The sequence below is a fragment of the Capsella rubella genome, unplaced genomic scaffold (assembly GCF_000375325.1).
Source record: "Capsella rubella cultivar Monte Gargano unplaced genomic scaffold, Caprub1_0 scaffold_7, whole genome shotgun sequence".
Taxonomy (NCBI): domain Eukaryota; kingdom Viridiplantae; phylum Streptophyta; class Magnoliopsida; order Brassicales; family Brassicaceae; genus Capsella; species Capsella rubella.
This window is the reverse complement of record NW_006238917.1, coordinates 14,265,670-14,337,758: the sequence shown is the minus strand read 5'-3', so window position 1 is coordinate 14,337,758 and position 72,089 is coordinate 14,265,670. Positions and strand designations below refer to the sequence as shown.

At 33.9% G+C, this 72,089-nt stretch overlaps 6 protein-coding genes and 1 pseudogene across 9 annotated transcripts in view; 6 read left to right on the top strand and 1 right to left on the bottom strand.

Annotated features, from left to right (window-relative positions):
- Positions 1–1,645: 1,645 nt before the first annotated feature.
- Positions 1,646–3,879, top strand: LOC17878509 (peptide chain release factor PrfB1, chloroplastic). Of its 4 annotated transcripts, none has more exons than XM_023778606.1 (7): positions 1,646–1,823; positions 1,905–1,973; positions 2,072–2,292; positions 2,377–2,580; positions 2,728–2,943; positions 3,031–3,217; positions 3,344–3,879. In XM_023778606.1, exons 1-7 carry the CDS (start codon positions 1,649–1,651, stop codon positions 3,646–3,648), a joined length of 1,377 nt encoding a protein of 458 aa, XP_023634374.1. In that variant the 5' UTR covers positions 1,646–1,648; the 3' UTR covers positions 3,649–3,879. The 4 variants fall into 4 exon arrangements, with proteins under 4 accessions (XP_023634374.1, XP_023634373.1, XP_023634377.1 ...); XM_023778605.1 differs by having other exon boundaries at positions 1,902–1,973; XM_023778609.1 differs by having other exon boundaries at positions 3,319–3,530.
- Positions 3,880–8,224: 4,345 nt separating this feature from the next.
- On the top strand, positions 8,225–8,644 carry LOC111829459. The gene has a single exon (XM_023778544.1). It carries the CDS (start codon positions 8,225–8,227, stop codon positions 8,642–8,644), a length of 420 nt encoding a protein of 139 aa, XP_023634312.1.
- Positions 8,645–16,789: 8,145 nt separating this feature from the next.
- Positions 16,790–18,879, top strand: LOC17879828 (tyrosine aminotransferase). Its single transcript, XM_006283746.2, has 7 exons — positions 16,790–17,094; positions 17,206–17,545; positions 17,680–17,898; positions 17,982–18,041; positions 18,142–18,297; positions 18,374–18,467; positions 18,547–18,879. The coding sequence occupies exons 1-7, from the start codon at positions 16,820–16,822 to the stop codon at positions 18,660–18,662; spliced, it is 1,260 nt and encodes a 419-aa protein (XP_006283808.1). The 5' UTR covers positions 16,790–16,819; the 3' UTR covers positions 18,663–18,879.
- Positions 18,880–24,869: 5,990 nt separating this feature from the next.
- Positions 24,870–26,253, top strand: LOC17880080. Its single transcript, XM_006286050.2, has one exon. The coding sequence runs from the start codon at positions 24,893–24,895 to the stop codon at positions 26,069–26,071; it is 1,179 nt and encodes a 392-aa protein (XP_006286112.1). The 5' UTR covers positions 24,870–24,892; the 3' UTR covers positions 26,072–26,253.
- A 29,374-nt stretch (positions 26,254–55,627) lies between these two features.
- LOC17878530 lies at positions 55,628–58,173 on the top strand (annotated as a pseudogene).
- Positions 58,174–68,677: 10,504 nt separating this feature from the next.
- Positions 68,678–70,481, bottom strand: LOC17878980 (probable pectate lyase 4). Its single transcript, XM_006285059.1, has 4 exons — positions 69,822–70,481; positions 69,621–69,724; positions 69,400–69,538; positions 68,678–68,899 (listed from the first exon to the last, which is right to left on the bottom strand). The coding sequence occupies exons 1-4, from the start codon at positions 70,479–70,481 to the stop codon at positions 68,678–68,680; spliced, it is 1,125 nt and encodes a 374-aa protein (XP_006285121.1).
- A 1,109-nt stretch (positions 70,482–71,590) lies between these two features.
- The window catches only part of LOC17879070 (protein COFACTOR ASSEMBLY OF COMPLEX C SUBUNIT B CCB3, chloroplastic), an 885-nt gene continuing 386 nt past the window's right edge, over positions 71,591–72,089 (top strand). Inside the window, exons 1-2 of the mRNA XM_006282661.2 lie at positions 71,591–71,731; positions 71,817–72,089. The exon at positions 71,817–72,089 is cut by the window's right edge and continues 386 nt beyond it. Of these exons, the coding sequence (XP_006282723.2) occupies positions 71,681–71,731; positions 71,817–72,089 (324 nt within the window). The 5' untranslated portion in view covers positions 71,591–71,680. The remainder of the gene's footprint in view (positions 71,732–71,816) is intronic.

The window sequence follows — 72,089 nt, the reverse complement described above, 5'->3', positions numbered from 1 at the left end:
AAGAGTTTGCAAACATGTATAGTATTATGTAACCAATTGGTATATTAATCTTATGAGTTCTAAAACAATATATAAACTCTCCATACTAAAAGGCTAATATTTTTGACACAATGTATATGTTTTATATTAGTTTTTACTACCACCAAAACCTGCTCCATAAATACTATTTATAATCTCCCTTTTATTATTGTTTTCTCTTCTCACGTACGAAGTCCAACATTCTAAAAAATGTGATTTACCAAAAACGAGGAAATAAAAAGTTGAAATACATTAAAATCTCAAATTTTTCATATTAAAAGATGTAACTCAAACTCAAATTTTAAAATCTATCTTGGAGGACCGCCATATCGAAATATGGTGAAGACGAAAGAAAGCATAATGCCTACGACAAAGGATACAAGCAAATCGACAATGGTGTAGGTATCCTGCTTTGCTTGATTGAGCTCTCTTCAGTCTTCCTGCTTGAATGAGCTCTCTTCATGCTTGAATATCCCGTCCAAGTTAATTCGTTGATTACAGTGACATCGTCCGATTAAATACGGTTTATGCAAAGTAAACGAAAAAATAGAAATATTGGATCCCATCGAGTAAAATGAAATTAAAAAAAAAAGCAAACTATCTAAAATTTAGATCCACTCTTAAATCAAACAAAAAGAAATTTGCATGCATTATATGAGCTTGGAAAGACATGTCATAAGTGCATCTCAATTGCAAAACATTTTAGCAAAAAAATACTATGCTATGGGTTAATATTTAAAAATTCTAGATTCTCTATTGATAAGATTCAAATTCAAGTAGATAAAAACGACCTAACAAACAGAGCACGCTCTAGCTTTAATAAATTAATTTTTAGTCAAATTTAAAAATATGACAACAAAAAAATAGGAAAAAACAAAATAAAAGAGTAACAAATGGTTTATTGTCATACTTTCCTTTTCAGTTAAAGTTTTTAATCTAACAATATTAATACATGCGTCCATACAAAACCAAAAATATTAATTGAAATACGAGTAATGCATATAGCAACAACGCCACACAAATGATTAACTAAAAATATAAGATTATAACATATGAATATGAAAAAAAACCTAGATAATCTGGGTATTACCCGAAAACCTAGATATTTGTCCAAATTAAATATTTCTAGATATTCAGATATTTGTAACCCGAAAATATTCAGATATTTTACGGGTCTGAAAATTTATATTCAACCCAATCCAAATCCAAAAGAATCCAGACCAAACCAAACCAAATTTTTACATTTATCTTAATTTAATCCTACATTCTTATACCCAGTAAACTTGAACTCGATCAATTCCTATCCGAATCCGAGACTAACTATTGTCTGACAGGTTTAAACGTAGCTGTCGTGGTTGCGGTTGCGGGAGTTTAAGCCAAATCGCTGATTAAACGATTCACTTAATCAAAATTGTTCAAATTTTTTTTTTTTTTTGTGCACCAATCAAAATTGTTCAACTAATATTTTAAATTTCTCTAATAAAATTGCTTTAAAAAAAATTACTCATATACAACTGTTGACCAAAACAAAATAAAAAAAATCATATAATTTAAATCGGTGACGTGGCTGGTAGCTTCGTATGGATAAACTTGACAAAGGTCAGAAGAAATAAGGAGCAGACAGAACAATATGTCCATGGAGCTCTGCGTTCTCGGACCTCTCACCGGTCGGAGTTTCGCCATCGCCGGAAAACCTAATCTACTACTTCTCCGTCCAACGACTCTCCCTCTTCTCCGTCTCTCCCTCCCGCTCTCTCTCCCACAATTCTCTTCTTCGTCTTCATCTTCTCGTCTCACTTCCCCCAGTAAGTTCACCTCTCTCTCTCTCTCTCGCTGCAATCTCAAGCTTAGAATTCAAATTCATATTATAATTTTGTTTTCAGTAGTATTTGCTGCACAGGAGAGTAACTTAAGTGTATCAAATGAAAGTGAAACTAGTGAGTGGGTGATGCAAGGTACGTGAATCTGCGATTTGTATTTGAAATTGTTCTTACTTGTGTTGTGTTGGTTTTGATTTTGATTTCTGTGTGTGTTTTATGTTTATTATTGATAGATTTTTATACATTGAGGAAAGATGTTGAAATAGCATCAGCTCGTGTTGAAGAGATTAGAGACTCTGCTGGTTTAACACAACTAGAACAAGAGATTGCTAATTTGGAATCAAAAGCTACTGATACTTCTTTTTGGGATGATCGTGTTAAAGCTCAAGAAACGCTTTCGTCTTTGAACGATCTTAAAGATCGTATGCGGTTGCTTTCTGAGTTCAAATCCATGGTAATGTTTGCTCTCTTTTATGGATTGGTTTTTACATTATTCAAGTTTATGTTTATGATGTTGGATTGCGTGGATTTTGGACAGGTTGAAGATGCGGAAACGATTGTTAAATTAACAGAAGAGATGGACTCTACTGATGTTAGTTTACTTGAAGAAGCAATGGGAATTATTAAAGAGTTGAATAAATCTCTAGATCGGTTCGAGTTAACTCAGCTTCTATCAGGACCTTATGATAAAGAAGGTGCTGTAGTCTACATTACAGCTGGTGCTGGAGGAACTGATGCTCAGGTTATTACTTTTTACGCAATTCCGCTTTTTTATACTTAATCTAGAGGTCTTAGCAAATTGGAATCAGATGAAATAATCATATAGTGTTTGTATGTTATGTGATGTTAATGGAGTTCATGTAAAAAAATTTGATAACTTCCAGTGCAGGATTGGGCGGATATGTTGCTTAGGATGTATATGAGATGGGGAGAGAAGCAGAGGTACAAGATCAAAGTTGTTGAAATGTCTAATGGAGAGGAAGCAGGGATTAAGTCAGCGACTCTTGAAATCGAAGGGCGTTATGCATATGGTTACATTTCAGGGGAGAAAGGAACTCATAGGATTGTTCGACAATCGCCATTTAATTCGAAAGGCCTACGACAGGTAAGAATAAGATAAGCCAACTCAATAGTGCTGAGTGTTAAGGTCTATGAGCTTTTAAAAGAAAATTATATGGTGTTTTGAACGTAGACGAGCTTTTCTGGTGTGGAAGTGATGCCGCTTTTACCTGAGGAAGCAGTGGGAATCGAAATACCAGAGGAGGATCTTGACATTAGTTTCACCAGGGCTGGTGGAAAAGGAGGACAGAATGTTAACAAAGTTGAAACTGCTGTTCGGATTACTCACATCCCTACTGGTGTTGCTGTCCGTTGCACAGGTTTGTCTTTCATTCCCGCGAATGTCCAGTAAGATCAATTGCTGTCTGCATGTTGTTTTGTGTTAACAAAGTATCAAAACTGACTATGGTAGTTGACTAAGATCCTTTCCATGTTGTATGTTGCAGAGGAGAGAAGTCAACTGGCAAACAAGACGAGAGCTCTGATCAGACTAAAGGCGAAACTGTTGGTGATTGCGGAGGAGCAACGCGCGACTGAGATCAAGGAAATAAGAGGAGATGCAGTGAAAGCTGAATGGGGACAGCAGATCAGGAACTACGTGTTTCATCCGTATAAACTGGTTAAGGATGTCCGAACAGGTCATGAAACTTCTGATATCACATCTGTAATGGATGGTGACTTGGACCCTTTTATCAAAGCTTACCTGAAACACAAGTACACCTTAGCCATGGCTTCTGCTGCAACCAATTAGAATGTTGAGGATATGCTTCTTCCTTCTTTTTTTTTGGTTTCTCTCCTTAGATAGAATCATCCCCTCTTAGACTGTTCAGTTATATAACAAAATCTTGGTATCCAACGACGGATAAACTTAATATGAGCTTAAGTGTGCTTGTATCTATTATTAAAACCGCATTTGATTCTAAACAAAAAGAAACTTTAGACAAATCTAACCAAGGAGATGTGGGAATGTATTTGGTGTGAACGTTAATTGTTTTCTTTTGGAAAGACAACTCAGTGATAGTTTGTAAATTTGTATTCTTTGTAGAGTCCGATAATAGTTTTGATTGAATATATATGCTCCTAATTAGGCCTGGGTAAAAAACGGAAACCGAAAACCCGAACTAGAACCGATTCAAAAAAATATATTTAAATACGAACCCGAACTCTTATACCCGAAACCGAATCCAAACCAAAAAAGCTTGAAATATATAAACATATAAATAATTTAGGACCTGAATACAAGAACACATCCCATTTTTTTTTAAACATGCAAACCAGATTAATCCGTTAAACTCACACCAACTAATCTGATTAACTTCAAACGATCAACAATAACAGCGGTAGACTTAACCAAAAGATCCAATAAAACAATTCCATTAAATCACCAAGTTCAACCAAACTTATTATAAAACATGACCATCCTAACATGCTTCTAGATTTCATTCTAACACCCTAATAAATCCAACGATAATCTAAAACACCAATAAGCGCCTAGATCATCCTTCTCTCCTCGCCATGATTCCACGGATCACACTTTAGCTTTACATGCATCAAAGAAAAAGATGCATAAGTATTTCATAAATACTTAGTGAGGTAATCATCCCACTACTGGCTATACACACAAGCACATTCAACCATCATTCAAGGAAAAGAACCAAACAGCCACTAAAAGACAACAAAGAAACGCTTCTGACTAACGGTGTCGATCGACACCCACCACTGGTGTCGATCGACACTCGCTGTCGACCCTCGCGGTCGACACCGGACTTGACACGCGGTTCGCGAGTCGTAGCTATCCTCGCGGAACAAAAAAACATTGGTGTCGAGGGACACCCACCACTGGTGTCGATCGACACCAACGTTTTACAGTCGCTCCAGCTAACGGTTCTCGCCGGATCTCCCCTCCAATTCATCACCATGATATGAGTGGTTCTCCAAGGGGTTACACAGGCATCATTCATCATATAAACAGCCAAACAAGTAAAGAAATCAATCAAACAATCATCAAAACACCCAAAACAATGATTAAACATGTTTAGATAAGCCTTGGTCATGCACTCACATTTTACAAGAAAGAACAGCAACGAAAAAGGGAAGAACAAGGAAGGATCTGCCTCCTCTAACACCACACAGCATGGATCTAGCCTCTACTAGCCTTAAACCACCAATATCAGCCACCAAACACCACCAAAAGACTCACAAAAACCCTCAGAAAACTCTGGAACTTTTCACTCTCTCTGGAAGTGTTAAAAAGCGGCTGCCAAGAAACAAAACACGACCTTTCCCTCTTTTAAACACGATCTAGGGTTAACCAACCCAATAACCATACAATTTCGCAATTAAAATCGACCCGACCAAACCGAAACATGCTGGTGTCGAGCGACACCCTTCAGTGGTGTTGATCGACACCACCCAAACCGGAACACGGGCGTTACACTGAATATCCAAATTATTTACTTGGCTGCCCGAATTTTTACATGAAAACCCGGGGTATTTAGTAGAAAATTTGGGTAATTATCCAAAAAATCATATATTTACCTAAGGATGTCTGGATGTTTGGGTAAAATCTCGGGTTTCTATGTACCCAGAAATAATTGGGATTTTGGCGGTTATAAAAATCTATATCCGATCCAACTCAAACCCGAAAGGATCCAAACCGAACCTGAAACAAATTTTTACATTTACCCTATTACGTTTAAACTCCTCTACCTGGAAAACTCGAACCCAAACGGTTCTTACCTAAACCCGACTGACTACCCGGATCTCCAGGCCTATCCTAATGGTGTACTTGAATAGGTTTTTGTGGGCAAAATTTTGTAATGACGGCTTATAAAATTTGGCAGATATGGGCCGAGCTATGGACGTTTAAGCCCACCAAAACATCTTTATATATATAACCATGATTCGTGAAGAAAAAGACTTCTTCTGTTAGGTTTTCAGGATTCCATGAAACATCAACCACTAGGTCCGATCTCAATTCTTGAAGAGGTTTTGATCTGAATTCGTTTAGGTATGGTTCATCCTCTGTTGAAAAATCACCATTATGTTGCTGCGGTTCTGTGTAGAGCAGTGGATGATCCTTCAACGGACTCAATCATCTCATGGTCAAATTTCATCGTTTAGGATGTGGAAAAGTTTTACAGACTTGTTATTCATGAGTTTGGACTGACCAAGTTTCAGTTCTCGTCTCCAGGCTCAATATGCCACTATTTTTGAAGGATTCACCAATCATTTCCCGGAAGGTTATCCACTTCCCAAAATGTCACATAGTCTGAAAGTATTCTAGCATAACTACACTTAATTGTGGAGTTTTCTCGTGATGATTGACTAGAAAGTGACTAAAAAGTTAAGCACATTTTAGTAACACAGATGGCTAAATCGTTTCTTTTAACCGCAAAATTATATTTTTTAACTAAAAAGTTTATATTTAAGTTATATTTATAAATTTTGTTTGTTTTGTTTACTTTTTTTGATTGGGTAACTGTATGTTAATTGTTAATTTTAGGACTTACACTGCGAGACAATTAACTAATGTGTGGTTAGCAAAAAAAATGTATATTAGAATGGTGAATGTGGATTAAGTAATGCACATCAAATATTTACGCAACAAAATTACAAAAAATTCTAAAATGTCAATTTTAAGTAAAATATTTTAATAATGATTCTACACATTAGAATAAATTATTCTACACTAAAAACCTATATTATTATTTGAATCTTGTCTTTATTGTAAAAATATTACTTTAGCTACATTTTTAATGTTTCTATAACATAAATGGTGTAACTTATTTGATATTATTGTATAAATTCTGTCTAAATTTGTTTAATTACATGTAAAGATCTATATATGGGATTGTAGTAAATATGATCTCCATTCTCACACTATTTATGTGACTGAAATTGTTTGATAGTTTCAGGTGTCCATACTAATAGGTTTTAAAAAATATATCTATATATTGGACAAAATATAATTTTGAGAGAGTACAATTTTAAATTATAAGTTAATTCATATAATTTTGTGAGAGTACAAATTAAATTATAAGTTAATTACTTATTTGGAGGATTAGACATAGTAGAATGTAAAGATTCATAAAGAAAGCTGCAACAACAAAGATCAATACCATACAATTGTCTACAATATCCTTCTTTCCTACCCAAAGAGTTACATGATGCATTACATTTCGATGCACCTAGCCACCTCACCTCTGGAATACAAGTTCTATCATATAAATGACATGTTTGGCCTATTTGATTTATAAACATATACATTAGTATAATTGTAATAAATTAATAATCCATTATGTAAACTGAAAATTAAAACACCTTTTTCATATAGTTATTTCGACTTGCCAATAATAAAAATCTCGGATATTATTTTTTGAAATTAATTAAAAATTATATTTTTCTTAATTAAGAAAATTTAACGATTGGAAAATGAATATGTTACCTGAAATGATGGGCATAAGGATGAGAGTAAAAACCGTCATTGAATTTAATAGAAGAGATGAAAACTTCGTGATTGCCATTATTTTTGTTTCTAGAGGATGCAACAAGTCTCACAAAAAAAAAAACTGCTGTAACATAAAGATTAAAATCAATATAAGAAGAATTTTTGGTATAAACTTCTAACAAAAACACAAGCAATAAATTTCGGTATATTAAAACATTCGTAGTAAAATATATTTGAGAGATTGTTCAAACTTCTTCACTGTTTGTCTTCTTCATAAAAATGATTTAAATCAACAGCTATGAAATTTAATATATTTATAATTTTAATTACCTTGAGGTTTTTGATATTTTGGTAGAGTTACTGAGGATTGATTATATATATATATATATATATATATATATATATCAATAAAAGATCTTCCATAGAAATATATTTGTTTTAATATTATTTGGTAATTTTGACTATATATTTGGTTAAAGGATGTCATCAATTATTTATTTTTCTGCTTAAAATATTCTAATATTTTATGGTATCCCACTTAAAATCTAGAAAATTTAGTGTTTCTTAAAAATAGAAGAGCCTAAAAATACCCCATCTAATTTTTATTTGGAAGATTAGTACCTGGTCTTTTTGCTTGGAATTTTAATACTTTGTCTAATTTTGAGTGTCATTTAAATACCTGAAATATATCTGTGTTGGCTCTTTAGCACTACGTGGTTAACTTCTGTTTACTCTCTTAACGGAATGACTAACTCGGGTTAGAATTTAACCCCACGTGTTTAATTAACCTAAACTAATGACACTAATGCCCATCGATTTATTAGAATAGAAGAAGAAACTTAAAGCTCATTCTTAACGTTCTGGGTAGATTGATAGAATGATGAGCCATAGTTCTTGTTCTGATGCGAATTTGAGTCGGAGCTGGGGTCCTCATTACAATTGCGGTAGAGTAACGACGGTTGCAAAGTCATGGACAAATGAGAATCCAGGTAGAAGATTTTTCAGGTGCGTTGTTCATGGGTTTATTAATTGGGCACATGAAGAAAAGCCAAACGGTTGGCAGAAGGTTAGCTTACTAGAGGCAAGGGAGGAGATCAAGGTACTAAAAGAATCTCTAAGGGCAAAGAATGAACAAATTGGGAGTGGTTCCAACAATGTCTCATGTGAGTTAGTGAAGAAACATGAGGATGAGAAGAACAAGCTTCAAAGTGAAGTTATGGTAGCTAATGAAAGGGAAAAATGCTTAGGCAATTCATCTTGTTATCTTGGGAAGGTTTCATTGTTGTCATTGCAATGATTCTTGTAATTGGGAAGTAGTAGATTATATTACGGATGGTTTGAATGTTGTGAGATGAACTTGTTTGTTTGTTGTTCTGTAACAATGAGCTTGAAATGAAAAAAAATTTCCATTAATCCGAAAGAGTAGTTATAAGGTTCGGATCTGACATCCCAAAAAATTACAAAGATCGAACCAAAACAAAGAGACCATCCTACATTGAAATAAAGGTTCAGATCTGACATCCCAAAAAATTAAAAAGATCCAACCAAAAACAAAGAGAACATACATCCTACATAGTTAATAACCAAACAGAAAACATACATTCTTCTTCCATGTACTTCTTCTCAGGCTGCCAAACATCAAAGACCTTCTCACTAAAAGGTGACATAAAAAATACAGGAGGTTTAGGAGCTTCATCACCCTTGTCCTTTTTCTTGCTCGGCCCATATTTCTTGCCAAGAGGACGTCCACGTTTGCGTTTGTTAGCTGGAGCACTTGTGTTTGCTGGAGCACTTGAATGTTGAGGAAGCTGTGTTGTTTGGGTTTGAGAAACAGATGGTGTGGCTTGGCTTTGAGCATTATTCCACCTCCTCGTGCATTGTGTATGCTCCATGGATTATCATTCTCCTAGAAATCGCATGTTATAGCCATGCATTTTGAACTCATATCAAACGCAAAATAGAGGGTCATATAACTTAGTGGATTCTTCCTTGGTCTCCTTCTCTTGCGTGGAGCAGGTAATTGTACAGCTTGATTTTTTTAGGTTCCTTTGTTGTGTCCCATCTGCTTACAATTACTACAAGTGACAGATTTTACCTTCACGAGCAAGCTTTGGTGGATTTTTTGATGATCCACCTGGCTCCTTGATCCTATCAAACTTCTTTGGACGCCCTCTTTTCTTCCTCTTGTCTGGCACTTCAATTGTCCCTTTACCTCTTCTCCTTCACAATCTTTCCCCATTCACAGGATCTATGATATGCTGGTAAGTGTCTTGCCACACATTCGTCTCTAAATGTCTATCAACATAGCTACAAAGCAAAACAAGTAATTCGTCATTAACATTTCAATTGTATAAGAGAGTGAGTTAATGATAAAAAAGACTTACTCTTCTGCATCTCGGTTATGTTCTGTAATGACATAAATAACATGTGGAAAAGGTATGCCTGTCAGCTTCCACTGATTGCAAGCACACTCTCTTAAAAGGAGATTGACATTAAAACTTCCACTACCCTCTAAGACTTTATATTTGTGCTCACCACTTTTCAGGACTGAACAAAACTTGGACGATCGTCTGTTGGCTTCTAGTATATCCATTACCTTTGGTGGGAATCTACCAGTACACTTCTTGGTCTTCGCATCCAGCTTACATATACGCTTCACTGAAATTAAGCATGTTGATGAGTGGTAACTTCCTTGCTTCCTTAATTGTTCTGTTAAAACTCTCAGATAGGTTGTTGCAAACATCCTCACAACTTGAATGGTAAGAGAAGAAGGCTCTACACCATGTCTTAGGATCTGTTCTAACCAGATCTTCAGCAGCAAGTGGATCATATCCAGTCAAAGCTTTCATGTTATACAAATACAAGTAATCCCCTTCAGTTGCACTGTATGCAATGGCCTAAAAGAAACTTTCATGAGCATAATCACCATGTACCATCTTCCAATTCACATATATGTGCCGAGCACAATGTATATGTTCAGCCTTTGGAAGTAGATCACCAACAGCGTTTATTAAGCCTTTCTACTTATCAGACATAATAGTCAGATCATCTCCTATACCCAAATCTAAATCAGACTTCAACTTCTCAACGAACCAAGCCCATGATTCATTGTCCTCTACTCTAACTATTGCCCAAGCAATAGGATATATTATGTTGTCTGCATCCCTGCCAATAGCAGCTAGAATTTCACCCTTCAATTCCCATTTAAGAAATGCCCCATCTAATCCAATAATATGGCGACAACATCTCTTCCAAGTACTTCTTAGTTGCTCAAAACAGATATAGAACTTATCAAATTGCTGCTTACCAGTAGCTTGAGGAATGGTCAGAATCTCAGTGTGTACCTCCTTGTTAGACCTCTGTAGTTCACCCTCATAGTCCCAAAGCTTTGCAAACTGTTGTCTTTGCGTTTCTATGACCAAATCAAAGGCTATTCTTCTTGCTTTTTGGCATATCCACTTAGACACATTAATGGTATACCTCATCATTATTTCATTCTTGATGTCTGTTCATCTCAAAGATGGTCTTCTTCTAGCTTCATCTCTGAACAACCTTCCAATCACATTCTGTTTCAGCATCCTAGCTTTACCACTAACCGAATGATTATGAACATCAACCAATGTCTTCACTAACCATTTTCCTATGCGCTTCTCAACAGAACAGTGTATCTTCCATGGACATTTCTCATGACTGCAAATGGCTGCAAGTTGTGGTGTAGTTCCCCATTTACACAACTTGATATCATAGTTCATCTTCAAGACATACCTCAGAAATTTATCTTTGAAATCCTCTCCATTGTGAAAAACATGTTTTTAGCCACAGGTAAGGTGGCTTATCCTTTGTGTAGTTAGCTCTTGAGATCTCCCTTTCATGGCGTTCAAAAGTGTCCCATTCTTCGTCTGTGTCCATAGCAGGATAAGGACGTTCAGCATCCTCACAATGCTTCTCAAATTTTGCATCCTCTTCAGCTTCACTAGCAATGTTCTCTGCTTCAGCCTCTGTTTCCGCTTAACATCTTGCTTCTTCCCCAGATTGGTTATTGTCTTGAACATAATCTTCATCTTGTATGTTACTTCTTCTACCAGATCAACTCCATGATCTTGTGCTCTCTGTTCTTATTCAGGAGGCTCATCAGTTTTATCTTCCTCATCCCCATCCTTATCGCACTCTACAGCTTCTTCAACAGATTAAGACAAAGGAAATGGTTCAGGTTCATTCGTTCCTTGCTGGATGTATACATCGACTTCCCCACTTCCCCACTTCACTGCAGAATTGTCTGATCCCTTCATCTTTGTCTTCATCGATAAGCGTTGCTGAAGCTATGTCTTCATGTGCAAGCTTATACCACACTTGCTCAACTACACCTGATACATCATTCTTTGTGCAGGATTCTTGGAAGATTGACCATGTCATTAGGTCTGGATCAATCAACATATCTTTCTCCTCCACTCCTCCAATGTAGACCAACAAACTGTCCTTCACCACGACATCTCCTCTGAAGTGAATATTGAGTTTGAGATCTTCGAAAGCACTGCACAACAACAAAATTAACAGATTAGAGATGTAAATTTCCCTAGAGTTGTTCGATTTCAACAGAAATCGAAATATCCACAACCCAGAAAACTCAAAAACCCTAAAATTTGAAAAATTGAATCGACGAATGCGTACCTCATCTCTTCACTTGCAATCTAACAACGAAACAACCAATCCGCAAGTAATCAAACACCCATAATCATCGATTCGTTACAGTGCCCAGATATCGATTGAGAAGATGAAGAGAAGAAGAAGAAGAAGAAGATCGAAATAGGGTCGATTTGGGGGGATGTGATTTAGGGTTCTTTCGATTTGAGGGAAATGCCTAAGGACAATAGTGTCTTCAGTTAGGCTTAATTAAAAATGTGGGGTTAGTTTTTAACCCGAGTTAGTCATTCCGTTAAGAGAGTAAACGGAGGTTAATCACGGAGTGCTAAAGAGCCAACACAGATATATTTCAGGTATTTAAGAGGGCGATTGGTGATGACTTTTAAGGCTTTAAAATAGTTTTAAATCCTTAACAATAATTAATTTGCCAATCAACATTTTTTGCTTTTTTTTTAAAGTATTAAAAGTCACTTCTTTTTTTTCCTTCTTTTTGTTTTCTCATTTTTTTCAAATCGTCAAAAACCTGGCTTTAAATTTAATCAATTAAAAAGATTTATTTTTCATATCCCCATTACATTTAAAATCTTTTCACAAATTTATAAATATATTTTATTTTATAAATTAATTACTCTCATTTTTTTCTTGTTCTTTTAAGATCCATTTCAATAATACTTTTATTTTATAAAGTCATTTATAATATAAATTATATTTATTATGAATATAAAATAATAAAAATAAAAATAACATGCATAACTTTAAAAGTTGTTCATTACAATCAGATTTTAAAATTAAAAGTTTTTACAGCATAAGCATCTACAGCTAAATTCTCTGCATCCAAAATTTTAAAGTTAAAGTCTATACAGCCACAAGTAACAGTCGTTACGAATCGACCTCTAAATGACACTCAAAATTAGACAAACTATTAAAATTCCAAGCAAAAAAACCAGGTGTTAATCTTCCAAATAAAAATTAGATAGGGTATTTTTTAGGCTTTTTCCCGTTTCTTAAACTCTATAAAATTCAGTTTTTTTGTTTCTTTGATATAGGAGAAAATTTTAATTTTAGTTTTATCGTAAACACAAATAAATGAAATTAAAAAAATACTAATATCACATGCATTCGTCAATGATACTTTGTTAACATTTTCCATTTGGAGTTCAGTTATGACTTTCGTCTACACGAGTACACGTACAGATCATTTCCATGATTATTATTAGGCATGACCACAAATCCACAATTAAAGTTATTGGTAACCAAGAAAAATCTAGGCGAAAAGCTCTTTCTCTCTCTTCTAGTTCAATCTTTGATTCAGATCTGTTCTTAGTGGCTTTGATCGTGATTCCTTTGGTTCTACCTTGAGAAGCAGAGGCGGACCAGACTTCTTCTCGGTCGACAGCGGTGGGTTCCTCTCCTCTCGATGTGGTTTTAGATCCGGCGATTTGGTAGAAGACTTTTGCTGAAACTCCACCGGTTTGAAGACGCTGGTTAGGGGTAGCAAAGGTGGTTCGTGGCTCACCCAATTGGTCGGTTGTGCAGCCATGGCGGAAGTCGGCGGGAGAGAAGGTGGGTTAGGTCAAATCGTCATGGTGGTTAACGGTAGATCCGTCGGGATCTTGATGGCCGTCATGGATTGATTTTGTTTGAGCTTCCGATCATCACCGCGACTTGCTTCCCCATGGCCGGTTAAAAGGAGTTTGGTCCGGTGATTGGATGGTTGCCAGAGCAGGGAAGGAGGGGTTAGTTTGGAAGTAGTCGGTTCGCTTGGTCAGGAGCTGACTACAACGTGCTGAGTCGTCGGAGGGTGGGCTTTTCCGGGAGATTTGTAGTGGGTTGGTTGGCCGGGGGAAAAGAAACGGAATCAGGAGACGGTCGCTTCCTCTCCGTTGCCTAGATAACTCGGTCCGTCACAAAGCCGTAGATCTCGCTTCCGCCGGATTTAATGGCTGGATCTTCTGCGACACAGTGTCAATATGTCCAGAGCCTCTTTTCCGGCAACGATTAACCCTCTAATTTGTTTTCCTTTGTTTTTTATTATAAGGCCAAAGCCCAGCCCATTAAGGGGCCTTTTTCAATAAAAAGCCTTTAAAAAAAAAGTTACGATGGTTACAACAGTCGAAAATACGTGCGACGATTAGATTTGATCATACACAATTATTACATGTAGCGGACAAATTCACTAATAATTTTATCTTTTTAATTTGTAAATTTTTACATAAGTATAACGTGAAAAATGTTATTTAAATCCCGAACTTTCAAATTTTGGCCATTTTAATCCTTTATTGTTACTGTGGCCACTAAAATCATAGACTTCTCGTTGACGTTATTACTAGAATCGGACCCGCGCTACAGCACAGGGGAAAATATTTATCTAATATATAATTAAAAGTTATTATAAAAGAAAAAATGAGTATATGAAAACATGTTTATATTGTATGTTTTAACAGAACAACTCGTAAAAAATGTTTTAAAAAAAATATTAATCATAACCCGTTTGACTATATGATTGTGAGTTTACAAACCAGCCGTGTATTACTAAAAATATCATCGACATAAATGCATAATATTTGAAAAAACATTATCAAATGAAAGTAGTTAGAAACACCAATATATACCAAAAAATAAGAATAATAAATCATTCACGTGCAAATTCTAAAATAACAAAAATGCAAATGATAAACTTTATGATATAGATGAACCATGTTAATAAAAAATTAGGAAGAGAGAATTTGGATATGCAATGATCCATTATTTTAAAATAATGATAAGATGAATTGGGTAGATGAATAACAGTATTTATAGAGATTATTGTCTTCGAATTTAAGTTGATTTCCTTTTTTTAAAAATCGGAAAATATCGTTAGGATTAAGTTATTTGTTGAATTGAATTTCATAAGCATTTATTATAAAAAAATTAATTTGGGAGTCTTATAGAAATTTTATGTGATGGAATATATCATGTAAACATATTTTACTATGATTACCTTATGAATATATATTACTTATTATTAAATTTTAAATTTATTGATATTCAAATGAGTAATATTGACATATACTTTGCCATTATAAAACATAAATTACGGAATTACTTATTAATTTATTTTCACATGTTTAGTAAAATTCAAAAAATCAAAATATTTATAATATTTCCAAAAGTAGAAATAATATTTCATTTACTATAAATAATTTTTATTTTTTTGTTATTCATTTAAATGGTGTATATAAGGAGTATAAAATAATAAATGAATATATTATTTTCATATATTTTATTCTTGTTATATATATATATATTTGTATATTTATTTGGTAATTAATCTTCACACTTAGATATTGTTTGTTAGAATCATAAAATTTAATTAGATCTCCGAAAATAAATAATCAGAAAACTAAACCAATATTGTATTGTTTTGATTATTAGAATATTTTCTAACACTGAGATCTCTTTATATAAATGCTATTTCTAAATAAAATTTGTCATTATTATTTCCAAAAATATAGTTTTCAAATAAAAGTTTTCGGAAGCTATTTTAAATACTAATTTTTATTAAAACTTTACAATTAATAATTGTGTTCTTTGGAAATTTATATATTTGAAATATTTATATTTTCATTTTAAAATATATAATTAAATCGTAGCCTTTAATATTTGGAAACTTTAATATTTTGGGTGGGTATTTAATCATCTTTCCAAATGATTAACCATTATATCAAAGATTACAAAATTATTTGGTAATTAGAATATTATTTAAAGACTAAGATCTTTTTTAGGTGACAGAAACGTAATAATCTCCTTAAATGTGCAATTGATATTCACCATTTATATTTAAATATTCACAGTTAATTTAGATTTCTAAAATATGCATGTATCATTATTATAGTTTCCTAAATAAAGGGAATTTTTAGTAACTGATTTTTAAAAAAAAATAATGATGTTAATGTTTTCGGAATTTAATAATTTATGTCCATATCTGAATTTTAGTCTAAAAATTAAGTATTTATCATCATAATTTCGGGTTATTTTTCTGTTTTTTGACCCGACCCGGAAATGCATTTGTATTTTTGTTTTACTATAATAGGGATTAAATCACTATCTTTTGTAGACTGAGTCAGACTGAGCATGTTGTCAAATCAAATCCTCTAACAGAAGAGTTAACAACCGTTTACGATCGTTAATTAATCTCTGTTAAGTAAAAAAAATGAGAATTACAAGGACAAGCGACCTCGATTTGGGGATTTAGGTATTTTCGTTTAAGGCAAAATGATGTCGTTTGTGATTTAAAAATAGAAGTGAATATGGGTAAAATTGAAATATATTTTTGTTGAGAAATCGTAGGTAGGGAAATGACAATATTTAATATTTTAAATATTAAATTGCACGTTTTTATTATTTTGAGTATTATTCTTCCAACCCAGAAAGATCAGGTATTAAACGCACAAATAAAAAATAGATAAGGTATTTTTAAGCTTTTTCCCCTTATTTATTACATTGAATACATAAAAAATCAAAAACATATTTATAATTATAAACTAATATTTTTATGTGTTTTCAATTCAACTTTAGCCCACACAAAACCTGCTTTATTGTGCGCTTTTAAATCTATCCACATAAATATCATCTTTGTACCGTTGCCTACACTCCAAATTTTGTCTTGCAAGTAAAGACATAACTGCGGACAAAAATAAAATAAAAACGTAAAGACATAACCTTAAATCCTTAAATGACGAATATTTGGCGTTTTCACTCATGCCAAAATAAATGGTTTAAGACCACTCACAAAATCGTCAGTTTCAGTTCTAAGCTCGTTTCTGCTCAACAAAAAAAAAAGGAAAAAAAAATGGGCGATAACAACGGAGCCAAGCAATGGAACTTTGGAGCTAACGAGGTAGTCGAACGATCTAGCTCGCTTGGCATTCGTGATTATCTTAACAACTTAATGAGTAACCTCGACGGTCAAGACAAGAGACCTGTCATCCCCCTCGGACACGGCGACCCTTCTCCGTTCCCTAGCTTTCGTACCGACCAAGCAGCTGTTGAAGCTATCTGCGATGCTGTCCGCTCGACCAAGTTTAACAACTACTCTTCTTCTTCTGGTATTCCTGTCGCTAGGAAGTAAGATTACTCTGTTCTTGCTTATTGCTTACTAGTCTCTGTGTAATATGTATAAACTTAACTAAACCAATTTGATGATTTGGTTGTTTCTATTTCCACCTTGTTCAATAGGGCTGTTGCGGAGTACCTCTCTCGCGATCTTTCTTACGAGATATCACCAAATGATGTTCATATCACAGTTGGTTGTTTGCAAGCCGTTGAGATTTTGGTATCCGCGCTCGCAACTCCAGGAGCCAACATCCTGCTGCCTAGGCCTAGTTACCCGATGTATGATTCCCGAGCAGCGCTCTGCCAACTAGAGGTTCGTTATTTTGACCTCCTACCAGAAAATGGTTGGGATGTTGATCTTGATGGAGTTCAAGCTCTTGCTGATGACAAAACCGTGGCTATTGTTGTTATCAACCCATGCAATCCTTGTGGAAACGTTTTCTCTTACCAACATCTTCAAAAGGTTTACACTTTGCTTCATATTAGTCATTGTGATGGAGTTGCATACTTTTGTTCTAGGTTGTAGCATCAACGTTGGCTGCACTTTTCTGACTTTGTTATGGAAATGTCTTTTTGTTGTTTATATGGTGAATGAAGATTGCAGAGACGGCTTCCAAGCTTGGAATTCTTGTGATAGCAGACGAAGTCTATGACCATTTTGCCTTTGGGGACAAACCATTTGTGTCCATGGCGGAGTTTGCAGAGATAGTGCCGGTAATAATGTTAGGTGCCATATCAAAAAGATGGTTTGTTCCTGGCTGGAGACTTGGCTGGATGGTGACTCTTGACCCTCATGGCATCATGAAAGATTCTGGGGTTTGTTTCTTAACAATTGAGTTACATTTTAATGACTTAATTTATAACCATCTTGAATCAATCTTTGTTTCTTTATCTATTAGTTTTCTCAGACTCTTACCAGTGTCCTCAACATGTCGACGGATGCTGCAACGTTCGTTCAGGTATGTTGATGGATCTATGCATTGGTGTTGAATCATGGATGATATAACACATAATGTTTCTGTCAAGATTAATGATATTTTACTCTTTCGTCCGAGCCAGGGTGCAATGCCTGATATCATTGGGAATACAAAGGAAGAATTTTTCTCATCAAAACTCGAAATGGTGAAAAAATGCGCAGAGTTTTGTTATGAGGAGTTGATGAAGATCCCTTGCATTACATGCCCTTGCAAACCCGAGGGGTCAATGTTCACGATGGTAATGAATTAATAAGAATCAATATGTCAAGATCAAGTAGAAGAAGCTCATAGGCTAATCCATTTGGTTGGTGCAGGTGAAGTTAAACCTTTCGCTTCTCGAAGATATCAGTGATGATTTGGACTTCTGCTCCAAGCTGGCTAAAGAGGAATCCATGATCATCCTACCAGGTAATAATATAGTTTTCTTAATGAGCTTTCTTGAAAGTTTTAATTACTAATTAATAGATTATCGATGCGGTTCTTGTAGGTAGAGCTGTTGGGCTTAGTAACTGGCTACGTATCAACTTTGCAGTTGAGCTCAAGCTCCTCATAGAAGGATTTGCCAGGCTAAAAAACTTTGCCGAGAGACACTCCAAGAAGTAGCCATGAGAATTTGAGACTCTCTCGTTTTCAACAGCCAAAGAAAATTAGATTTTGCTTAAAGGCTTAATTGCATAATATTGTTGGGTTTGTGAAAGAATAGAATTAAGACAAGATGTGAAGAAAACATATCTTGTATCTTTCTTAAAACATATCTTAAATCTTTCTTAAAACATATTTTTAGCGGTTGGGATGAATAATTAAGGTTAACATGGTGATACATTCGGTGCAAAATAAAATGGATATATAGACTAATTAAGGTTAACATCCACCGTTTTTCTTAATATGATCCAGGTGCAATTCATGAAGGTGAAATGCATATATATATATATGAAAACAACGTAAAAGAATGCATGTGTTTCTTTCTAATCTTTAAAAATTGAAAAGCAAATTTAAAAGAAAAAACAATGTAAATGAATGAACAAAAGTTGAAATTCAGATAAGGTGTATATATAATAGTTATCAAATTTTATCTATTTTTTTCAAATTTTTATTTCCCACATACTAAACTAATTTTTCTTTGTTCCTACCAAAAAAAAAAAACTAATTTTTCTTTGTCTTGTACCAAAATATAATTTATGCTCAGTTAAACTTGAGTCAATTCATACAAGCAATTTGACAACGTTCAAAGTTTTCAACATATACATATGCACCTAAAAAAATTAATAATAGATGCACCAAAGAAAATTTAATAATATATGCACCTAATCAAGTAGAGAAAATTGCTACTAGTAAGAGAAAATCAATTTAATCTTGTTGCCAAACAGAATAATTTAAATATTTTATAATGAAAACTATAGTATAATAATCGTAAACCTGTTGCCAACTATAACAAACCATCCCGGTGGGAACCCCTGCCACATGGCACACTCCATCACATGCCAGCTACAAGCGCATCGATCCTAACTTCTCTCATGTGGGCCCAAACTGCGCATGTATGCACTCTCTTGGCACACATGCACTCCTGGCCCACCAGGTAGGTTATTGGTGCGTCTGGCGTTCCTCGAACCCATTTCCTCACCTTTTAACAACCTTGCCACAGGACAACCTGTTACCAATTGATCTGTGTAGGCACTCTCCTGGCCCAATGCATTCATAACCCACCAATTCGGTGAGGACCTGGGTTCGAGAAACGCCAGCCGCAACAATAACCTAACTGGTGGGCCAGAAGTAGCCCTGGGCACGAAGCGAATATACGAAAAATTTGTAATATTTGTGATTTGCTTCGCCTCGACCGAATAGTTGATTTTGGTATTTTCTTTGATTCGTATATTTTCGAATATTCGAATATTTTTTGTAATTTTTGCGAATTACTTGTTTCGCTTCGCTTCGATCCATCTGATTTGTTTTTTTAAACTAAAAACATATAGTACATAAATATAAAGTGCAAAATATGAGATATTAGATATTCTTGTTTTACATGTTTTCAAAATAAGAAGGAAATGTAACCACCGTCCAAGAATTCTCACATTTCATTTTTAATATTGATTTTTCTAATAAAGTTTTATTCGCTTTATATCAACATTTAGCAAAAAGCCCAACGGGCCAAAATATAATAATTTGAATAATAGACCTATCAGATATATACCCAAATCTATAAATACACATATTATATATATTATATAATGATTTATATTCATACATATATAAATATACGAAGCGAAGCGGATATTCGACAAAAAAATCAATATTTGTTATTTGCTTTGGTTTTTACGAATAATACATTTTCATATTTGCTTCGGTTCAATATCTTATAGATATTTGAATTTTTCGAATCGAATCGAAACGAATATCGAAGCGAAGCGAATTTAACGAATATTTTGCCCAGGGCTAGCCAGGAGGCTGGGAGCAGTGGGCTGCGCAGTTTGGGCCCACAGGAGAGAGGTTATGGTCGATGCGCTGCAGCGCTGTAAAGTTGCCATGTGGCGGGGTGTGCCATGTGGCGGAATCCCACTGGGCGGGTTGTTACACCAACAACTCATTTACCGGATAAACGCGCTGATCTTTTGACCCGCTAATGAAACCCAAAAATTATATGTTATAATCTTAGCCATTCTTTTATAAGTAGAAGCTTCTAATCATCACCGTTTGATTTTTTCGGTAACCCATACGATAGATTGGGCCTAATTATCAATTTTACAAATATAGGCCTCTATCACATCATTACTTTGGAAGCTTTTAATCGGAAAAATCGTATTTTTTCTCAATATTTAGGCAACCATTATTTCCACCATAATCTTCGGTTGTGAATATTTCCTTTTAGATTCCAAGTTTTGTTCGTTTTAATTAATAAAAATTGATAACGAATACTAAGATCTTAAATCAAGGAAGAGGATACCATAACTATCCTATCATTGATGAGCACAATATATGATTCTATATTTTTTCCCTAAAAAATAACAAACTTTGTAAGCAAGTATATTGTATTTCTTTATTTAAATATATTAGTAATAATCCAAAATGAAATTCCGTATTCTTAAGGGATTGCAAATATTCCCTAACCTAAATTTCAATCACGCTACCTTTAGACTATAAATAAACCATTTTTTATTTTTCCCTATCTTAACTAAACGACTAAATAAAAAAAGAGAGAATCAAAAAATGTTAGCCTCTATACTCCCCACCACTTCTCATAATGCGCTAAAACCTTACAAAGTTAATTGGCGTATTCAAGTGAAGGTTTTGCATATTTGGAAGCTGTATTCCATCAAAATCGGTGAAACAATCGAAATGTTTTTGGTCGACATTTATGTAAGTTAGTTTTTAACAAAATGGTATAAATAATATATTTAATTTGCTAAGTTTGATACTAAAATTTCTTCTCTTTTAATTTTTGTTAGGGTCATAAAATTGTTGCTAACGTCAAAAAGGAGAATATAAAAAAATTTGAAAAATTTTTAGTCACAAATTCTTGGATCATTAATTCTATTTTTGGTTTAATTCCTTTCTATATTGAATTGAAAATATCGGATAGAAAGTTTAAGATTTGGTTTCATGTCGAAAACAATTGTGACCGCTTCTGAAAACATTTATGACGATATTTTTCTTCAATTGGCCAGTTACGATGACGTTCTTGCTGGGAAACAAAACAATAGTTATTTATTTGGTTAGTTATGTTTTTATTAGTTTTAAACTAAATTTCATGTTTACCTTCATCTATAACTAATTTAATGCAATTTTAAAATTGCAGATTTTATGGGCCAAGTCGATGATTGTGGTGAAATTTAAGATATCCCTACATCTACTAAGCCTACCAAGAAGATCAGCTTTCACTTGAAAAACAACGAGTAAGCTTACTAATTTTTCAAGTTTAAATTTCCAATTCAAGAAAATACTTGGTAGGACTATTTCTATTATTTTCAATTATTAATCATTCGTTATACTAGGGATATTCGGGTGTTTTGACACTTTGAGAAAAATTTGCTGAATCACTAAGTCAAACATGTCAAGAAACGACAAATGGTATTGTATTTTGTTTGATACAATTTGCCAAAGTCAATGCTTTCAACGGTATCATAACTATTTACGTGACATAATTTTTTACATTAAAATAGAAATCTGTATATAGACTATAAGACTTTCGCAATTACAATCATATATATTTATTCACTAATTCAGATGTTTGGAGTATTTCTAATTCTTATGACTCATCACAATTGCTTACTAATATGGTCATACTGATGTTTGAAGACATTAAGAAAATGTATTTTTTTTGTAAAATTGAGATTAATAAATCTCTACTCAATAAATGTTATAACTAATATCACTTAATTTTGTATATTATGTAAACAGCCTTACCAGTGATGATTCGCAATTGACAGGCGTGAGTAATTTACAGACAAGTGTTTTCTTTGGGCGTACTATAAAAGAAGACATGGATGAGTATCCTATCATGACTTTTGAGGAACTACTTCAAGCAACTGAGGTTTATTCATATTTACGTGTTACAATTCATCAGATGTTGTATCTTATAATGCATTCTAATCATATTTCTATTTACAAGATTTAGGTAGGATCGTGTCGTACTCTTTGTACGGTTACATAAAATGATACCGACTATTATTGGTTCTATTATGTATGTAAACAATTGTAACATCCCGCCCCATGGGACCCTCTGCCATGTGACACACTCCGCCACATGTCAACTGCTGGCGCTGCAGCGCATCGACCATAACCTCTCTCATGTGGGCCTAATTTGCGCAGCCTTCTGGCCCGCTGCTCTCTAGCCCACCAGGTAGGCTATTGGTGCGCTTGCCGTTCCTCGAACTCAAGACCTCACCCTTTAACAACCTTGCCACCGGACAAGCTGTTATTAATTGATTGACAAGCTGTTACCAATTGACCTGCAGATCAATTGGTAACAGCTTGTCTTGTGGGAAGGTTGTTAAACGGTGATGTCTTGAGTTCGAGGAACGCCAACCACACCAATAATCTACCTGGTGGGCCAGAGGGCTGGTTGGCCAGATTGAGCCCACATGGAGAGGTTAGGGTCGATGCGTTGCAGCGTTTGTGGCGTGGGTCCCATGGGGCAGGTTGTTACAAATACTTAGTCGATTAGGTTAAATTAAGAAAAGAAACCATTTTTGTAGGGTGGTAGAATTGAGTTAACATTTCCTCTCGGTTTGAAGAACCCTCAAATACCACAACAAGCACACCAATAACCTATCTGGTGGACCAAGGAGGGCCTGTGGGCCATGAGAGAGATTAGGGTCGATGCGTTGCAGCGCCAGCTGTTGTCGGGTTGTGGCGTGGGTCCACGGGGCAGGTTGTTATAAAAATGCAACAAAAAAGCCCATCAAGGAGGACGTGATTAAGCTGGAAGATGTTATAAAAAACCTACACCAAAATTCTGGTGTGGGATCTGTAAAGATTACGTTAAAGCGTCTCTCCAAATTGAGTTTATTTTTACAAAATGTTATTATATTCAGATGAAAGTTTACTTATTTTATAAAACATTTATATGTTTTATCATTATCATATTTTTAGGTTTTGGATTCACCTTAATGTCATGAACCATACTGGTGAGGCAAGAACTATGATGTTTTACAGTTTTGCTGAAGAAATCGTTGGGACGGCTGCAACTAAAACCATACATAAAGGATCATTTGATCTGGTATATTATTTAATAACATCAATTTGCGTTAACTTTTTCTTATTGATTCTTTAAACCGCGATGGATGATGACATATGTCATGTGTCTCTTAGGGTTTTGTCACAGTATAAATATCTATTGTACTCAGATTGTAAAACCTTAAGGTGAAAGAAGAATAGAAAAGCTTCAGTCTTTGATTTTGCTTCGAGTAATGATAAAGCTAAAATACATAGTTTTTCAAGTCTAGCTTGTTACGTTATTGTGTCAATGAGACAACAACAATGTTTTATGAAAATAGTGTCGTTGTTAGTAGGAGTTTTGTGCTCCATATATATATATATATAGTAGTTAATTTCTTCTGTTGGATACAGAGTTCAAAACCAATTATCGACCAAGTGTATTTGACACAGTTGTGTTATTTGAAGGATATGTGAAATCTTATAACAAAGCTGAAACAAGATGGCCCTATATTTTGTTCTTTTTCCGCCGTATGCATTACGAAAAGGACGAGGTCCACCCAAACTAAAAAGATCACGCGATAATTTTTTGCTTTTATAAGTCGGAGAAGCTGTGAAATGTTTTTGTTATCCCTCGGTCCTTCCAATGGTATATATTGCGAATGAACCGAATTGGTTAACTACTGCATGCATGCTAAATTGCTAATACCACTTTCTCACATGCAATTAATTACTATATTTCCCTTCCCTTGGTATAGAATGACAATGATCTGGTAGGTGTAATTCAAAACTGGTTGGTTAAAACATATGCATGCAGATACCAATTTTTCATCATCACATATACCAACTGAAATATATACAAACTATACCATTTGACACTGAGATGCCGTTCTCCCATTTGTCTAATTATTGATATACATTTATTAAAAACTATGGTTGGTTCAAAATAAATTAGAAAGGTATCCTCCATCCATTATTCCGCGTGTCACATCATCATTAGATATATATATATATATATAAGTATATAAAAAAGGACGATCGGTTTAAATATATAAGTATATTAAACCGTGAATGTGATTGGAATATGAATAGGGTTCGACCGGTTTAATAAAAACCTTTGGGGAAGATAAATAATCCCTAGCCATGGAATGAGAGAGACGAAGGAGAGAGGTTGTAAAAAAAAAATGTCTCGGTTGTTGCAAATTGGGTTGGCGAGATCAGTCAGAAACGCTCAATGTAGTGGTGGTGGGATTCGAGGCTTCTCGTCGGAGGGGATGGTTTCATCACCATATCTGTTGCTTCCGTACGAGGTCATGGGAGATTCTCCCGGCGGTGGCAAATTGGTGAATCTAAACTTTTATGATCCGACTAAAAAGAAGACAGTGAGGGTTCCTAACCAAACGATTCCAGAGAAGCTCAGCAAGTCCAGCTTCATCGGGTCGTCAAGGGGATGGGTTGGTCAACTAAACACCAAGGATCTAACCGTACACCTGACCAACATGTTCAATCCAATGGCCGCTATTTCATCCCACAAGGTCATCTCGCTTCCTCCGCTTGAACCCATGCGCTCCTCCACCAGACCTCTGTACAAGATGATTAAGGGCATGTCTCTCTCCTCTCCCCCTGACCAAGAAGTTCCTTCATCGTGTACGGTGGCCCTCAAGTGGGAAGGTTCCATCTCTTTCTGTCAGTTAGGAAGATCAGGAGTCTCATCGTGGACTCACCACTTGGATCTCCCCTGCAGACTCAAAGATTCGGGTGTTCTCTACTCGGACAAAGATTCCGTCATCTACATTACGCCCAACACTGAGCTATTCTCCAACACTGACCCCATCCCATCATTCAACACGAATTGCAAAACACCCTTGACTCATTACCACCAACTTGGACCTCTCACCATGCCCAAGAACATCTCGGACACCGAGTACCAGTTGTTACAGTGGTGCATCCGCATCAACCACTTGGTTCAGTCACCCTTGGGAGATTCCTTCGTCGTTCGCTGCTTTATCCAGGTCTCGTGTGACGGGAAACCCATCCCATTCTGGGAGCTGGCCAAGGACCAAGGGTACAAGAAGAGGGAAGGTAGCGTCGTGGCCAAAATTAAGACATTTACAGTGCATAAAAGAGACGAAGCCAAAGGCTGTGAGCCCTGTACTGAAGACATTGGAGATCTTTGTATCTTCTTTGGTATGAACGAGCTCTTCTGCCTCAAAGCAAGCACCTACCCGGAACTTGTCCCTAATTCAATCTACTTTATCGACGCCGGTAGCGTCTACATCTTCCATCTCGCCACCCAAACCTACACTCAACTCACCAACCCCAACCACCTCACTGTTCCTTACTGGCTTCCTCCAACAGTTTGATGATTTTCTCCCTACTTGTTTCTTTCTTAATTATCTAGTTTTTACTTTTCTTTTTTTGTTGGCTTTCGTGCTCGATTAGTCAGTCTCTTAATTAATTAATGAATAAAAGTGTCTTTTCTTGGAACTTCATGAGAGAAGCCAAAGATATAATTGAACTAGCAAGTCAAAAATTTGCAGACCCATGAGCGGATGTATAATTAAGATCTAAATCTAACCAATTCTCCAAGTCCCTGTCGGATATCTCTTGAGACAACAAAAATGTATTTCAAGATTTACCGACTGATCAACAATATTTTTACAGTGTTTAAATTTGGAACACCCAATTTTGGATTGCCCTTAGACCATGATTATTGGTAGGATAATCTTAGGGGAATTATGTATTAAATTAAATATAAATTATGGTTTAAAAGCTAAGAACTGTCTTTTAATTAAGAGACGAGACGGACACGTGTCGCCACGGGATTGGTGGAAGAAGAAAAATAAATGGAGTTTTTTTTGTTTATTTATTGTGTTTTATGTTATTTATGTTATAAGTAGTATCTCATATATGTTTTTATAATTGGCAATAATTTATTAAGTTTTCTAAAATTAAAATTGTTAATTTAATTTCATTTTCAAATTAATATTTTTTTCTAAGAACCACAACTTAAGAACCTACCTTTAAAGACACATAAAAATTAAAAACAAAAATACAATCTCTTAAATCTAAACTTTCCAATTTTAATACTAAACTATTGTTAAGAGCTAATCTAAGAGCCTAACAATAAGAGCACCTCCAATGAGTGTATGTTAATAAAAAATTTTGGTAATTTTTTAATAATATATTGTGTACTATTTTCAAAATAAGAAACTTTTGAAGATAATCAAAATTATTCACTCCAATGGTAAAATTCTTAATTGGAGTTCTTAAAAAACATTGAAAACTAAAATTTTATAAAACATGAAAATTATTAAATTGTAACACACATAATATAAAAACATAATAAAAATACATAGTACAAATCATATTTTAATTGTTGCCAAATTTTTGCCAACTATTCTCAACCAAATCAGATTTCCATTGTTGATGCATTGTTCGATCACGAACTTTACTTCGATTGCTCATCATATTGATGATGAATAAACTAAAAAAAAGAACTTTCTCGTTTTGGGTCGGAAATGAAAGAGATTATTGTTGGGAACAAAGAAGAAAATTAAAAAAAAATCTCTTGTAGTGACACGTGTCACTAACAAACTTTACATATTGATGATGAATAAACTAAAAAAAGGAACTTTCTCGTTTTGGGTTTCGTTGAAATTGTTTCGTTGCCAGAAAACGAGAGAGATGGAGAGTTTTTTGTTTTGGTCGGAAGATAATATTTGGTCGGAAATGAAAGAGATTATTGTTTGGGACAAAAAAAAAAAAAAAATTTTAAAAATTCTCTTGTAGTGACACGTGTCACTAACAAACTTTCACAAAACTTGGTAGATAAGAGATGTATCTTACCTTAATATTGATTATTGATTTAATTTTATGTCTTTTATTTTTAAGATATATGTTAAAAACCATGCGTTGGACATGGTCTAATGTTGCTCTTAAAACTCTCAAGTCATTGTTAAAAAGAAAAATGTTTATCTGTTATTATTTTTTATTTTCATATTAAAAATTATATAATGTCTTTAAAATAAACTCTTGCTGGTTATATCAATCATTATAATTCAAAAAATCCAACCGGAAAACGGCCAAATCCTCCATAAACTTAATTGATTTCTCGTATTTATACACATAACTTTTAACTGTGCTTATAACTACATGAACTAATTTATAATTTAAATTTACTACATGAATAATTTAAATTTACTACATGAACTAATTAATAATTTGAATTTACTACATTAAATATATATAATTAACTACATAAACTATATAGAATTTACTACATAAACTATATACAATTGGAATTTATAATTCAAGTTCCAAAGCTCAAATTTGGAAGATTGCTCAACCCAAAAGGCCAAGAGTTTTTTCTTATTTTACATATGTGTATAATCCAAGTTCATGTATGAAAAATGCTTGAAACCTTCTCCTTCATGTAGCCTTCTCCTTCATGTAGCTAAATGAACACAAACAGTTTAGCTAGGTAGTAGAACTATTGAAAACTGACAAGTGAAAGCCCATTGAATGTAACATATTGTTGTATACATAACAATATAACAGTAAGAGGACATACCTCATAAACTCCCTTAAACATTGTACAGTTGCATCTCACGGAAAAGTCATAAACATTTACAAAATAAAGTTTGCAGATGCTAAAACATAGGCAAGCAAGGACAGTTTAAAATTTACAGATTTGTTTTTTTTTTTTTTTTTTTTTACAGATTTTGTTAGTGTTTGTTTAATAATTATTAAGATTGCATAATATCATTTTTCACTAAATCAGTTTGATTATGTATATTGTGTTGTTAAAAAAATAGTGAATGAAGATTTTATCCGTATTGAAGTATAACATTAATGATATTTTAATGTTTTAGTAATATCAATTCAAACCCATTCCATCTTAAAAAAAAAAGAAAAAAAAAATCTTACAATTTGTCATGTCTTATAAGTGCTGTCATATAATCCGTTGGAAGCATATTACAATTTTTTATGTCTTATCATGGCAAGAGGCCCAAGTCGAAGGTGTGGAGCTACAGCGGCGCCCGGCCTCGGACTTTCCTCGGATACGGCCCCAGAGACAAAGATTATCTTCATATTTTGCAGGGTATATATGCTTCATTGATGGCTCTTGGAAGGAGACAGATAAGTTCTCAGGCTTAGGCTGGTTCTGCCAACACGCTGAGGATGGATCAACATCGATGGGAGCTAGGAATTCTAGACGGAGCCTTTCCCCTCTACATTCTGAAGTAGAAGCTTTGGTGTAGGCGATGCGCTGTATGATCGGGCATAATTTCATAGATGTTGCATTCTTTACAGACTGTTCGGACTTGGTGGAGATGGTGTCTTCCCCGTTTGAGTGGTCGGCGTTCTCTGTATATCTGGATGACATAGCTATTGACAGAAAGAAATTTTCTTCTTTTTCTTTGTCTCTCATTTCATGAAGCGCTAATATCCAAGCGGATAAGCTGGCACGGAATGTCCGGACCACGCCGCATTATGTTCTGTATGTGAACAACTGTCCTTCAAATTGGCTTTTATAAGTCAATTCTTTTGCTATTGTTGACAAAAAACAAAAAAGATGGAAAGGTCACCATCAGTCCATGGGCCCACATCTTTTAATGGGTCTAGTGAGAAAACGTGAAGCCCATTAAAAGAGGTGGGCCCATGGGCTGGTGGTGAACATAGTGTATACTTGAGAGATGGCGGTCGGGGCGTTACTAGTGGTATCAGAGCCGAACCCAGACAAGTGTAGAGTGGTGGGCTCACACCATTAGAGCGTGGCGGTTTTGGTGCGCAACGTGGATGTTGCGGTATGTGGGGGAGAATTGTGAAAACCCCAGTTTGCGAAGAGGTTTAAATGATTTGATTTGGCCACCTATGTCACCAAAGTGCACTTATCTTTCGGTCAAGGGTCTTGAAAAAATCCACAGGTAAACGTGCTTATGCTGGAGTAGTTAAAGGATTGGTGACTTTCCGGGAAGTGGTTGTCGTAACTGTGTAAGTGAGGCCAAAACACAGAGAAAGATCATGTGGTGATTTGTAGGATCGGTAAACAAGTCTGTAAGCCTCCCCGACTTAGCTAACCAGAAATCGGATATAGATGGGCTCATGGGCCTAGTGAGAGGACGTTAGGCCCATTAAAAGAGGTGGGCCCATAGGCTGGTGGTAAACATAGGGCCCACTGGAGAGTTGGCCGTCAGAGCGTTACATAAACTTTTAAAAGTTTCAGATTATAATATTTTAAACTTTATATGTAGTTAACAACCTTTCCTTTTTTCAATTCGTCCCGTTATATAATTGCCAAAAAATGAAAAAATATGTTTAAAATTATGGCAAGTTGAATAATACTTTAGTTTAAACTTGGTGTATAATTAAAATATTAATAACGCTTGAAATAACCTTGACCCATATTTTTAATTTATTAATTAATAATTTGATACTTATTATTTAACCATTCTAAGTTAAAAACCAATAGGCAACTAGAGGAAAAATAACATAAACCAACTTAAATAAATCAATAATCAATCAACAATCTAACAATGAACCCTTACTCCAACAAATACTAACATCTTTTAATTACAAAGTTGCAACATAAATAAACAAAGCATATAAATCATCCGATGACTCTAAATAATCTTTTTTGTCATCGCCACGATCCCACGATCACACTTTCTATTTACTTGCACCATAAGAAAGAAATGCGTGAATATAATCACAAATACTCAATAAGATGAATTTTTCATTTGCGAGTTATACACACAAGTAAAGAGATAACAACCACATACATGACATAAACAAACCAAACAACAAGTCAAATATCTAATGACACTTCTAACACACCTACACATCATCATAAAACAAGTTACTCAATTGCTGATTTAATTCGGTTAGATTAATTAGTAGTATGGTACTGCTAATTAATAAATTGAAAAAGGGAAAAAAAAGTTGGGTCGTTTTAGTAATTGGTTTAAAAGTGTTAATATAGATCAACACTGTTAACCACAAAATTAGAATAAAAAACTGCTCAATTATTTCGTTGTGGGTTTTTATTTCTTTACACAAAAGTTTTCATAAATTTGTTATCAAGAAGAAGTTCACGAGATTCCAACCACTTTTTCACCAGCAATATATTCTTTGTACCACTAGCTCATTTATCTTCATTCACTTTCTTTTTCAGTTCACCATTTTTACCAGCTGTTATTTATTATTCGCTCATTATTATTTTAAAAATTTATATCAATAAAAATTTTGGGTATAATTCTTATTTTTGTTTTGGCCACAAAAGTTTGATGTTAGAAATGTACTCGTTTGATCAGTTGGCCAAAGCTGACATGTACCCCCTCCCATTTTTTGTTGTCTTTGTTGATCTAAGCTTGAAGATATTAAAGAAAGCTTGAGGTGCAAGCTAGAGTTAATCCTACCGAGATATGGAATAGGATTAGGAAGTTCTAGATAAGTTATATTTCCTATTTGAATAAGGAAATTGCTTAGGGTTTTTCTTATATATATAGAGTTGCCAATGTGTGGTTAACCTATGAGTTTTGAGAGAGATTGTAAGAGCTTTAGTTTTGAGTAATTTTCTAAAGCAATAAAGAAGAAGTCTTTATAAATTACAATCTTTGTTCTAAGTGTTTGATTTAATAATTGGTATCAGAGCAATATTGAACTCAACACTTTCGTTCTTTTCTTAAAACCATGAGTGAAATCGTTGCCGTGAAACCAAAGGAAGGTGGTCCTTCATCAATTCAATGTCCGATGCTCACCACGACTAACTATACTGTGTGGTCCATGAGGATGAAACTGCTGCTCAAGGTCCATAAAGTATGGGAGGTAGTTGAACCAGGAGGAGAAGACGGAGATAAAGATGACATGGCCAAAGCACTGCTGTTTCAATCGATCCCGGAGTCCTTAACCTTACAAGTCGGAGGTCTTGACACCGCAAAAGCTGTATGGGATGCAATCAGGACACGATATGTTGGGGCTGATCGAGTAAAGGAAGCAAGACTGCAAACGTTAAAGGCCGAGTTTGAACGGATGAAGATGAAGGAGTCCGACACCATCGATGGGTTTGTTGGTCGACTCTCAGAACTCTCCTCGACGTCTGCTGCTTTGGGAGAAACGATCGATGAATCAAAGCTGGTAAAGAAGCTTCTCATGAGCTTACCTCGAAGACGATATATCCATATCACTGCTGCTCTCGAGCAAGTTCTAGATCTTAATACCACCAGCTTTGAAGATATCGTTGGACGCTTAAAGGTGTATGAAGAGAGGACTTGCGATGAAGAAGAAGATGATCATTCTAATGATCAAAGCAAGCTCTTGTACGCTAATACCGATTCGCAGTCCTATCAAGGGAATCATGGTCACGGAAGAGGCAGAGGCCAAGGTGGAAGAAGAGGAAGAGGCCGTGGGTATAGACAAGATCGAGACAAGTCGGGTGTGGTGTGCTATAGATGTGATAAAACAGGGCACTATGCGTCTTCTTGTCCCGATAGGTTACTTAAACTCCAAGAGGCACAAGAGGTGAAAGTTGGTGATGATGACACCAAAGAGGCAGAAGAGTTGATGATACACGAACTTGTTTCTCTTGATAAGAAGAGTAAACACGAAGCACAAGAGGTGAAAGTTAGTGAGGATGACACCAAAGAGGCAGAAGTGTTGATGATGCACGAAGTTGTTTATCTTAATGAGAAGAGTGTGCATCCAAAAGAATTTGAAACACAAACTGATGCAAGCAATGTTTGGTATTTAGACAATGGAGCTAGCAATCATATGTCTGGAAATCGCACCTACTTCACTAATATTGACGAGACAGTCACTGGAAAAGTAAGGTTTGGTGATGATTCACGTATCGACATAAAAGGGAAAGGCTCAATTCTCTTTATGAGCAAGAAAGGCGATAAAAGGATCTTAGCCGATGTCTACTTTATACCCGATTTAAAGAGCAATATCATCAGTCTCGGACAGGCTACGGAATCGGGATGTGACATTAGGATGAAGGATGAGTACCTAACCTTACATGATCGTTGTGGAAACTTGCTTGTACGGGCTCTTCGTTCTAATAATCGTCTTTATAAGGTGGTCATGGAGGTAGTAGAGACTACTAAGTGTTTACAACTAGCAGAGTTTAGCGATTCTACAAGATGGCATGCACGACTTGGACACATTGGCTTAGAAACCATGCGTATGATGATGAAGAAGGAGTTGGTTATTGGTTTACCAAACTTACCCATTGAGAAGGAAACATGTGCTTCTTGCTTGCTTGGAAAGCAAGCAAGGCAAGTTTTTCCACAAGCTACTTCATTTCGTGCATCCAAAGTACTTGAATTGATACATGGAGATCTATGTGGACCTATTACGCCGGCTACAGCTGCGAGAAATAGGTACATTTTTGTTTTAATTGATGATCATTCTCGGTACATGTGGTCACTTCTTTTAAAAGAGAAAGGAGAAGCGTTTGAAAAATTCAAAAGGTTCAAGAGTTTGGTTGAGCAAGAAACAGGAGCCAATATCAAGACATTTCGAACGGATAGGGGAGGAGAATTCACGTCTCATGAATTTCAAGATTTTTGTTCAAAGTTTGGCATCACAAGGCACCTAACTGCTCCCTATACTCCTCAATAGAACGGAGTAGTCGAGAGGAGGAACAGAACACTTCTAGAGATGACGAGGAGTATTATGAAACACATGAAGGTCCCAAATTATCTCTGGGGGGAAGCAGTTCGACATTCAACGTATCTCATCAATAGAGTCGGAACAAGAACTTTGAATATGCAAACTCCATATGAAGCATTCAAAGGCAGAAAACCAAATCTAGATCATCTTCGGGTTTTTGGGTGTATTTGCTATGCAAAAATTGAGAACCCACACCTAAAGAAACTCGATGATAGGTCTCGTATGTTGGTACATCTTGGAACGGAACCGGGGTCAAAAGCTTATCGACTATTGGATCCTACAAACCGGAAGACACTGGTTAGCCGAGATGTAATTTTTGATGAGGACAAGAGTTGGATGTGGACTTCTCTGGGAAAAGAAACAAGTGCAGATGCTGGAACTTTTAATTTAAGCTTTGAAGAATCTGAAATTTTGGATGATGGTGGTGAAACAGAGCAAAACAGAGAGAATATCGAAGATGACAGTGAATCTGGAGAAGAAGATATTTCACTACCTCTACACGACGTAAGTGTCTCACCGAGACGTGAAGAAGAAGTTCCATCACAGCAATCCGAGGAAGTCGAAACACATTCACCACAGTTGCGTGTATCAACGAGACCAAAGACAAGACCAAAACATTTGGACGACTATGTTTTGTTCGCTGAGTTAGAAACAGAACGTCTTCTAATGTTGATAAATGAGGAACCGTGGGATTACAGTGAAGCAAAGGAGTCGAAGTTGTGGAAGAAGGCTTGTGATGAAGAGATTGCATCAATAACAAAGAACAAGACTTGGGATTTAGTTGATCTACCTGTTGGAGCAAAAGCAATCGGCTTAAAATGGGTATTTAAACTCAAGAAGAACAGTGATGGAAGCATTAACAAGCACAAAGCAAGGCTTGTGGCCAAAGGTTACGTACAACGACATGGTGTTGATTTTGACGAGGTATTCGCCCCGGTAGCACGCATTGAAAACTGTTCGATTTATCATTGCACTAGCTGCCTCAAACTGTTGGGAGATACACACTTGGATGTGAAAACGGCGTTTCTCCATGGAGAATTAAAAGAAACGGTGTTTGTCTCTCAACCCGAAGGATATATAGCTAAAGAAAGTGAGGCTAAGGTTTACAAGCTAAACAAAGCGCTTTATGGATTAAAGCAAGCTCCGAGAGCATGGAACAACAAGTTGAATAGAATTCTTATGGAGTTAAGCTTTGCCAAGTGTTCTAAAGAACCTTCTCTGTATCGAAGACAAGAAAAGGAGCATCTTCTCATTGTGGCCGTTTATGTTGATGACTTACTAGTTACGGGTTCGAATCTAAGCTTGATACTAGAGTTCAAGAGAGGAATGTCTTCAAAATTTGAGATGAGTGACCTCGGTATGTTGACTTACTATCTTGGTATTGAAGTCTTACAACATAAAGATGGGATTACTTTGAAACAAGAAAGGTATGCGTTAAAGATTCTAGGAGAAGCTGGAATGGGCGAATGTAATGCGGTGCACATACCCATGGATGAAGGTCTGAAACTGTCCAAGGCAGAAGAGGAGCAAAGCATCGATGAGAAGGAGTACAGGAAGGTTATTGGATGTCTTCGGTATTTACTTCACACCCGACCCGATCTCTCATTTTGTGTTGGTGTGCTTAGTAGATATATGCATGTTCCGAAAGCATCACATGGAGCGGCTTTGAAGCAAGTTCTGAGGTATCTTCGTGGAACCTTCTCACTAGGCCTCAACTTTGGTCGTGACAAGAAAACTGGTTTGGTGGGTTATAGCGATAGCAGCCACAACGTTGATAAAGATGATGGTAAGAGTATGACTGGCCACATATTCTTCCTTGATGACTTTCCCATTACTTGGTGCACTCAAAAACAAAACACCGTGGCGATGTCTTCTTGCGAGGCTGAGTTTATGGCGGCCACCGAAGCAGCAAAGCAAGCCATATGGCTTCAAGAGTTACTTAGTGAGATCACTGGAATGCTTGAGGAGAATGTCACAATCTTCATGGACAACAAATCAGCTATTGCCCTCACAAAAAATCCGGTCTTCCATGGTAGAAGTAAACATATTCATAGAAGGTATCATTTTATTAGAGAATGCGTCGAGAATGGACAATTGAAGGTGGAGCATGTTCCCGGGACGGAACAAAAGGCGGACATATTAACGAAGGCTCTTGGAAGAATTAAGTTCAAAGAAATGAGGGAACTTATTGGTGTTCAAGACTTGAAGAAGAATGAGTTCAAGCTTAAGAGGGAGAATGTTGATCTAAGCTTGAAGATATTAAAGAAAGCTTGAGGTGCAAGCTAGAGTTAATCCTACCGAGATATGGAATAGGATTAGGAAGTTCTAGATAAGTTATATTTCCTATTTGAATAAGGAAATTGCTTAGGGTTTTTCTTATATATATAGAGTTGCCAATGTGTGGTTAACCTATGAGTTTTGAGAGAGATTGTAAGAGCTTTAGTTTTGAGTAATTTTCTAAAGCAATAAAGAAGAAGTCTTTATAAATTACAATCTTTGTTCTAAGTGTTTGATTCAATAGTCTTCAATGCATCCATAAACTGCCTATTGGGGTTTCAATGAGTACTGGTTCAGTTAAGTTTTAGCAAAGAAGCATCTAATATATATTGATTTCCCTTATATTAATTGTACCTTGATCTCTTAGACTCCATCAAAGATCAAACTATATATTGATCTCCATCTAAGTGTAACCCAGTTGGAATAGAATCTGCTAGGGCTACAAGGTCTCAGACTCATAGCATTCCGATTATATATATTGTACCAAAGTCGATAGTCGAGACATATGTAACGTCTAGAACATACCTGCTTTCTAGTTTCATTGAATTAATACAAATATAATAGCAAAGATATATAAATACGTTGGGGGTTTTAAAAAATAAGATATGGTATAATAGTTACTGTAAATGATTAGAAAGAGCTGTATCTAAGAAATACGTTAAGAAGCATACATATCATGATGAAAGCTCAATTTTTTTAGTAGTTATTATTATTCTGCATATCTGTATATGATATTGTACAATTAATGTAGTTATAACTTATCACGTATAGTGTATAGTTTTTATACCCACTCTAAATTAAGTATTTTAAAACAAAATCAAATTTTCTTATAAAAAAAAAGAAAAAAGAGATCTTTGTACCCGGTACTAAAATCTCACATGCACGAAAGCCATGTTATATACACGAAAAGTAACTTCAAATTTCAATTTCAAGAATTGTTGACCCATGGTGGTCCACTTGATTTTTTTGGAATTGAAAAATAAAGAAAAAATGTGCATGGCACTATATATAGTATAGTTCCTCTATGCCATTATCTATATTTTTCATCACAATAGACACAACAACAAAAAACACAAATAGAAATAGAGAAACAATGAGTCTCCGACGCCTTTTTTCGAGTGGAAGTAAATCGTCATCTTCTCGTGCTCCGCCAGTTGCAGCAGCGGGAACAACCGAGCTGGAGGCTGCCCATGTTGACAGTCTTGATGCTTACGATCCCAAGGAGGATCATCCTCTTCATGCTTATTACAAAGGCTACAACTCTGCCAAAAAAACACATCCTCGAGAGGACTGCCTTCCAAGGTGTCGCAACAGAAAGTGAGATTAAGGATTATGTTGCTAATCTCTTACCAACAATCCATATGCCTGACACTTCCGACGAGAAGAAGAAAGAATTGACGGAGAATGGGGTTCGTATGGCACTCAAACACTTCGCGTTCCTTCCTCCGGAAAATTAGTATGTTTGTCATCTTTTTTTTTTTCTAGAGTTGGGTCATCTTAATTAAATAAATTGTGTTGTAAGGTGAGTTATGAATAGTTCCTTAATAAGTATATTTGGTTTGAATAGGGAGCTTGTTCCCTTTATCAACCTATATACATGTTTATTTCCCCCTCTCTTGCTTGTAGCTTTGTAATCCCACTTTTGTTATATTAATGAAAAGAGTCGAAGAGTGTGGTTCTCTTCAAATCAGTGGTTCTATAAGATAGGATTTAAATTTATAATATTACCACCCATTTTGCAGTTGTTAGGAACGTAAAGTTCAACTAGCTTGTGAGAAATTAACATTAAAAATTTTTAGCTTGGTTCACAAGTCATTTTCATTCTTCAGTGATTAGGGTTTTGCCACTTTTAACAAGCAGACCATATATGCGTATTATAACAATGTAATAATAATTGAAAATATGGAGTTGGGGATCGACATTTGTACCACTAGCTCATTTAACTCCGTTCACTTTTTTTTTTGTTTTTCAGCTCGAATAATTAAATATACGTGCATGGTGAGTTAAATCTTTGATATACAGTACATATCTCAATTTCAATGAAGAGAATTTTGTATGGGCAAAAACTATCTTTAGAAAACCAAGATAATGTGTTCATTAAAACTATTTGGACTTGTAATCTCATTATGTATAGTGAGTTTTTATGGATTATTCGTTATTCAAACATTTTTATGGTCTCATTATTTTCAGAAGAATTTATTAATTTGGTTGGGTTTATTTTTTATTTTTTGGACTCAAGGAGAGTGTTGCTCCAATTTATTTGGTTATGGGATATTAGACAATGATATTTATTCGTTGAACTAATTGGCTGAGTAGTCGTCTTAGGAATCACGTACGTCTCATGCATGTCATGTGCATGTTAATGAAAAGGTTACACGTAACACATATATGTGCTAAAGAGATCATATGTATATATTGATTTTAAAATCCTGCTTATAAGAAGATTCGTGAGAGGATATTGATTAAAAGAAACTTATTTTATGATTTTGGCTTAAACATGTGTGTTTGTATGTATTACGAGGGATATTATATATATATATATATGGTGTAATTAGCCTAGACTTTATGTATAGTTTGGGTAATTACATTTTAAGTACTTAGGTTATATCATGTTTATGTATAAAAAAGGCATTGGCCTCCGACGATCGTGAATGAGAAAACCTTTATACTCTTCTGGGTTTGACACGGTTGTGTTATATATTTTCAAAGGCAATTAGTGTTATGTTATGACTTAAGAAGATTGAGACGACTCTTAATTATATAATCCATAGTATAAGAGTAGTGCATGATGAGGTATGGGTCCTATATAGAGTAGTGATGGAATCTATGGAGTTCCCAAGTTCACTTTTGAATCATGAATATATAGGTATGGCCAAGTATTCAATATATCAAGGAAAGCTGACGTAGGTACGAAAATCACGAAATCAATATACTGAATCAAGTTCCGAAACCCTTCTATATATTGGAATATTGGAAATTTTATACAATTTATGTTATAAAGAAAGAATCGTGACAGGTTGGCCTGCCCTTAACAATGCCCTTGTTGCAGATATTTTCTTACGAATACATTGGGGGTTTTTATATTTTTCACGACGGTGGTTCAATCCTATACACACGAAAAGAAAACAAGTGTTATAGAGATAAAGATGATAGAGAACGCACGCTCTTCTATATGAATCCGTGAAATGTAGTTCATGATGCATATGGGTAGTGGAGTACGGCTCGAATCTTGAGAGTTCCCAGGTTCACACTTAAAAGCATGGATTACTCAACGTGCTCGAATCTTCCGATCCCAACCATTCTCTTCTCTACATATATAATCGAACATCGATATCGTCGTCTCTTAAAAAAAAAAAACCTAAGGGTGAATTATAATCATTAATATATATCCACAATGTACGTACGTAACCCAGTTTCCATGTTGGCTTATTTGTTTTTCTTAATGAGCAAACCTATCGATCTTAAGTGAACATTATAGTGAGCAAAGCTATCGATCTTGTATGATATAGTAGAAAGTTGCCCACGCGATGCGTGGGTTATATATGAAATATTAATTTGAAATATAAATTGAAAATTACATTAAGATATGTATAGTTTATAAGTAATTGTTAATATAAAACATATTTGTGTACATTATAAACAGTAAAAGTAAATAAAATATATATTTTAAAAATATGAAACCGAATGAGATCAAAACAAAGTACTACAAATTAGCACATACATAATATAGTAGGCAATTGTAAATGATGTTAATTTTTTTGTGTGTACATTGTTAATATTAAAAGTAAAGAAAAACTCACATAATTTATGAGTATTAGTTAATATTAAACTTTGCAAATTATCAATTTAAAATATTTCACCTAAGAAATATGATTTTTTTAGACCTTACTTAGAGTTTTTTTTTCAATTTAGAAAATATTTCACCTGAGATATAAGAGCTTTAAAACTATAATTATGTAAACACTAAAAAGATAAAGCAAAAGCCAAATGAACAGATGAAGATTATTTGAAAAAAGAACTTTGATATTTTTCATTCTAATTGATTAGAAAAGAAGCTCACATATACGTAGATGAGATCCTTTTTTATTTATTATGAGTTATTTTATGTAGAATTTGTTCAAGAATAAAACTAATATTGAAACCATTTAAGAACAAACATAAAGATTTACATAACTAAAAAAGCTAAAGAAATGAATTTATATTAAAAAGGCATCACATGTTTACATCAACATTAACAAAGAAGATGAACGAATATATCTGTCTATTATATGTACATGAAAACAATCATGAAATGCTCTTAAATAATCGAATTTATGTTTGGTCTCTCTAGGAAAATCTAACTTCGGTTAGATATTTATATTGTTATGAAAAGAAAGACTATTATTTAGAACAAATGATTAAATATGATATTAGTGTAGAGTGTAGGGTGGATATGATATTATTGTATAACTCATACCTTATTGAATATTATAATTTAATAGGATTTTAGTGAAGTTCATTAATTCATAAAATGTAATAAAAATGTAATAGGATTTAAATAAATGTAAAACATTATGTAAAATAGATGTTTTAATTATATGATAGTAAATCATATATACACATATATATATATATATATATATATGATTTTATATCATATGCAATATGAAAATTTATTATATATAATCTTCTTCTTTTTGGCAAAAGAACTTTAGGTATTAAAAATTGGATTCAGAAGTAGATGTCAAGTTATATTTATAGGAAAAAAAACTTTAGTTATACCTTTTGCTTTACACAAATGAATTTTGGATCCCAATTAATAATTTTACTCATAATATTTTTTTCATAATAATTTTGTTTTAATTGTTACCTAATTATATGATTATTTGGAAATAAGATTGACATAAATGTTTAGTTAGAAAAAAATAAAAATAATTAATTAAAAATAAAGGATAACACGTGTCATCAACAGAGAGCGCCAAATGTCGTAACGTGGTGAAAAGTTAGAAAATACCTTGTTCAATTGATGAATGAATTAAACTAAATTTAACTTTTATGAACTGTATGATTAAAAAAAAATTAACGACCAATTTTTAAAACCAAGTACTTTTTGGTTTCTTTTTAAACAGTTCGACCTCAAATTTTAAATAAATTAAATATTATAATAATCTATTGGATCACAAACTAAATATAATTATACATATATTGAAATGAATTAAAAAATATTATTTGAGATTTTTAAAAACATAGAAGAAGTTATTTGTTAAAAGTTTAAATTGCAAATTTTATTTATATAACAATCAAAACTTTATTTTACATATGTGTTATATCATACTTTCTTCATTCATACTCATAAGTATGAAAACATATGTATAATAAGGCATTAGAAATAAAAATTGAAAAAAGTATGCATAATTAGGCATTAGAAATAAAAATTGAAACTATATTTGATATATATCATACTTTCTAAAATAAATTAAGATCAAATTCTTAAAATGATAGTTTTATTGATTTTCAGTCCATATAACAACACAAAAATAGAAAAATATTTAAGATACATGAATGTACTGAAAGAGAACGAGAGAGGAGAGAGATTAAAGATGGTAATCTAAAATAGACAATAGAGATGAAATAGTGTCATATAAAATTAAAATTTAGATTAAACTTTTACAATGCAAATTAAATTTATTTTTCAACTCATACAACAACAAACAACCAACAAAAAAAAAACAGAAAACAAAACAAACTCAATTATAGAAGATTTGAGGTAAAGTGGAAGAGGATGAGGGAATGAGAGAATGAGAAAATGAGTATTTATAAGATGAGAAGTGATGAGAGTTCCGATTTTGAAGAAAAAATTGTGGGAGTTAATTAATTCTAATTTATTGAGTGTTGACTAAAATTGAGTAGAAAAGTATAGTGAATGCAAATTTATATTATTTCAGTTTTTATATTAAAGTTTGAGTTAAATGTATATAATTAATTGTGTTTTAATTGAATATAAGTATAGATGATCAAAGTTTTTTATTTATGGCTTAATTAAAATATTTTTTTCTTTAGTTTTATATTAAAGTGTCAGTTTAATATATATATAACTAAATGTGTTTTATTTTTGGTTTAGTTGAAAACATAATTTAAAAAAAATATATATTTTATAGAAAAGTAGACCAATAAGAAGATAGTGAAACAATCCACATATAAAACAAAATTGATCATAAGTCAACTGATATAAAACAAACACTCCCTTAGTCTCTCTTTACAATGATAATAAGTCAACTGAGAACCACATTTCGGACATCTTACAATTGCAAATTGCTGTAGGAGTATCTCAATAACAAAAGCTTTTACCTTTTTGGCTATTATGGCATATTTGGAAATCAAGAAATGATCTAACTTTTAACCAAATTCAACAAAGTATCTATCATACTATTATTAAAGCTCAAGCAGATGTTTCCGAATGGATCACACCTACAACTCCAGCGATCCCATCTAATATTAATCATATCCCAATTCAGTATCATAAAATTACTTGGAGTAGACCCCATTTGCCTTTTATGAAGTGTAATGTAGACGCAGCTTTTGATCCTTATACTTACAGAACATCTTGTGGTTGGATTTTACGAGACAATGAATGTAATCCTAGATGTTGGGGATCTTCTCTTCTTCCAAACTCATCCACACCTATTGAAGCAGAAGCAAAGGCGTTCCTAGCTGCGATTCAACAAATCTGGATTCGAGGATATCGCCAAGTCTTTTTGGAGAGTGACTGTTCTGACTTAATAGATATGCTTCAAGGGAAAACTCACAATGCCTTAATTGCAGGGATCTGCCGAGATATCTTACAATGGACTATTTCTTTTTTTGATATAAATTTTGTCTTTGCTAAGCGTAGTTGTAATGAAGCTGGCCATCTCCTTGCTAAGTTTGGTGTTCTAGATAGCAATTTCTTATGTACGGGTGTTTGTCGACCTCGATGGTTGCAGAATCAATTGTATGCTGACATTATTAATTCTTAATCAATAAAGTTTTTCGTTGAAAAAAAAAAAACAAAATTGATCATATATATTTATCTCTCACTTTAATTTTAAAACTGAAAAATATATATTCAATTAAAACACAATTAATTAGATCTCTAGATTTAACTCACACTTTAATATAAGAACTGAAATTATAAAAATTTGCATTAACTATATTTCTCTACTCAATTTGATTCAACACAAAATTAATAAGAATTAACTCCCACAATTGTTGATTTACTATCAAATAATTAAAACATCTACTTTACTCAATTTGCATACATTTTATTTAAGTTTCTTCCATCATTAAAGTGAAAAAAGAAAAGAGTATTTTATAATAAAATAAATATGATGGATGAAAATTTAAATAAAATGTAAGAAAATTATGTAAAATAGATGTTTTAATTATGTGATAGTAAATCATATATACATATATATGTGATATATCATATGCAATATGTGATTTGGTTATAAAACTTTAGTTATATCTTTTGCTTTACAGAAATGAATTTTGGATCCCAATTAATAATTTTACTCATAATAATTTTTTCATAATAATTTTATTTTAATTTTTACCTAATTATATGGTTATTTGGAATTAAAATTGCTATAAATGTTTTAGTTAAAAATAAAAATGAAAAGAATTAATTAAAAATAAAAGATGACACATGTTATCAACATAGAGCGCCAAATGTCGTAACGTGGAGAAAAGTTAGAAAAAACCTTGTTATATTATATAAGATATATTAAAACTACGAAGGATTTGGACCAAACCGTAGATATAATAGAAAAGACTTCTTCTTAGACAAGAATCGAAAAGTCAGAAGAGCATCTTCTATTCTTCTAAAACTACAAAAAAAAGATTAGTCAATTTACAAATAAACGCATGGAAACTGGAAACTCAAGAAGATAGTCAGTTCATGTAATTAATTTTTACAAGATTAGTTGACGTTGATAGAGTCCATGAAACATCTCAAAACTGGTAAGAGTATTATCTAATATTAACCTTCGAGTTGCAAATGTTGTAAAACCGTAAATTTTTTTTTTGAATATAATTTAACATTTTATTTCAAAAAAAAAAAAAATGTTGATCGGGTCTACAAGATTAATATATCTTGTGAGAATTTTTAAAAACTTCAAACATGATTGGTGCTTTATTCAAAAAAAAATGATTGGTGCTTATGTACACCACCATCCATTTCAATTGATTCAATGGTTTGTCAATACGAAGATCTACGTTCACTCTTTTTTTTTTCACCTCATATAATTAAATATACGTGCATGGTGACTTAATCTTTGATATCCACAGTGTACGTATCTCCATTTCAATGAGGAGAATTTCGTATGGGCAAAATCTATCTTTAGAAAACCTATCTAGTAGTATACCGCAAAAACTCTTACATTATAAATACTTATAATTACGTCTTACAAATCACACTAATAGATACTATAAAACACCAAATTTTATAATTTAACAACAGCAAAACATATTATTGGAGAGGGATGTATTATGTAATTAAGATATACTTGCTGTATAGTTTGGTCAAGTATATTTGTACGTATCTAGGTTATTTTGTAATCGTGTATATAAGGCTAAGCCTACACAATTTAATAAAACGAGAAAACCTTTTATACGGAATAAGGTTTTGACATGGTATCAAAGTCCTAACCTAATTTCTTTAGGTTATACGATCTTCTATTTCTTTAGGAACAGAAGATCCCTCTCCTCTATTTTTTGATTTTCTCTCTTTCACTTGACCTTAGTAATTTAGTATCATTGATCTATTCTTATCGAGATACTCTCTTAATCATGTCGGGTGAAGAAGAAGATGGTTCCTCCGTCACTAAACAACGACCTCTACGGGCTGAGTCTACACGCCAACGGATTGATCTGTATGATCTCTCTTCTGGAGATAATCCAGGCTCAGTCATCTCCCAACCTCAGTTGCGAGATCCTAACTATGACGAGTGGGCACTTAACATACGACTTGCGTTACAAGCAAGAAAGAAATGTGGTTGTGCGGATGGTTCAATCCCTAAACCAGCGGATGATTCTGAAGATATTGAAGATTGGTGGGCGAATAACGCCATGGTGGTCTCTTGGATCAAACTCACCCAGATTTAAGTAGCTCTCTCTCACATCATGAAGTTGCTTACAATCTATGGATGCATATCCAAAAGCGTTTCTCCGTGAAGAATGGTCAAAGAGTTCAACGGTTAAAAACAGAGCTTGCAAATTATCTACAAAGGGGTTCGGCTGTAGAAGCTTATTATGGGAAGCTTACAAAACTTTGGACGAGCCTTGCTGATTTCCAACGTGCCAAAACAGCTGAAGAAATTGCCAAAGAACGTGCCAAGACAAGCTACATCAGTTTCTAATGGGTTTGGATGAGAGTGTTTTTGGTGTCGTAAAATCATCTCTTCTCTCTCGTGATCCTCTCCCATCTCTTGATGAAGCGTATTGTGAAGATTATTCACTCCGATTGAATTCTCACAACACGAATCGAACGCAAACCAAAAGAAATAGAATCGAAACAGAGAAAGAAGAAAGACACAACGATTTAACGAGTTCACGTCCCAAACCGGGAACGTTACGTCTCGCCGGAGTTTTCTCTCCGGAAATCCACTAAAACCGTGAAGAACACCGTACAGATTACAAAGCTCTCTTCTCTCACTTTCTCTCCGATCAACTTCTTAATCTCTCTCTAATCTGATCTAACAAACCCAGAAACAGATTAGAATACTAATGATGAATAAAGAGAGTAAGTATATATATCGGATTAGTTTCGTCGTTTGTTATAACGACTCAACGCCCTCACGTGACTCCCACGTGACTTCTTCTTCTTGAGCTTTTCTGTAACCCTCTCTATGCCCGAGAGTATTCTTCACACTTAGGCTATTCTTAGAATCTCATCTGATTCATACTTCACAATTCTCCACCTTGAATCTGATGATTTCACAAAGCCTTGTCTTGTTTTAGTTCTTGGATCTCCCCCTCCGGTACCTGAGCACACCAGCTCAGTATTCAGTGACCCGGAGCATTTCAAGTGCTCCTTCCAATTTCTCCACTGGTAAAACCTTCGTGAAGATGTCTGCTGGATTGCATTCAGTTGCAATCTTCACCATCTTAACCTGACCTGCACTGATGATATCTCTGATGAAATGCAACCTGATATCAATATGCTTAGTCCTTTCATGATGAACTGAATTTCTTGTTAGTGCAATAGCACTTTGAGAATCACTATGAATCTCCACCTGTTTCTGTAGAAACCCAAGTTCACCTGCAAACCCCCTAAGCCAGAGAGCTTCTTTAACAGCTTCAGTTATTGCCATGTACTCAGCTTTTGTGGAAGATAAAGCCACAACCTTCTGCAATCTAGACTTCCAACTCACAGGATTACCTCCTACAGTGAATACATAACCTGTAGTCGATCTTCTCTTATCAAAATTTCCTGCATAATCTGAGTCACAATAACCTCTGATCAGAAAATCCTTTTGCCTTCTATAACAAATCTTCTTAGTCTCAGTTCCTCTGATATATCTCAATACCCACTTCACAGCTTGCCAATGAGTCTTAAGTGGTTTTCCCATGTACCTACTGATAACACCCACTGGATAAGCTAGATCATGCCTAGTTCCAATCATAGAATACATTATGCTTCCCACAGCATTTGCATATGAAACCACTTTCATCCGATCTTGCTGTTCTTCATACTCCTTATCAGTTGCAGCTCTGAGCTTGAAATGTACTCCTAATGGAGTTAACACAGACCTAGCATTCTCCATGCCAAATGTCTTTAAAACCTTCTTCAAATAACCCTCCTGGGAAAGCGTTAAAACTCCAGCATCTCTATCTCTTGAAATCTCCATGCCTAAGATCTTCTTAACTTCCCCCAGATCTTTCATTTCAAACTCAGTACTCAACAATCTCTTTAATTCCAATACCTGAGACTTATCTACTGATGCAATCAACATATCATCAACATATAAAGGCAGATAGATATGACCTCCCTCATCAAGATTCTTGTAGTAAACACAACTATCATAGTTACTCCTTTTATAACCAATTCCCAACATGAACTCATCAAACCTAAGATTACAGTGTCTAGGTAATTGTTTAAGTCCATATAGGGATCTCTTGAGTAAACATACCTTATCAGGATACTTCTCATCTATAAAACCTTCAGGCTGCGCCATAACTATCTCCTCATCCAGAAAACCATGGAGAAAAGCTGTTTTGACATCCATTTGATGCAATTCCATATTAAACTGTGCAACCATAGAGAGAATATACCTGATGGAAACATGTTTAACCACAAGTGCAAAGATTTCATTATAATCAACACCCTCCTTCTGAGAATAACCTTTTGCTACTAATCTCGCTTTAAACCTGGGAGCTTCAACACCTGGAATTCCTGCTTTCCTTGTGTAAATCCATCTGCAACCAATCACCTTTGAATTCTTTGGTTTATCTACCAAATCCCAGGTCTGATTCTTCTTCATAGACTTGTATTCTTCTCTCATGGCTTCATGCCATTTCTCCCAATCTGAATCCAAAACAGCATCCTTCTAGTTTCCAGGTTCAGATTTATCACCATCCTCAGTATAGTAGGCATAACCCACCATATTCGATTCACTGTACTTCTTATTAATCTTGATGGCTCTTTTAACTCGGTCTCTAACAAGCTGATAATCACTTAGATCTTCTTCATCAGACTCATCTTCCTGACCTTCTTCTTGTACAGCATCACCTTCCTGTGGTTGTGGTTCACCAGCATTCACATTTACTTGTTCTTGATCACCTTCTACTTCACTGTGATCTTCTTGTATCTGGTTTACTCCACCTTGATCAATAGACACTTGATCTACTCCACCTGAATTCACAATAAAATTTCTCAACTCAATATCAGTAATGTCAACTTGTGAATCCTTCTTCACATCCTTATACATCACTTCTTCTCTGAAAAGAACATTTCTGCTTATGACACATTTTCCCTCATCTGGTAACCAGATTTTATATCCCTTAACTCCTTCTGGATAACTTGTAAAGAAACCTTTCTTAGCCCGTGGATTCAACTTTCCTTGATCAGAATGAATATAAGCAAGACATCCAAACTTTCTCAATGAACTCAAATATGGTAAACCCAGGTCCATCTCTCTTCTGGTAAATCAAAATCAATTGCAGTCGATGGTGACCGATTGATCAAATATACCGCAGTAGACGCTGCCTCAGCCCAGAACTTCTTCTCCATTCCACTTTCACTAAGCATGCTTCTCACTTTATCCATTATAGTCCTATTAAGTCGTTCTACAACACCATTTTGCTGAGGGGTATAAGCCACTGTTCTATGTCTCACAACACCCTCATCTCTGCAAAATTTATCAAAGTATTGATTGCAGTATTCCAAGCCATTGTCAGTCCTAAGCTTCTTCACTTTCTTTTCTGTCTGAGTCTCAACCATCTTTTTCCAATCCACAAACTTCTGAAATGCTTCATCTTTCCTCTTAAGAAAGTAAATCCAAATCTTCCTTGAATAGTCATCAATAAAAGAAATGAAGTACTGACAATTACCAAGAGATAAAGGATTGTGTGGTGATCCCCAAAGATCCGAGTGAACATATCCAAGCTTTTCCTTAGTTACATGCTGAGCTGGTGCAAAACTAACCCTGTGATGTTTTCCATATACACAGTCTTCACAGAATTTTAAATCCCTTATCACTTCTTTCTTTAAGCACCCTTTCTTAACCAGCATGTCTAAACCCTTCTGACTCATGTGACCTAGTCGGCTATGCCATAAAGCAGTTTCATCTTGAGTTGTCTCTGTTGAATTAGACTCAGCAATTTCAGAATTGCCCTGTAGAATGTACAATGCCTCCCTTTTAATACCTTTCAGAATCGTTGAGCATCCCATTACAACCTTGAGAATACCTTCCTGTGATTTGAACCAACACCCTTTGTCTTCCAAAGTCCCCAATGATATCAGATTCCTTGACATTGTTGGCATATACCTCACATCAGTTAAAATCACATTAGTACCATCATCATTCTTTATCTTGATACTCCCAATTCCTTTCACTCGAGACATTGTATCATTTCCCATCTTTACATAACCAGATTTCACTTCTTTGAAATCAAAGAACCAGTCTCTCCTAGGGGTCATGTGGAAAGAACAGCCAGTATCAAGAATCCACTCTTCAGACTTGCTACCTGAAACAGAAAGACTAACTTCCTCAGCCATTAACACCATTGATGGATCACTACCGGACCCTGACTTAGCTAGTCCTGCTTCTCCTTTCTCTGAACTTTGGTTTTTCCCTTTATTCTTCTCTAACCACTTGTAGCATTGTTTCTTGAAATGGCCTTCTTTCCCGCAGATCCAACAAATCTTCTTTCCATCTCTGCACTTAGACCTTCCCCTGCTCTTGCCTTTACTAGACTGACCAGTGTATTTCTCTTCAGATCTTCCTCTAGCAAAGTGACCTTCAGCTACAGATTTATTATTCTGAGCCACTTCCCTTTCCTTGTCTCTTGCAGCAACCATCACATCATCAAGCCTAAGCTTCTCTCTACCAGTACTATACTTCAAAGTTTCTACCAGGCTATCAAATCTTGCAGGTAAAGAACTCAAAAGTATAATAGCTTGAACCTCATCAGATACCTCAATCTGCAAATGATTTAGATCAGCAACAATCTTCAAGAAATCATCAATGTTGTCATCTATTTTCTTATTTTCCTGCATCTTGAAAGTATAGAAGTTCAACTGTGAATAAACTCGATGTGGAAGAGACGTAGGCATAAACATCTTGTCCAATGTTGCCCAAGCTTCAACTGCAGTCTCACAAAGCTCGATATTCCTCAAGACCTTGTCAGCACAGTTCAAGAAAATCACATTCTTCGCTTTGTCGCATCTCTCCAACCTTGCTGCTTAATCCGTCTCACGTTTCTTGATTACTTCCGGATCGGCCGATTGCTCCGCCGTGAGAAGAGGTAACTCCGGTTTCGGCAATAGCACATCCTTCAAGCCGATCACGCTCAAATGTGCACGAATCCTTGTCTTCCACAAGGAGAAATCGCCCGATCCATCAAATACCGCAATAGGATCACCAGACATTTCCGATTCCGCCGTCGCTAAAACTCAATCCGCCAGAACCTGGCTCTGATACCAATTTGTGAAGATTATTCACTCCGATTGAATTCTCACAACACGAATCGAACGCAAACCAAAAGAAATAGAATCGAAACAGAGAAAGAAGAAAAACACAACGATTTAACGAGTTCACGTCCCAAACCGGGAACGTTACGTCTCGCCGGAGTTTTCTCACCGTGAAGAACACCGTACAGATTACAAAGCTCTCTTCTCTCACTTTCTCTCCGATCAACTTCTTAATCTCTCTCTAATCTGATCTAACAAACCCAGAAACAGATTAGAATACTAATGATGAATAAAGAGAGTAAGTATATATATCGGATTAGTTTCGTCGTTTGTTATAGCGACTCAACGCCTTCACGTGACTCCCACGTGACTTCTTCTTCTTGAGCTTTTCTGTAACCCTCTCTATGCCCGAGAGTATTCTTCACACTTAGGCTATTCTTAGAATCTCATTTGATTCATACTTCACACGTATCAAGTGGTGTCTCAAGACGAGGAGTCCAAATGTGGTAGTCGTCTTCTTGAAGAACGAAATGAGGTGATAAGATGCTTAGGGTGTACGTTAGAAAGAAGAAACAGAGGATTAGTGCCAAGGGTGGTCCTCACACGTGTGGTGATTGATAAGGATCAAGGGCACACGTGAGAAGGGTTATGAAGGGTGATCAGCTATGGAAGTATAAATAAAGAAGATCTGATCTCATTTGGGGTATGTTGATTATGGTGAAGGATTAGTCGTTATGAGACTAACATATGGGGAAGGTAGATCCGAAGGTGTGCTGAGGATCTGACTTCATTCTTCACTTATTCTTCATTTCTTATTTGTAATCTGAACTTTCTATTTCAAGAGATATCGATTGTGTTCTTATAAGAATTTAATAAAGAGATTTGATATTGAGATTCCTAAAGTTAAGCCATTATCTGAGAATCGAGTATTAAAAGCTTAACATGAGGGCGCTAGTTTTGCTGTTCGGGTAGCTCCTCGATCTAACCCAATATCGCAACCTCGTGATCCTTCTGCGATATGTGCGAGCTGTGGAAGGAAATGGCATTTGGCTGATAATTTTTTTCGGAAGATTGGCTATCCATGGTGGTGGGGTGATAGACCACGTTCGAAGCTTCCTTCACACAACAAGGCAGCTCTAGCGGACCTCTTGTTGACCGTCGTGTCTCGTCCGTCCCGACTAAGAATGGAGAACATGCGCATGCTAATCATGTTGAGTCTTCACCTATCGCATATGTGGCAAATACGGAGGTTACAGATGCTGATCGGGTGGGATTTTCATGTTTGAGTGATCAAGAATGGAAGAAGCTAAAGGGGATGCTTGGCGTTAGAAACTCGGGCACTAATGATCATCTCTCCGGTAAGTTTTTCATTGAATCTTGGGTTATTGATACTGGTGCATTGAATCACATGATAGGGAGTTTAAATTTTCTCATGGATGTTTGTGAGATGACTCTTATGTTCATCAAGTTACCGGATGGTCGCTTTACGATATCTACTAAGTAAGGGACAGTCTCACTTGGTTCTCACCTACGGTTGCTCAACATGTTTTTGGTTGATGGATTACAATGTCATCTAATCTCGGTTTCGCAGTTAACTAGAGATTGTGGATGCATCTTCCAGATATCTGATAAGATTTGTGTTGTTCAGGACCACATCACTCAGACGGTGATTGGAGCCGGTGAACAGCAGAATGGACTATATTTTTTTAGAGGGATGGGGTCTGTAGCAGTCACACAAGCTTTGGACAAGCAACCTCAAGATGTGTGGCATCACCGTCTAGGACATCCTTCTTCTACGGCGATGGAGATGTTGGATTTATTGAATTCTTGTAGTAGTAGTAGCTTTGATTCCAAGACATGTGACGTTTGTATTCGTGCAAAACAAACACGTGATTCAATTCCTTTGAGCATTAATAAAACTTCAGCAGTTTTTGAGCTAGTTCATTGTGATTTCTGGGGTCCTTATCGGACTACGGCTATTTGTGGTTCAAGATTTTTCTCACAATAGTTGATGACTATTCACGTGCGGTGTGGATTTACTTGCTACCAAATAAATCTGAAACTGCTACTACTCTTCGTGATTTCATTTCTCTTGTTGAACGTCAATTTCAGAAACAAGTAAAGACTATACGGAGTGACAATGGTTCTGAATTTATGAGCCTCGGGTGGATTTTTTTGCGAAAAAGGGATTATACATGAGACTTCTTGTGTGGGAACACCACAACAAAACGGCCGGGTGGAGCGCAAACATCGTCATATTCTTAACGTTGCTCGTGCTATATGTTTCAAGCTAATATACCCATTGAGTTTTGAAGTTTTTGTGTTCTCACAGCTGGTTATCTAATTAACCGGACGCCAACAAAGGTTTTACACGGCAAGACTCCGTTTGAGATACTCTAGAAGCGTTCTCCACCTATGAATTATTTGCGAATATTTAGTTGTTTATGTTATGTACATAACCAACGTCATGGGGGAGATAAGTTTGCTTCTCGGAGCAATCGTTCTATTTTTCTCGGTCATCCTTTCGGGGAAAAAGGGTGGAAAGTGTATAATCTTGAGACTGGGGTCATCTCGACATCTTGTGATGTTGTCTTCATCGAAACAGAGTTCCCATTTGCTACTGCTCCATCAGATTCACCAAAAACACCACCGATGTCCTCTGTTCCTCCTATTGCTCATGACGTCGACGATGAGGACATTTTTTCCGATACGGAGCTGTTTCAGAATTTATGTCCATGGGATAATGATGGTTCTCCTCCCCGTGTCTCTCGCTCTCCACCTACACCTCTCTTACCAGCTCCGTCTTCATCTCTCTCTCCTCTGGTTGACACTTCGACACCTCTACCATCAAGTTCTTCTTCTCGGGAGATTTTGACGACGCCTACACCAGAGGTATCTACTTCAACACCACATACGCCTCTCGTGTTGGAGCCTATCCCCATTAATTTTTCTGAATCCGTTGGACCTGCTGCTCCTATGGGAAAAGGATGTAGACCAAAGTTTCCTAATGTCCGTCTTCATGATTATGCGACAAATATGACACATATCGGATCCGACAGTGATTTCGTTGACACATGTTGGTATCCAATTGACTCATATATTGATTGTGATCAATTCTCTGATCATCATCGGGCATTCTTAGCTGCGATTACGGTTGGAGTTATTCCTCGTACGTTCGCCGAGGCTGCTGAAGATGGGAATTGGCGTGAGGCTGTTCATGTTGAAATAGATGCTCTCGAAGCGCAAGGTACTTGGACAGTTGGGCCTTTACCTCTGGGGAAGAAGGCTCTCGGGTGTAAATGGAGTTTTACTTTAAAATACAAATCCGATGGCACTCTTGAGCATTTTAAGGCTAGACTTGTTGTTCTTGGTAATAACCAGACCGAAGGCATTGATTATTAGGATACGTTTGCACTAGTGTGTAAATGACTACTATGCGGACATTTTTGGAAATTGATGTTGCTCGAGATTGGGAAGTTCATCAAATGGACGTTCATAATGCCTTTCTCCACGGTGATTTAGATGAGGAGGTGTTTATTCGTCTTCCTCCGAGGTTTCGGACTGATGATAAGAAATTGGTATGTCGACTACACGTCTTTATATGGTCTCCGTCAAGCTCCGAGGTGTTGGTTTGCTAAACTCTCGGCTTCTTTAAAAGAGTATGGTTTCCAACAATGCTTAAAGGACTACTCTTTATTCACATTTGCTGATCATGATACTCGTTTACATGTGTTGGTTTATGTGGATGATCTCATTATTTGTGGTAGTTCTTCAAAGGTTATTGCCGATTTTAAAGAGTATCTTGGTAAATGTTTTCATATGAAAGACCTTGGTATCTCTAAATATTTTTTGGGCATTGAAGTGGCTCGTAGCTCATCTGGTATGTATTTGTCTCAACGGAAATACACCCTTAACATTATTGCGGATACGGGTTTACTTGGTGCTAAGCCGGTATCACATCCGATCGAACAGAACCATAAGTTGGCTTTGGCTGGTGGTGACACACTCCCGGACCCGTTTCGTTATCGACGGTTGGTAGGAAGATTTATCTATCTTCGTGTAACTCGACCCGAATTGTCCTATGCTATACATGTTTTGTTTCAGTTTATGGATGCTCCTAAGCAAGCACATTGGAAGGCTGCTCTATGGGCCGTGTGTTATCTTAAAAGCAACCATCCATAATTCACTAAACAAAACATATGTAAATCATATAGACAACTTGATTAATCATTATGTACTTTAATACTAACCATATAAAAATATTTTATTTTTGTTTTAACAAAATAGCAAAAATTAATATCCGCCGTGTACCACGGGTTCATGTATGATATATATATATTAAAACTACGAAGGATTTGGACCAAACCGTAGATATAATAGAAAAGACTTCTTCTTAGACAAGAAATCGAAAAGTCAGAAGAGCATCTTCTATTCTTCTAAAACTACAAAAAAAGATTAGTCAATTTACAAATAAACGTTTTATGGGTTATGAATTAATCAAAATAAATACTTATTCTTCGTTAAAACCAAAACTAACGACCTATTCAACTTGACCAGAGTGCATTTTCTCTACATATATATTATATATACACCAATATTACAAGTTACAATGTCATAAAAGTTATATATACCAAGAAAGAAAATGTACATGGCTTGGTTAATAACGTTGCTTCTTCTCTTATTATCTGCATCATCAAACACAGCACTTGCTGGACTACCTTATGAATCTTCCAAAACAAGTAAGTTCTAAATTATATGAAATATATCATTCATCTCTGAAATCGATTATATTGAAAATATAAATATTATATAGCATTCAATAAAATTTGTTTGAACAAATTGATCAATCCATCTTTATTTTCTTTTTCAAAATTTGGAAAATTTAACTCTCTTTTTTCTTTTTTGTAATAGGCTTTGAAAATTTAACTCTCTTAATCGTCTTTTGTTTTGTTTGGAACTGAAATAGAACGAGGTTGGGATAAAACGATGATTAGAGGAATCAAGATTGAAGCACGACCTAGTAATTCAGGGCATGCAGGTAAAGGACATTAGAAAAATTCATCACGAACGTTTGACTCCGTGAGAAGGAACTCAATGAAAAGTTAGGGTTTCGATGAAGTAGATGTTTTTGGTGACAGTTGTACACGAATGGCCACATATATGTATATTTGTAATTTCTAATATATAAACTAGTTTCACAAATAGTAAAATGAAAAATTAAGTATTAATTTAATCATCAAATTGCAATGGCAAAAAACTAGACTTAAAAGCGGAAACGAAAAAGAAACACTGTTGTTGTCGTTTTTTCTGCAGATTTTTGTTTTTCCGCTACTTGTTTTCTTGGTAATTTCTGTCACAAATTTGAAAATTTGGAATAAAATTTAACCTTTTACAAAAAAAAAAAACTAGACTTCACTCTATGACCTGTAAGTCTGTAACACTATTGTTCATCACATGTTTTGCTTTTTCTGTTTCGGTTCTGTACGCTTCACCAGTTCACTCAAACACCAAACACCCCCCCCCCCCCCCCCAGCCCATTTTGCTTCGCCCTTGGCATAGGCCCATTTAGAAAAAGGTGTATATACATACGTTGACTTCACTACTTTGATGACAAAAAAAAAAACAAAAACTTCACTACTTTAGGGGTTTAAACATTCAATCACAGTTTTGGTTCCCTTGACAAGTCTTCTCTTTCTGGTTTCTTCTGCTTCTTTATTTTGTTGTATCCTCGATCTAGCTTAGCTCTTCGTGGTGTTTATGTAACAGGCACGGTTAAAGGATATATTTTGTGGTCATACTTTAAAAATCTTCCTCTACTATGACTTTTTCTACAAAGAAAAGAATATTGTTCTCTACTAGGAGTTTTTCTGGAAAGAAAAGAAGATTGTACTCTACTATAAATTCTGAAGTGGCAAATCCATCGTTTTTGTCGCTTCCAGATGAAATCATCTTGAGCTGTTTAGCCAGCATGTCAAGATCGTACTACCCGAAACTCTCCTTAGAGGTCTACCGGAGTTACTCGGTTGGTACGTACACCTTCTTCATACTATCCTTTTGTACTACTGTACAAGATTTGGACTGGTTCAGAAATGTATGGACTCAGCCAAGGCAATGGTCCGTCCTCCAAATTGTGGCTCCATAGTAAGGATCATGAATGTTTTTTGCGTGAACTCCCAAACATGACTACAGCTCGAGTGAAAGCCTGTGCGAGATTTCTCAACGGGAAAATATACGTCTTGGGAGGTTGCGGGGCAGATAAATCCGCAGAATTGGGGTGAGGTTTTCGATATAAAGACTCAAACTTGGGAACCTTTACCTGACCCTGGCGCTAAGCTCCGCTTTCCTTCTATTAGTAGAATAGGCGCTTTCCAAGGAAAGCTTTATGTTAGAAGCAACGCGAAGAAAGACTCTGTTTACGATCCAAAAGAAGGTAAATAGGAGGCTACAAAAAAATCATCCGTGAAACGTGTGATAAATAATATAAGGTGTTATTGTGATAAACAGAGCTGTTGGTGGTATGACTCTAAACGTAAGGGATGGAGAGTAATTAGAGGTTTAGATAAGTTGAACAAGAAGCTACCTTATGGTATGATTGAAATAGCTAACTAAGGTGGGAAACTTTTACTCTTATGGGAACAGCTCGTGCATAATGCTCCTTGCCAAGAGAAAGGGATTTGGTGTGCAATGATTGCACTTGAAAGACGTGATGATATTGATGAAGTTTGGGGAAACGTTGAATGGGCTAATATTGTGCTAATTAAGGGTTCCGAGTTCATGCAATTTTTTGTATACTTTAATAGATGGGATTTAATCAAATATAATCATGTTATTTACTTATTCTTTAGTGTTTTGCTGCTTCTGTACTTAATATTAAATTGTTGGGGACATCACATATTCAAATTTAAGATAACATGTTCTAGATGATCAACATGTAGTCTAGTGGTATAATGATTGTTTATAAATGCATTTGGAGTGATCTGTATAGAGGAAGTGAATCAGTAAGTCAGATGTTTCATAGTATCAAACTAGGCACAAAGGTATAGAGTTTGTTGATCTGATTGATGCAAGCCTCATAGGCAAGGTATTTATACAAGTGTAAGTAAAAGATAAGGATAGAGCTATTAAGATATACACAAACACATATTTACTAGTTATCGTTTCGAGATAGTCATTATCCTATTAACCCCTAAAGTTGGAGCATACAAATTTTGAATACCCAACTTCGAAAAGAAAGTGACCAAAGATCCTAAAGCCTTGGTTAGTATGTCGGTCAGGCAGAAGAAACATGAGCCGTCACAATCGTTCCGGCCATAATGTCTTCCCCTTACTTTGATTTGTAGCATATTACTAAAAATACATATAAGATCTGATCAGTATCCATGTTCAAAAGTAATTTTCCAAATTTACTCTTCATAATATCTACTTGAGAATCCCAATTTTTTCTTTTTTCTGGATACATCACATTTTTACACCACCGCGACCATTGTTTATGGATCTATATTTTTCTAAAGAACAAAACAAAATAATTATAATATAAATCCAAAAGGATTCTTTATATTTCACCAGATTTATCCTAACCAAAAACCGATTCATATATCCAAAAACCCAAAATAAAATAATATATACACTAATACACATTAGGGTTTAACAAAGGAGCCACGCATCATTAATTTACACAGTTTTGTTCCACATTATTTATCAGAAAACAAAAATATATCGAAGAAGCCATGACTACTGATTTTACAATCGTCCATGAATCTCCTAGCCTCCTCCGTGTATGGTGGTAAGTAGATTACATATATCAATATATGATTTACCTTTTTATCTCTTTTGTGTCCATTTATGTAACAAAAGAAGATTGATTATGTAAAGTTCTTATATTATATGTTAATGGTTTATTGTAGGATGAACAAGAACCTACGATACGATGTTGCCATGAGCAGTATTATTATCATTCTTAACATTGCAGCGATCGTGTATATGATAACCCACAAGATTCCCTTAAGTAGAGATACACTAGTTTTTCCAATTTTGATAGTTTCCATTGTATACTACGTTATTTTTGGTATACTTAGTTGCATCTACTGGTTGAAGGCAATCGAGAATAATATCTTAGCATTAAAAGCTACAACCTTTGGACGCATCTATCACCTGTTTGGGTTTTGTGTTTTCCTCGAGCTCCTCTATTTGATTTCTCCTCCCTTGGCTCTACACTTCGGTTTACCATGTTTGCTATATTCCGTAGCCGTCATTATTGCACCAGGTTGTCCGCATCTATGGAAAGGATTATGCAACAGAGTGCAAGAACTACGAGATTGGTGGAAGCATGTGAATCAACCACAATCGTCAGTTGTTAATGTTTAAGGATTTTCAATTTTAAGATGTATATTTTAGGACTCTTTTATTATTTTTTGCTTTTTTCCTTTGAAATGGGAATATCAACATTTTTTTTATATAACTCGGGTAATCCGGTTCAACGTACATCATGAGTTCCGAGCCAGGTAGCGGCCGGGGACTTTTCTCCCTAGCTGGTTCTCGATCGGGTCAACGGACCATGAGATCTGACTAATCCCGGGGACAGGAGGAGCCATGTGAAAACCCCTGCCACCCCATACGTTTGTGGAGTAGTGTTTAGTGGGGATCGACCCGGCCGGGTAGCTCGTTACAACCTCCCCTTCGTGATTCTGCCCACTAGACCACGCCCGTGTGGGCTATCAACATTTATTTTGATAATCCTTCAATCACATTTTCTCAAGCTTAGAATATATTTGATCATGATATAGTTAAGGTTCAGGTCTTAGTTTACGGGAACATGAAGTTCAGGTCTTTCCGGCAATTAATGTTATCAATATCAGAGGCAATGTCTCATATGCTAATTTGCAACAAAGAGAGAATAAAGGAACAAGTACTATAGCTTCACATAACCAAAAAGACCCCAAAAATATATGTTTTAGGTTTCAATATCTCGACAAGAACGATATTTATAATTTTTAGAATTCAAAGGATGCTGTTTCCATTCTTTGAAATGAAATGAGTAGAGCTCATGATCACCAGGTTAGAAAATAAGGATTACGAAGATCTAGTCCCGTTTCCAACAACGAGAGTATAATAGCAACAACAACGAAGGGTATCAAAGCAAGATCAAGAAAAGTACCTGAGATCCATATAGATGCATGTGTAGTGAAACAGTTGTCGAGGAGCTGTGTAACCAGGTTTATATTGCTGCTATTTGAACAAGGTCTAGTGAGATAATTTCATCAATACAGTCACAGAGAAAAGAATCAAGAGACTATATGATTAGGTTGCTCTATAGAATCGATACATGATAGACAAATTTCGCATACAATATCACCTTTCTCTTTTTTTTTGTCATCAAAAAAGTACAACATACCTAAGTACTTCTATATAAATTATAAAACTGTATTTAGCCAAATATATATATATATATATATATATATATATATATATATATATATATATATATATATAAAAAAGTTAACTTTTTTTCTCTTTCTCCTTAAGCCACATCATCATCCACCTCATTTTATTATTTAGTTTTTAAAATTAATTATACCATTTTATCATTTAATTTTAATATTTAAACCTATGTAAATAAGTTTTTCAAAAATGAATATGAAAGGTCTTTTTTATATTATACATTATAAAGCTAAAAAAGATAATTAATTAAAAGTTAAAAAAACTGACTAATTATTGTTACTAAAAATTGATTATACTAACAAATATATAAATAATAGATTATAATTTTTAGTTAATGTTTAAAATATATATATGATTATATTTACACAATGTAAACCTAAATATAATGGGATTTAACGAGAATAGAGCAAAAAGTAAGAAATTTTGAGAATATAAGTCTATCTAATTTATGTCTCAAAACATTTTCTAACATAAGTGAGAAAGGTCGGACCAAAACATGAATTCTCATTTTTTATAAACATATAAAAAGGTAAAAATAAAAATAATATTTCTTTAAAAGTTTCCAATATGAATTTAACTATTTTTTTCCAATACAGCTCATATGTTAAACTAATAAACAAAATAAAAAATTAACTATATTTCATAAAATTGAAAATTAAAATAAAAAACATTATTAAATGAAATAAACTAAATATAAAGTAAATTATACTAATATGTTAAATTTAAAAATTGTTCCATATGAAAAAACAAAAAAAAATATAAAACATAAAATCAGAAAAATATATAATAGTATATAAATGATCATTACGAGATATAAAGTATGACAAATCCAAAAAAAGAAAACGTAAAACAAAAAAATAATAAATTATGACAATATATAAAGAGATAATGTAAACAATTAAAAATATAACAATCCGTTCGAAACTTACAAATCATGTTCAAATTCCATGCCAACATATTAAAGGGCCCAAAATATTAACATCTAGATCTATATTTGGTAAAACCCTAATAGCACACGTTTCTCAATGATTCTTAACCGCACTTCCATTTACGCCCACACTTCGACTTATACTATACACACTTAATTTCTCAACAACTAATGAAGCTAAAACTCAATAGTTTTACTATACAAACACAATTTAAGTTTTAAAAAAGTAAAGTATGGTATAGTGAAAAAAATAAGGAGAAAATAAAATACAAACTAATTATTCATAAACAACATAATAAACTCCCGCGCGTAGCGCGGACAACCGAGTAGTATATTATAAAGTAGGCTTTTCTCTCTTCACCTTAAGCCACCTCATTTTATTATTTAATTTTAAGAATGAATTATACCATTTTATCATTTAATTTTAAGATTTAGACATATGTAAATAAGTTTTTCAAAAAGGAATATGAAATGTCTTCTCTAATATTTTATATTATAAAACTAAAAAGATAATTGATTAAAAAATAAAAAACTAACTAATTATCGATATACTAACTAATATATAAATAATAGATTACAATTTTTAAGTGAATGTTTTATAATGAATATATATACCAATTAAAAATAATATGACATAAAATTTGATTATATTTACACAATGTAAGCCTAAATTATAATGGGATTTAACGGGAATAAAACAAAAAATAAGAAATTTTGAGAATATAAATCTATCTAATTTATGTCTCACAAAAGTTTCCACCATAAATGAGATAGGTTGGGACGAAACAAGAATTTTCATTTTATAAACACGTATAAAAAGGTAACAATACAAAATAATACTTCTTTAAAGGTTTCCTAAATGAATTTAACTATTTTTTTCCAATACAACACATATGCTAAACTAATAAACAAAATAAAGATTAACAATATTTCATAAAAATTGAAAATTAAAATAAAAATATAATTAAATGAAATGAACTAAATATAAAGTAAATTATACTAATATGATTTATTTTAAAATTGTTCCATATGAAAATATGAGAAATATATAAACCAGAAAATTAGAAATGAATATATAATTATATAAAAATAATCAAAACGAGATATAAATTACGTCAAATCCAAAAAAGAAAAACATAAAACAAAAGATTAAATTATGACAATATATAAATTACTTCAATTTACTTCCGTTTACACCCACACATCGACCTATACTATACACACTTAATTTCTCAACTACTAATGAAGCTATTTAGTTTATGTTTGTATAAAAAAACTCAACAGGTTTTCTATACAAACATAATCTAAAAATTTTAGAAAACAAAGTATGCTATAGTGAAAAAAATAAGTAGAAAATAAAATACAAACCAATTACTACTCATAAACAACATAATAAAACTTCTGTGCGTAGCGCGAGCAACCGATTAGAACCCTAAACTAAGCCGACTTCTTCTTGTTTTGGCCTCCAGTGACCTTTTTCTTCTCATTCTTCTCATCATCAACCATTTTCTTCTTCTCCTCTTCATCAACTATCTTCTTCTTCTCCACATCTGCCTCAGTGATAAGATCATAGAACTTTTTCAATATTTCTGGTTTCTCACTCTCTTCAGTGGTGAAGGATAGTCTCTTATCCTTCACACTCACCACTAATTTGACATAGCTTCCGCTTGAAAGATGGAATAGGAAATATCTTTCTTCATCTTCTGAACTTTCGACCTTTTGCTTATCAGTTTCATAGTTGCTTATCTCGATGGTGCTGTTCACGCCATGGAACACCAAACCATTCTATTCATTAATGGTTTGGTAGTGGCTCCTTCTTTCATCCTCTTTTGGGATCTTTGGCTAGATGTTTTGTATTATTGAATCAGATTTTTAAATCAGTTCTTCTTCATCCTTAGCCACCTTCAAAGCCATCCTAGCCTTCTCCTTAGCCACGTTCAAACCCTCCCCATCAACCTTCTCCTTACCCTTCTTAATCTCTTCCTCAACATGCTTGTCAGGCTCAGCAGGCTTCTTCTCAGGCTCAGCAGGCTTCTTCTCAGGCTCAGCAAGCTTCTAACACTTGCTGGCTCTTTTAAAAATTTGTTTCTTCCTTTGATTTTTTTGACCACATTGAAACATTATCTAATTATTAACTAACATATACATTATACTTATTTCAAAATTTGCAAATAACAAGTAATAAATAATTTAATCATATCAACAGTTCCCACAACAACGATTTAGAAGTGAAACATTACATAACCTAAAACTATGTACATAAGCCACATATTATTAATTTATGTGGTATCAAAAAAATTAAGATAATGTAATATTAATATTAACCAAACAAAAATTTAAGAAAACTATAACAAAAAGTGGAGCATTTATAAGAGTATTTGTCACTTGCAACAGCAAATGTAAATTTTATTTTACAAGAATATTAATATTTTAAACTTGTGATAAAATTTACTGTTTGGTAGTTACTCAATATATTTTTTTAAAGAATATAATCTTTATGTAGTCTTTTAATAATATTACTATTTTAAAAACATAATCAAATATTTATATTTATTTCAATTATATCTCACTTACTTACATTCAATAATTATTTTTACTAACTATTAACTACTAAGTCTTAAAAGTATAGTTAATTTACAAAATCAGGGGTTTTTTAGTATAGCATACACATACTTATAGTTCTCTCAATTTCAATAGAAATACATTCAATAACACATAAAATAAATTATTGCAAAATTACCTATATATATATACAAGTTGTTTATCCGCACTGCGCGTGGGAGTTTGTAATTTTATTTATATTTTTAGTTTTTTTTATTTTTTTTAGTTTTTTTTTTAAAGTTCATTTTGTTGGTTTTTTATTGTTGTCATTTTTTGTTATTCTATTTTCATATGGTTTTTTAATTTTATAATTTAGTATTTGAAATTTTTATTGTTGTTTGTTTAACTTTAAATTAGGCTCAATAGTAGGTGGTACCACCTGATATTTCAAAAGTTTTCAATTCTCGTAACCCTCACAAACTGTTATCAAATTTAATAGCTCACCATATGTATGCATTTAATCAGGTTATCTTGTATTAAAGCAACATTATAGACTGATCTAGATATATTTTTTTGCATCTCTATTGGCTCTCATATAATAGATATATTAGAGTGTGTATTAATTTTTAAGACATATCATAACTATTTTCTCCTTAATAATAGTCCTTTAAAAACACGTTGTTTTGTTGGGTGTAGGTGAACAAAATTGAAGATTTACAAAATGACGTTGTTTTACTCACCCCTGACGCCTTGTCATTGCCACCTTGTCATTTGACTCATCACTGTTAAATGGTCGTTGTTTCGAAATATGTTAAAATCGACTAATTTCATATATTTGAGGTCGACAATTTGATTTTTTTTGTGAGTCTAGGTTGGTATTTGCATGGTATCAAAGTTTATGTATTAAAAACTGTCTAGATAAATGAATGAATGAATTTTCAAAGATTTTAATTTATTCATGTGTATTATTATCTTCTCAAGTTTTAGTAATTTATTTTAAACACGTTAGACTACAGTTCTTTCGTCATTATCTACTATGCACTCATTGCCTTTAGACATCTACTTTATTGTCACTTTCTATTGGCTCACATTTAACATATATTAGACTATACTGATTTTCAAAACATATTATAACTATTTTCTCTTCAATGACGACTATCTTTCAATACTCAAATATGGATTAAAAACATTTGATTCAATTTATGAAATATCAATTTTTTTTCTTTCTCATCATGTTATAAACTAATATTTCACTTTTAATTTTATTTTTCATGTTTAAAATTTTATATATACAATTACAGAAATTTTTTTTTATTCTACCATGAATTTAAAATTTTTGTTTTATTCTACCATGAATTTAAAATTTACTCTCATTCTAAAATCCAGTAACACATTTAAAATTTTAAACTATAATTAGTTTTAAATTAAAGTTGAATTATATTATTACCACTAATAAAAATGATAATATTGTTTTTCTTATTTTAACATTTCATTTAATTTTTATAATTTATTTTTAATTTATATAAACTTTCTATTACTTATAAGTAACATAAATATGCATTAAATACACATTTTAAAATTATTTTAGTGGAAAAATAAAAATGTTTCTAAGATGGATGCTTCGGTGGCATCATGAGAAGAGAGAAAAGCTAACTTTATATATGAAATATCATTTTATTTTCTTTTTGATCATGTTATAAACTAATATTTCACTTTCTGTTTTATTTTTCCTCTTTAAAATTTTATATATACAATTACATAAATGTTGTTTTATTATATTATTACCACTAATTAAAATAATTATAAGTATTTTTATTCTTATTTTAACATTTCATTTATTTTACATAATTTATTTTTATTTATAAACTTTCTAGTAATTAAATAAGTAACACAAATACGCATTAAATGAATGTTTTAAATTTATTTTAATATAAAAACAAAAATGTGGCTTAGGTGGATGTTTAGGTGGTATCATGAGAAGAGAGAAAGGCTAACTTTATATATATAGATTTATCCATCTCATACATCAATGTAACATTTTGCTCGGGGAAAAAAACAATTTATGTGTATATTAAAAATAAAAGAAACTCAATTTACAAATATAATACAAAATCATAAAAATATATATACTAAAATAAATAAGAAAAATAGTCATGTATCACAAGGTAAATCCTAAATGTTATCATATATTACACAATCTTAAAAATACACGTACATATAGAAATAAATAACCAACCGCATAGATAGATTAAAATTTAGAAACTACAACAAAAAACCTCGATTTCCTACAGCATTTGCGTAAAAAAATGGTAGGAAACAGCCGTTTCTTTCATTATTCATACGAGAAAAATGGTAGAAAATTGCCTGTATGAATTCGTAGGTGGTGAGATATTGATAAGAATTCCTACCAAAAACGCGCGGAAGGAAAATTTGTAGGTATCGAAGGAAAGAGGAAGGGTATTTTTGACCTTTTTCCTTCCAAAACGCGTAGGAAACTTTTTCCTTCTAATTTTCTACAAAATATTTCCCTTTCTTTTCCTACGAAAATTTGTTTCCTTCTAAATTCCTACGAAACGTTTCCCTCCAGTTTCCCACTAATATTCCTTCCAGCATTCCTTCAAATAGATTTTGGTAGGAAATACTAAATATTTAATTCAAACGATTATGCACTCGTAACTCGTAAGAGAGATGTATGATAGAGAGAGGTGAAATTGAGAGATTGTGTGATTATCATAACAAACCTTCGAGTCTTTATATAGGTACAAAAATATCTGTTTCTTACACATTTTCACACTTATTTCTCAACTTGCATTGCATTATTAACTTACGCACTAATTTCTCAACTTGCATTGCATTATTAACTTACCCATCCCACTAGATTATCAACTTGCTAGCACCGAAAAGTAACCTGCAAATTTCCTACAAATATTTTCTTTCCAATTTCCTTATAAGTTCCTATAAATAATTTCCTTTAGATTTTCTACCTATTTATTTCCCTCCATATATCTACCGATTTCCTATGACATTTCCTTCCACCTCATTGTCGAAGGCATTTCGTAGGAAAAATTCCTTCCAGTTTCCTTCGCGCCTTTTCCTTCCACTTTCCTTCTCATTTCATTCGCCATTCCTACAAAACTATTATTTAAAAGAATTTGGTAGGAAAAAATCCTACCAATTTCTGACAAATTTTCTCGTAGTTAAATTCTCTTCTTTTTTCCTACAACTTTCCATTTTCATCATTGGAAATTCTGCCTACCAATATTTTTGTAGGAAATCGACGTGTTTTCTTGTAGTGTATATAACAACGTAACATTTCTATTAACTACAAAGAAACACATTCAATTCAATATACTAATTCATTAAACCGATTTATAAAAGTAGAAAAATAATAATAATGGACCCGTGGACCCGTGGTGTACCACGGGGTAAATTCTAGTATAATAATATAGCCTTTAAGGACATGTACAATGGTGATATTTGGGGTGTCTTAAGGTGGATCTTAAAAAGTAAAAAAAATTTAATTAATTGATTTTGAGATCCAATTTTAGACACTAATTTGTCTAATGTGATTTATTTAAGACACTTTTATGAGTTTAGACACCTATTTTAGTCAGCCATTTGTTTAAAAAATTAAATTATTTTTTTTAGACATCCATTGAAAGTATTATCATTGAACATGGTCTAACTTTTTCCAATATAATAATTGCACAGTAAACAAAGCACAAGGTGAATCCAATGCACATAGTAATTGAGATTCTCCTAAAAACTCATTATACCAAAACCGTCATTCTCAGGCTAACCAGGTTTGACCACAATCAATTGATTAAAAGTTTTATTTATTTTATATAAATTTTGCAGTTTTATAAATAGATATTTTTTTTAAATAACCATATTATGTTAAACAAAATATGTAGTCTAACAATAATAATAATTTACTAAAAAAAAAAAAATAATAACCAATTGTTTAAGTTTTTAACATTCAAATAAAACAAAAAGAACACTAATAATACATCAAGATTTTATGGTAACCAATTTTAATGCTATGTATTATCGTTTAAGAAAGAATAAAAATGCTATAACTTCTAAAATCTCGTCGTTCAATTGATTCATATGGTCGCGGGTTAACGACAGTTTTGATGGTTGTTTTCAGTCATAAGATTACCAGTTATTTACACTAATCCTAAACCGGAAAAGTACCCAGTTTCTTGTCGCATATTATCCAGTTAAACCCAGTTCACAAGTGAAAACATCTGATTTACCAAACACTTACAACATAAAAAAATAAACACAATCTCAAGTAACATTTTTAAAATATATACAATTATAATATATATATCTATATATATAAAGTTAGCTTTTTCTCTCTTCTCATGATGCCACCTAAGCATCCACTTAAGCCACATTTTTTTACATTAAAATAAATTTAAAACATTCATTTAGTGCATATTTATGCTACTTATTTAATTAATAGAAAATTTATATAAATAAAAATAAATTATGTAAATAAATGAAATTTTAAATAAGAAATACTTTCATTTTTTATTAGTTAGTGGTATTAATATAATTCAACTTTCATTTTAAATTGATCATAGTTTAAAATTTTATATGTGTTATTGAGTTTAAGAATGTAAGTAAATTTTAAATTTATGGTAGAATAAAAACAACATTTATGTAATTGTATATATAAAATTTTAAAGGGAAAAAATAAAATTGAAACTGAAATATTAGTTTATAACATGATCAATAAGAAATTGCTTTTAATCCAAATTTAAATATTAAAACATAATAATTCAAGATAAAATAACTATAATATGTTTTGAAAATCAATTAAAAAATAAATAAAATATCACAATATAAATAAAAAATTAACAAAAAAATTATAAACCTCCCGCGCGCAGCGCGGATCAACTGCTAGTATATATATATATATTAACTTTTTTTTTTTAAATGGCATCCGTGCAGTAGCACGGATTATCCTCTAGTATTCAATTAAATAATAATAAAATAAATTCTCAAATTTATATCAAATGAAGTGTTCAACCCACGGTAAAACCGTGGGTTAGTACCTAGTATAATTATATATGAATACTCATATACTTTTTGAGACACATGTACTTATAGTTAGGTTAACTACGTTAGGCATGATTAAGAGATTTAGACCGTGAACTGTTATGTTGTACCTCCCAATTAATACACCAATTTTGGATCAAACCTATTTAGGATCTCTGAGTGGTCGTCGTTATATCAATCTCTCTGTTCATATTTTCTGTAAGTGTCAAAGCCGATATAAGGAAGGAACCTTATAGTGAACCGTCGAACGATCTGTTTTAGGAGGCCTAAAAGGCCCATGTTAGGTCCACAGAAGAATAACGTGTTGAGTTCTTCGTGAAGATTTTGTGAGGGGTTAGACTGGCATGTTCTATTGAAAAACAATAAAAATGTAAAACAATAGACACATGTATCCATAAGAAAACCATTGATCTAGTTCCCAAGTTCAATGAGAAGCTAAAACATTATGAATCATCACATCTCATTTCACCAAAGAAAGAAAAAACACACACCAATGAATCATAACAATATAACATTAAGAATTAAATAGAAGACAAACAAAGGGTAAACTCTAACGAGAGAAGACAGTTCAATGGCACTTTAACACTTGAAAAACAAAACTTTTACCTTTATAAAGAACCAAGACTATATTATTCCTTTATGTCTTAAGGTTTTTACAAATAAAATAAAAAAATACATAAATTTTATTTCATAAACATTTTTTCCTAGAATATATTTTAAAACATAAATTAAAAAAAAATTCTGCAAAAGTAATATATTTTACCATCGTATACATAACATGATGTAGTATTATGTTATGCCATACATTTCGTTTAATGAAGAAGTGTGACTTTTTTCTTTCTTTCTATTTGGTTGAATATCTTGTAATATAAGTGAGGTGAGTATAATTGATTAGCATATTTTGCCGACGACGCAATTGAGAGGACCGGCGGAGGCGGTAAGAGAAGGGACGAGAGAGCCGGGAGCCACCGGAAACGCCTCTCCTTTTGCGTACGCCGGCTTGACTGCTGGTCCGCCGGACGGCACGAAGAAAGCTCCGTTCAAGAAAACGTCTTTAGAAGTACCCCATTTCCATTTTTTAATCTCAGCTGCACTACCAACTCTCTTTGTCACCTACAATATTAGGATGTTAAATCTGGTTAACTTCGGTTAACAGAAATTGGAATTAATTTCTGGTTTAGTGTCGTAACCAAGCTGATATAAAGCTTGAGTATACGTTATTTTTCTACGTAAGCTTTTTTTTTTTTTGATAAACCCTATCTGCTGATCCGGTTAGCCCCGGTAGAAACACACCGAAGTGCTTTAAAGTGGACTTCTCCCCGAAAGGCCATCACAATGTCTATCCCGAGTTTGGAATGCTTTCCGACTAATGCCTGTAGTAGTTTGGAATGCTTTCTATCTAAGCTTTGTAACAAACAATTATTAGATCGTTAAGGTGTTCGTCTCTCCTCCGTCATTTCTCTTCTTCTCCGGTTAATCGGAATATTCAATATGGTATCAGAGCATACTCACTGAGCTCTTTTTCTATTATATACACACACAACGTTGTTGTATTCGGACAAGACACGTATGCATGGATTCTCACATGAATAATGTTTAACATGAAGATATACCTCTTTAGCGTTTTTGTTGTCGGGAGCAACGAAATAGTTTCCTTCACTAAAGATAATTGGATCAGCACTTCCACCAATGGCATACATTTTCCATTTATCGTATCTATTATTTGCTACATGTGCGTACCCTCTCCTTACCCTGCCACGTTATTCAAGATCACAAATCTATTATAATATTTAGTTTAGTTATATAATTTAAACTAATCATATATAATCATTACCTAGGCATTCTCTCAATGAGACCTGGTCCGAAATAGTTGAATGCAACAGTAACTTTCATGACCTTATCTCCCGTAAACTTGTCATCATGTCCGAGTAATATAACCTTCATAATAACATACCAAAGTTTTCTCATCAAATATATATTTTGATACTTTTTTTTGTAGACGTTACAGTTTTGTAAAAATATATAATAAACTTACTTTATCGTGATTCGTGAATTTGTTATTAGAAATAGTGACAGCCGTGGAAGAACTAATCACATCGATCAAACCATCTTGACTCCGAGAAAGGAAACAATGATCGATCCAAATATGTGAAGATTGAAAAACTCGGATTGCGTCACCATCAGGTCCTTCCTTTGGACCAGGTTTACAATCATGTATACTTATCCCATGTATAATGACATGCTTCACAAGTCTCATCCTTACGCATGGCCCATTAGCAATTTCAACTTTTGCACCTCTTCCATCAATCGTCTTGTAGCTGTTCACCGAGAGCTCGACTTTCAAAACTATCACCATGCTACGTGCGAATGTGATCCATAGAGGTTTTGATTGGATCACTCCAAATCTTAGGGTTCCAGGTTTAGGTTTTACAGGGTCGTCTAATGGGCTTGTAACCACGTATATGGCACCGGCTTTGCCACCTAACGCAGCTTTCCCAAACCCGACCGCGCAATGTGCTAATGCTTGACGGTTAGTCGACCATTTTGGGTTTTTTCGCCAGCAAGCATCAATTGGATTTAGTGTTGCCGTGGCGAGGGTATAGCCATCATCACTATGATTATGAGCTGATGACTCTACAAGAAGGGAAGCTAAAATTGCAAAAACAAGTGAAATTGTTATCACAAGAGAATCCATTTTCTTGGAGATGTGATGCTTGAATTGAACTATGTGTGTGCAAATATCTATACATGAGTCACGACATAGATGTGAGCTAGAGAATATATATACGTATAAGTTATCGATAGACTTATAAATATGAATATTTAGCCTCCACGCCTACTTTCCAACAAAATAATATCATGTACACCTACTTTGTATTACCCACCTACCTTTACTATGTAGACCATCCTAGATGAGAAGATCTTAGATCAGCTCCATCGGTCATAACCTCGACATAGATATCTTATCCAGTGGCGGATCCAGATTTTTTTTTACCGGGGTCAAAATATTATTAAAAGTAAGTACTAAACCTTTAAAAATATTTTTTTAATATATATCTAAAAAGATAAAACCACAAAATAAATTTAATATATACGAGGCAAATAAACAAAAAAAACTATGAAAACATGTATGTAATGGTGTCACAATATAAAAAATAAAAAAATCACAAAGTATTGAAAAGATAACATAAATTTAAAGAGTTCAAAACACATATTTTAAAATTTAGGAGTTCAAAACGCAAAATCACAAATTTAGAAAAGTCAAAACAAAAGAAACATATCAAATATTGTAAAATTATAAGTATTATAACATGAATTTAAAATTTTAGTGGGGTCAGCTGACCCCACACTTCTCTTACTGTATCCGCTCCTGATCTTACCTGTAAATAAATGTTATTTTATATAATTTTGTTAAACCTTTTAAATTTAAATGTTTTTTAAGAAAACAAACCAATAAAAAACAGATAAGTGGTGTAAAGAGGTTCTCATTATGTACTTAAAAAGTTCCTAAAAGAGAAATTAAGAAACCAATTCTCACCTCTTTCTCTTACTTTTAATATTTTTTTAATTTATTTATTTGTACAGATACTCAAATGAAATACCCCAATGAGGCTGTCCGACCACCCTTAACAAAGGTATCTTAGACGTTGATTTAACAAAAAGGTGTCCTAAAACTATCTAAGTAAATATCTTTGATATTCTTGATATCCCCATTTATATCCAAACCTAATTATAAATCGAATTTTAAAATATCCAATTACAACTTTCGTATCAAAATATTTAAACTGATCGGGATAATCATATTCCACGTCAGCACACTCGCGTTATCTCAGATTATCTTCCCGAACACAAAGTGCTGTCTCTCTTCTCAACCTTACGCTCGAATCCATCACAATGACTACAGTTCCCTCCGGCTTCCTCTCTTTCTCTCCGGCGCTGCTCCATGTAAGTGAGATTCATTCACCAACACTTCATTAATCAAACCAATCTCTCCAAATTAATTTCAAGTTTTCTTTTTTTTTCCCCTCAGGCGAAACCTCGACGACCCTTTCTCAATTTCAGAAACCGCTCCAAGTCTCTTCTCTTAGTGTCAGCATCACTGACCAACAACATAGAAGCAGACACAACAACAGTTCAAGAAACCAATTCGATTTCTGATTCGTTGCGTAACGTTACTCTGTTGGCAGATTTAGATCCAGGAACAGCTAAGGTGGCGATTGGTATCTTAGGACCAGCTTTATCAGCTTTTGGGTTTTTATTCATCTTGAGGATTGTTATGTCTTGGTACCCGAAGCTTCCTGTT

Coding starts and splice junctions, on each gene's coding strand:
- LOC17878509 (XM_023778605.1), top strand. CDS start 1,649: ATGTCCATGGAGCTCTGCGTTCTCGGACCTCTCACCGGTCGGAGTTTC. Junction 2,581..2,727: donor CTGGAGGAACTGATGCTCAG/GTTATTACTTTT, acceptor CTTCCAGTGCAG/GATTGGGCGGATATGTTGCT. Junction 2,944..3,030: donor ATTCGAAAGGCCTACGACAG/GTAAGAATAAGA, acceptor TTTTGAACGTAG/ACGAGCTTTTCTGGTGTGGA.
- LOC111829459 (XM_023778544.1), top strand. CDS start 8,225: ATGATGAGCCATAGTTCTTGTTCTGATGCGAATTTGAGTCGGAGCTGG.
- LOC17879828 (XM_006283746.2), top strand. CDS start 16,820: ATGGGCGATAACAACGGAGCCAAGCAATGGAACTTTGGAGCTAACGAG. Junction 17,095..17,205: donor GGTATTCCTGTCGCTAGGAA/GTAAGATTACTC, acceptor CTTGTTCAATAG/GGCTGTTGCGGAGTACCTCT. Junction 18,468..18,546: donor ATCCATGATCATCCTACCAG/GTAATAATATAG, acceptor CGGTTCTTGTAG/GTAGAGCTGTTGGGCTTAGT.
- LOC17880080 (XM_006286050.2), top strand. CDS start 24,893: ATGTCTCGGTTGTTGCAAATTGGGTTGGCGAGATCAGTCAGAAACGCT.
- LOC17878980 (XM_006285059.1), bottom strand. CDS start 70,481: ATGGATTCTCTTGTGATAACAATTTCACTTGTTTTTGCAATTTTAGCT. Junction 69,539..69,620: donor CTCATTGAGAGAATGCCTAG/GTAATGATTATA, acceptor ATAACGTGGCAG/GGTAAGGAGAGGGTACGCAC. Junction 68,900..69,399: donor ACAACAAAAACGCTAAAGAG/GTATATCTTCAT, acceptor CTAATATTGTAG/GTGACAAAGAGAGTTGGTAG.